At 47.0% G+C, this 72089-nt stretch overlaps 1 long non-coding RNA gene across 1 annotated transcript; it reads right to left on the reverse strand.

The window, feature by feature from the left end:
- Nucleotides 1-36780: 36780 nt before the first annotated feature.
- Nucleotides 36781-46234, reverse strand: LOC112576720. The gene is made up of 3 exons (XR_003101891.1): nt 46113-46234; nt 43952-44109; nt 36781-38012 (listed from the first exon to the last, which is right to left on the reverse strand). It is a non-coding gene; the product is annotated as an uncharacterized LOC112576720 (long non-coding RNA).
- Nucleotides 46235-72089: the final 25855 nt, after the last annotated feature.

Genomic DNA, 72089 nt, shown 5'->3' on the forward strand with positions numbered 1-72089 from the left:
TTGTTGACACCAGTCTGCTGGTCCATCCATTAAACAACTAAAAACTCTCTTTCTCTCCACATGATTCTATTGGTGTCCACGGGCAACATTCGGTGACAAATGACAGCCACCAGATGGCCGCTGACATCCTGGCTACAGCAGGTGTCCCCGTGTCCTCCTGCACTGAAGTACATGCACAGGAAAGTAAGAGAACATCCGACACTGTCCTCCCTGCCCTCCCTTGCCCCGCCAAACTCATTTCTTGGTGACGTGTCTACAGGCGACTAGTGCTGACCCCTTCCGGTCTGACCATGACTGGAAATGTCTGTGTTCGCTGCTAACGGTTGTGTGGAGGATGTCTTGAGGTGAGGGCGATGACAGTGACGATACAAATACCATCAAGCTCAACATCGGGCTTAACGAATAAAAAGGTCGGTGTCCTGATAATAATCAATGTTTCAGGGACAGATGACATAATGCCTACAAAAACCGTGTAATACACGAGTAATGCCAGCATGTTGACAACTTCTAGTCGCCAGGATTTTTGTCGCTCGTTACATAAACTTGTGTGAATGTAAAACATTGCAAACACACACACACACACACACAAGTGTTGGTCCATTGTACACAAGCTGTAACCACACACAACAAGATGCCAACATTCACCAGACATAAAATCATACATACAGTAGGCTACATTATCAACATTTTTAAAATGCAATCATTCAAGCCAGCTTCACATCACAGAAAAATAGAAGCGAGTCTGTACAACCGTGAACGCGATGGATTAAACACGTACTTGAGAGTGAGAGAGGAAGGAAGAAGGTGGGGAGGATGTAGAAAAGGAAATTTGCAGGTTTCTAACAGTCGATTGACGATGACCTCATCGGACTGTTTAGCGGTCCTTTAAGGACCAGTTACTGTCGTCTCCGTCAACCCTCACTGGCTATCTCAGGGCTATTCAGCGACCGTTAGTGACAGTTCCACGGACACCAGCTCACCAGCTCCCACTACTCGCACTTGCACACTTACGTGCAGTAAATAGTCAAGAACAGAGAAAAGGGAGGTGAGAAAAGAGGAAAGGGATGTAAGAAATGAGGAAAAGGAGGTAAGAAAAGAGGTCAGCATCATCACAGACCCTTCTCACCCACTACATCGCCATTTTCAACTGCTACCCTCCGGCCGTAGATGGAAGCAAGTGGTGGCCACGAAGAGTTGCCTTTGCCGAGTCATTCTAACCAACAGCAACAGCAACAGCAACAGCACTCGAACACGTCTCACAATGTACCGAGTCTCAATGTGTGTGAGAGTGAGAGGAAGTGTATCTGATAAGTGTCATATGAGTGAAGGGGTTAAGCATGAGTAGGACTGAGTGAGTGTATGAGGTGTGATAGTAATCTCTTCAGTTTATTATGTATATTTTTCTCAGTTGACTGTGGAAGCTCCCAGCAACAAAGAAAAAATTATTTCTCTGTTACGACCAGACATAGACAATAAAGATGTATTGTATTATAAGAAAGAGGAAAGTGAGGTAAGAAAAGAGGAAAGGGAGGTAAGAAAAGAGGAAAGGGAGGCAAGAAAAGAGGAAAGGGAGGTAAGAAAAGAGGAATGGACACGATACTTGGAGAGAAGGGAAGAAGGCAGGAAGGAACGACAGGCAAGGAAAGATAAAGGTCCATAGAAAGTGAGTGAAGGCGGCTAAAGAAGTGTGAAAAGTATCACAAGCGGCGATTGCAGATCATTAAACCAACATTTAACAGAACAGAAGCCAAGAACAGCTTGGAAAGACAAGAAAGCTACAGTTTTGGCATTTTTTAGAGATCTTAAGAGATATTATAATGTCTTTCACATTCGGCAGAAGCAGGAAGACGGAGACTTGTGGATGACACGTGACACAGACAGTCGGCATGGACATCAAAGTCAAACAACTCACCTGTCCAGTTGACGGACACCTGCTTGGTCCTGTGACGGCGAGAGGCGCAGGTAGCTGCATGCACAAGCAGTCACGACTCGCTCTCACATCAAAGCCAGTCACACCAGCCGAGGGATGCTGGCACGAGGCACGAGCCCACAGAGAGGTGACGTGAGGGTTGCGCGTGCGGTGCGCGTGCGGCGCTGGACGCCGTGGGAGTCGAGCCGTCAGGGCGACTTGACAACTAGGCTCGCTGAGCCACTCGCCCGCCTCACGGCGCAGTTTCGCCCCCACGTGACGACCAATGTGCGCGGTCAGCCACCCACCCACCCGGGGCCCTCCATCCCCCACCTCCCCCAACTTCCCATCGCTCGTGCACCAAGTATACACTTTGCGCCTCGGCAAATATTAGTCCGAGAAGATAGGAGATTTGGTAAGCAGTTGGCAGAAAGACGACGAGCAAACTTGAGGCACCAACGATAGGAGAGAGAGAGGAAGGGGAGATAATCAGAGAGAGCGGAAGGGGACATAATCAGTTAATTCACTTTGTCGCCAGACCCCGCGTCCCTTTCACTGGAGTATCGGTACCATCCTCAGCATTTATCTCCCCCTTATTTCACAACAGATCACGCGATTGGTCACTCCTGTGAGGTCAGCGCTCGAGCATACAAACACACGTACACACGGGCGCACACATCCAGGCAAGCATGTAGAATATGTATCTCTGTCTCACCAACATCTTGGGCTATGATGCCACCCGGCCACAGGATGACGTGGCACTAACTTCATAGACAGCAACAGGAACTTGTCTGAGGTGTTGTTGTTTACAATGGGTGGAGACCCTGGCTAAGGCCGCGACACCGCGCTATGAGATCTTTCATCATCATCATCATCATCATCATCATCATCATCATCATCATCATCATCATCATCATCATCATCATCATCATCATCATCATCATCATCATCATCATCAATTGTGTACAATTGTTATCGTGGATGTAACAGATAGGAGGTTAGAGAAACAGATGGACAACGCTTGTAAGAAGAACCTTGTGGGGCGGTCAGTGGCGCAGGGAGATATTCTTCATCGCCCTCGCTATCGCCATGTGCCTCCGATGTGTTTGAGACTGGGGGCCCTGGGACTCGAACATGTAGGGTTTTATTTGTGAAGTTTCCTGTGGTTGTGAACAACTACTGGTGTAGCACGAGGACTGCAGACTCTCGGCGTCTGAATGATCACAAATATCACTTGTTCTCTGTGTGTTTAGTACTGATTGCTGGCAATGTGATTGGTGTACTACTGTGACGTAGTACACTACTACCGGCGCTCGTTAATCGCTGTCACGTGGTCTATCATGTCTGGCGCCAGGCGATGGCAGCTTGCGCATGTGCAATGGTTGATGCGATAAATGTCGATCGAGTTCATCATGTAAATATATTTTCTTTCAACACGAATTATGAGCCAACGTGTTAAAAGTAAAGAAAATTATCTTTCATCTTTATTTCAGTCACGTTCAGACAGATTTGCTCGCTCCTGTCTTCGTGCCAAGCAGCTGCTCAGCTGACGACCGGCCCGCCAGAAAGAGCAGGAGCATTCAGCTGTCTGACCCCGGGGGTTCGTGGACCAGACTGAGGTTAGACGAAGAAGGAAATGAATGAGGAGCTTTCAGACATGGGCGGTAGGTGAGGTAACACTCTCAGGTTCCAGAATGTTCCTAGCAACGACAGGGACATGCCCGAGACATGCCCTGGTCTCAGTCGGACCTTTTCTTCTGTTTCAGCGGCAGAGCAGTGGAGTGGAGACATCACAACACACGAGTACGAGTTGTAAACATCGACATAATCATTTACTGAATACTGTCTTGTACAACCCTCGCACCGTGTGCACGTGCGATGTCAGGCAGGACGGCCTGAAGGTCTTGGCTTTAACCTCCACAATGGCGGCTGGCTTGTGAGGTCATGAACACAGTCTTAGTTCAGTGACGTCACGTGCAAGTGAACTGTTCAGACCAGACTTATCAAAGTCCACCTGCCTCTAGTCACTGACTTCAAGATGGAGCCTTGGAGTCTAGACTGTCTTCGTAGGCATGCACACCCACTGTTCATACTCGTACCTGCACCTGGTGTTGGGGGCTTTGTGAACGTGCAGTATCCGTTGACGTCATCATTGATGGATTCATTGCCCTCGTCATCCCTCCCCCAGTGCCCTCAGCTGGGGGTAACCTTGTTTGTGTAATCTGTATTTCTACCTCCAGGGCGCCATGTTTCTCAGCCTGTAATTTCCTGTCGACTTTGAATAACAGCTACAAGCTCGTTCATCGAGAGTTGGACAAGAAAATAGTCTGCGTGGTCTTCTCCGCGAACTCTCGCGTTTCCCCACACCACGTGACGTTAGGCAAAGTGCCTCCCCCTAGCGAGGATGGAGTGCAAAGGTAACAAGTCACAAGTCTGTAGGAGAGAGGGCTAAACAGCTCACACAACATGTTTGTTTGTTTGTTTGTTTGTTTGTTTGTTTCCTGTTGGTATCGTTGTGGTATGTCTGGCATTACAAGCAGCACCTGACCACAGCACCGTGTAGAGCGGGGTCACGTGACATCCAGCAGCATCTCCACAGACAAGTGGAGGTAACCCAGATGTGACTGGTGTCTCCAGGAGCAATAACTGTGTGTGTACTGTCCGGCCTTGTGACCTCCCCTGGTCGCCTGACCTAGTAGACTAAGTAGAGACTAAGATGTGTCACACGTGTGCAGCTTTTTATAATCATTATGACGTGTAGATGTATTAATTTATCTAAAATATTTGATAATATTGATGGTGTATACACTCTGTGTGTTGTAAATAGTTAGTGTCAACATACGTCAGAAGTGTTTCTTCAGTCACCGTAGGGGTCAGGGTTGAGTGCGCTTTGAGTGCGGAGAGACAAGTATTTACAAGTCAGGTACAAGTTACAGGTGTCAGTCAGGGGAGAACATCAACTACTGTCACCTGACCACTGGAGGCGTGTGGTGTGTGTGTGTGTGGACCCTGGGTCCCGCCTGTCAGGGGCTGTAACTGCGAGGTCTGTCCAGGACTCTGCACCTACTGTGGCTTCAGACCTCGCTTATCTCCCCGCGAGAAACTTTGCGGCACCTGTGGTGACCTCCTGTCCACTACACCTGGAGGCGAGCCTCGTTTTCCCGTGTTGCCTCCCGGAGTGTAGCCACCTAGCGGGTTGCTCCCCCTTCAGTCACCCTGTTCACCGACCACAACTTCAGGCGCGTGGGAGGCTCGCTCGGCCCTGTGGACATCTTGTGGACATTATTGCCAGCAGGTCTCCCAGCAGGTTGTCTGTCCTCCATGTCAGACACTAGCAAACCTCCGCCACCAGCTCTGAAGTCTAGCATTTCCAATGGGAGGCACCTCCTCCACTGGTCTCTTCTCTTCCTTTCTCTCGTCCACTAAACAGTAATTATATTCATGTATACACATTATATGTATGGGTGGATTTCCGTTGTAGGTTAGTATTTCTACTCAGTTACCACGTTGTCTACACACACGGATTATCCTGAGAACCTCCCAGAATACTGAAGTGACAGAGCGTAGTCTGACAAAAAGCTTTTTCTTCTAGTCTTGGCCGCTGTCCAGGTCATTGTCGCTGTGTAATACCTGAAGGAACTCAGTGCAGCTGGGTCACCAGCTGGGAGACGACTGTCACACCACAGCACGCGCACACCGAGTGCTCACTATCGCCGTGCTGCTCGACATCTTGGACAGCATCATGTGTGAAACCCTCCACGACCTTCATACTTCCATTTCCATCGGTGGAGGACCGATCTGTCACTTCCGGTTTGCAGGCGACACAGACCAGCACCGACAGCTCAAGTGATGGTCAATGGCAGCGGCAAAGCAGAGACCTCTAGGAACGGGTGCAGCTGGAAGAGGTCAGCAGCTTCAAATACTTGGGAGCCACCCTCTCCAAGGACTGCAGCTCCACCCCCGATATCCACATCAGGATCACAACAGCAACAGCGGCAATGACTAGACTGGATAGGATCTGACATAGCCATCAGATAAGGTTCACTACAAGTACAAGCTGTACAAACACTGGTAGTGTCATCCTGGCTCTAGAGCTGTGACACGTGGACTCTACTCACCGACACGGACAGGAGCATCCAGGACATTAGAGACCAAGTGGCTGAGGAGTCTGCTCCGCATCTCATACACAGAACACAGAACCAACGACTTTGTAAGAAACAAGATGGCCGCACCGTAGGACTCGTTGACTGCAGGCCATGTTGTGAATGGTGCACCAACGTGACGTAGTACACTGTAAGCGTGACGTAGTGCAGTTATCAGCGCTCGTTGATGGCAGCAGCCAATGGTAGCAAATAATTAATTAACGGATGGGTTTTGGAGGCTGAAATGTACAGGGTAGGTTTATGTTAGGTTTATTTGCTGACACTAGTCCAGCAGCCCTCATCAGTTTCTGTGTCCAGCGAGTGCGTAAAGGTGGCGGCCATGGAGAGTCCACCCGGAGCTGTGTGTCACATGCACCTGTAGGCAAACGAGGGTTTGCAAGTCAAACTTTTGACCAAACACGATTCAGGACGTCAGTGTTGACCTTTAACCCAACTAACCACACCACACGTTGTATCTTTCCCACTTGTGTCTTGTACTTTGTGAAGCATGTGTATTGTGGTTTGTTTAGAATCGTAGCGTGTGATGTGTACACCACTGATCGTCGTCGTTATCGTCGGTCATGTCATTGTAATTTCTTGATGTGTGGCGTCTGCCTACAGGGCTGGTCATTACTGTGACAACCCTAACACCCATTACCTCCTCCCCAGTAGTAATTGGTGTCTTGACATTTCAGTTTTCTTACCTGAGCTCGCATGCCATTAGTTTGATCTTAGTTTATAAGCTTTGAGAGCTTTGCACAGATGGCAGGTGTTCAGTGTAGCATCGTGACGCGATCTGACGCACGTGACTGCAGGTGACTGTAGCGGACTGTGACATGGATAGGACATGATGACACGTGAGACATGAGGACAGTCAGTGGACACAGGATAGTCCCTGCATCTACTGACAATCACATCAGGAGACAAGTGGGTGGCCTCCACGTCTGCACAGCTGCCACTAGGGGACGCTGCATGCACTTGCTTGTGACCAATGGGATCACGGCGTGTGGCGTGGCGCTGTCCGTGGTGTTGTTGCAGTGACCGTTATCCGCAAGCGATATGTCGAAATGGATCCTCAAACTATATTAGGAGGCCCCCATACTCAGCCGCCTCCATCAAAGAAAGCTATTTCGATTTTTGATTTTGTGCGATTGAGACGAACAAATGGAATGCATTACCTTTTTATGCCGGCCTGATCTCTGACCAGGGAAACCATCTTGTGCGCTGCAACCTGACGCCATGACAGTAAATCAAGGACAAGGAGGGTGGGGCAGGGGGCTGAGGGAGCAAATGTCTGTCCCAGTCGGGAATCCTTGTCACGGTGAGTGGTGGTGGTGGTGGTGGTTGTGGGGAATTATTGAGGGGGAGGACGATGGCATCATAAACACCAACTAGAGCATACATCGCGTATAGAGCGACACCATCCGGAGACTACATGATACAAAGGTCTACTCTAGCCAAAGCTTACATCACATCTAGCTCTACACTAGACAGCTTACATCATACATCATATCAGACTGGACTGGACTTCATCCAGGGGCTTGGATGTAAGACGTTTGGATCTTGTCTACTAGTACAGTAGACTTGTCTGGCAGTTTGTTCATTCCAGTCACCGGAAGTCCCGACTAGAAGTTTAGAGCAAATGGCGGAATTGAGCAAGTGAGTTGGTGTCGGCTTTCAGTCATGCGTGGTATACACTGACTGATCATGGGGAAGGAAGTGTATAGAGAATTGTCAATCTCTCTGGAAGAATAAATGGATCGGCAAATGGCGTATTTTTAGCCATCAGACTGAAAGGAAATGGAGGAGAGAAGACGGCTGCAGTGCTAGACACGGGGTCGGCCTGGGGAAGATGGCGACCGAGGCCTTGATGGCAGCCGAGCTCACAAACCTCTCTCTTCATTCGATAACACTTAACTCGGTCTTTCACTTTCTCTTCTCCTGCATGCTGCAGCAATACCTCACAGGCTACCTGCAGTGTGACAAACAACAACAACAACAACAACAACAACAACAACAACAACACGTTTACTGAAACTTTCCTCTTGGCTAGGAATGATTGCTATATATTTAATAAGCTCATGCCACTTCACAACTGAAACTATTTCTGGGAATCAAATAAAACTAAGGCCAGAGGGCGGGAATCACGTGACCGTCTGGCAGCAGTCACGTGAGTCTGTCACGTGGGCTGTTTCTGCTGAGTGCTGAGCGATGTTGACGGAGGGTGGAGTAACAGCGAGTTTATCATTGCTAAGCGAAGCCCCTGTTGGCTACAGAGACCAAGTGTCAGCGACTGTCAAGTGTAACACTTGTCATCAATTACATCACTTGTCATCAGTTACATCACTTGTCATCAGTTACATCATCGCTCGTCCAGTGCACGTATCGTCAGCGCAAGTCGTCGTCACCCTCCATTTCTGTCTCCAGCGCACAAACACAAACAGCAAAAGGCGCAGAGGGCTGAGTAGGGGACCCCTGGTGTACAACCTTTTATTTCCATTAAAGCTTGACTTTGGCTTTACACAAGACTGGGTTAGCAATGTCTACAGATGTCAGTTGAATTAAGAAGTTCTGTAAAACACGGACAGCACGAGCAACAAAGTACACACAACAAAGTACACACAATAAACTACACACAACAAAAACTGCTCCATGGTGAGCATCGTGAGTCGTTTTTGAGTCTTGTGCTGTGAGAGAAGGTTCCTTGTTTGTTTTGTTTGTTTGTTTTTTGAAGTAGTACTAACTGCATTTTGAACGGTACAAGAACACTTTTAATATTTTTATTATTTTTCTTTTTCTTTGCTTTGTGTCTGTTCTAGTTTCATAATATTGACAAACATGGCGGATGTTGTGTTCTGTTCCCAATAATCTTTAGGTAGGGGTAGGTCCACGTCTGCCTTGCCCTCGAGGTCCGCCATTCGCGACTCATTGTGAGTAGCGCTCACACTGCTCATCATGGCCGCCACTGTCCAGTCCGAGTACCACAGAGGTTAGTTGAGACTGGAGGAAGTTCTGGCCTCCTGACAAGGATGTCAGAGAATAGGTTGATGATGCCAGAGCGCAGGACTCTTACAAAACCTGCTGCATACCACGGGTGGACGGGTGCCAGACTGTAAGGCGGGTTTAATAATCAGCAACAGACTCAAAATTCTCTCTCTCTGTTGGACTGGCGGTATGGATGGCACGCAGGAAATATGTGGGTGCATTAAGGAATTACTCAAGCTACTGACTGTCTGCCCCGGAAGTTACGTGTAATACACATGGCGGATGTTTGTAGCCACCAGACCCGGCGGCCCGCACGAACCTCGGGAAGGGGCCTCCATGACGGGGGGGCTACAGGGTCAGACTGTGTGTCGGCAGGCGCATCACTCAATCAGTTGGCTGCATATTTAGGTCCTGGTCACTTTTCTTACTCCAACACCCCCTGCACTTGCCCCTCTCTTGCTCTAAAACCCTCCACTTTCCACTTTCTTACTTTCTGTCTATCTCCTAGTACTGTGTGCATCTGGCTGAAGGATGCTGGTCAGGAGGTGAATTGTGTGGGAGCGAGGGGTATTTGGCTCCACTACTTTGTTGACTCATAAATAACAAACAAGAGATTCGCCTTGTTCAAAGATAAGAAATAATGAGAAAGTAAGCAAGATGTGAGTGCCAGACATAAACACAAATAGCCTTATTATCGATTCTCAAACACAGGCCACCAGCTCTGCCCGCCTCCAGGGGGGACGACAGCCTCCTCCTCCTCCCAGCAACACCGAGCAAACAGCGACAGAGGCGCCACCTACAGTTACCCACACCTGAGGTAAGACGAAGCAATGACCTTTGCCCTCCACTGCTTTCTCTCTTCCTGTGGTTTTTGTAATTTGTTGACGTTGTCATTGTCTCATGTTAAAGCTTAATTGACTTTATTAAATGTTAACATGTATTCTCTAGTTTGTTCCCTTTGTTGTTTGTTGTCATCATGAACGCACGTGCTTACTGATACACGTACAGACCCTCGTATTCGCAGACTAACAGCGATGACAAGGGTACTCGGCGTTGACCGGGTGGATGGCCCTTTACTTGAGGGGCCTTCAGAACTCGGTGTTCTCTCGGACACGATCACAAGACAGTGGGGGAGGGGGACTGTGAACAGTTTCTAGTGAACAGGTCAACATTGCGAAGCTGCCAGTCGCCACGGGTATCTCTGTCTTAGTTTCTCATGTGCCACCCTTTACACGTCAACATTTAATCTGTCTGGCGGAGTCACGGGTACAATAAACAATGAAATGAAGATGCTCCGGGGAAATATACACAAGCCTAGCATACATAATCTACCACCTTCCCCCAGAGAAAGCAGCAGTCAGTCAGTCAGTCAGTCAGTCAGTCAGTCAGTCAGTCAGTCAGGGGGAGACAAACGGCACCTGCATGCACGAGGTCGGGGTCGTCCTCTAACTTCGGGGTGGCTGGTGGTGAGGTGAGAGATCACCAGCTCCTCTCTCTCTCTCTCGATGCCTGACATTTCTCCAGTCTTCTGTGCAGTCGAGTCTTATTCATGACAGATGGATCGACTAAGGGAAGTCCTCTGCTTCACACGGGGATCGAACCGGCGCGCCTCTGGGTTGGGAGGCCAGTGTTCTAATCACTCGGCTCTCTGCTTGCTCTAGCTGTTTACACACACACACACAAACACACACACAACACACACACACACACACACACACACACACACACACACACACACACACACACACACACACACACACACACACACACACACACACACACACACACACACACACACACACACACACACACACCACACACACACACACACACACACACACACACACACACACACCTGAAGTGATCTCACACAAATCGAGGCCCGCAGTCTCAGTGTTTGTTTTCTACGTGTCAACAGATCGTTTTCCACTGTGTTGCCTTCCTCCCCTAATTACCTGGAATCGCGGAAAGAAATGATTGTGTGGCTTCACGCGCTCGAGGCTGTAGCGACTACGGCGGACGTATCGCACAACTGACCACGTAGTCAGTCCTGTTCCTGTCCCTCCTCACTCCAGACTTTCACAACCACGGCTGTACTTCTTGAGAACATAGATGACGTATACTTACTACTGACTACTGACTTGCTAGTACTTGCTTTCTACTACTTGCTACTTAACTGTCTACTACTTGCTTCCTACTACTTGCTACTTAACTGTCTACTACTGACTTCCTACTATTGACTACTTAACTGTCTACTACTGACTTCCTACCCACTGGGCAGCCAGGACTTGCTGAGACAGACCACCATCAGACAGTAGCACACCACTCGATGCTGTGTGAAAGTCTGTCTACAAATGGTGTTTTCTCACTTCCTGTTCTGAACCCTGGCAGTCAGACAGCAATGGCGGCCTGTGGTGGGGCGTGAGCAGTGTGTGTGCTCCCCATCTCCTGCCTCGTCCGCTGTTTTATGGATTCCCTGGAAACGGCTGCAACATGTCTGGTCGCTCCCGTTCTTTATTTCCTGAATAGGACGACTAATTTAGATCACTTAATGTCCACAAATTCTATGCCCACCATCTCTTCACTCCCTTACTGACTTGTTGATTCATCCCTCATCACCTCCCCTCAATAACGGTTATCTCCCTTCATCTTCTCCGCCTCTTGCCACTTACCTCTCCTACTTTTTTTAACGTGCCTTCCCTGTCTCCCTTCTACCCTCCGTCCATCTGTCTTGTAGATTTGTGTGTACGTATGTGTATGTATATGGAGGGATGACTATTGTTTAGTCTGTGGGAGGGAAGGATTTTGGCCGCAAAGTAGTACGAGCAGAACAAAAAAAACAACAAAAAAACAAAAAAAAAAAACAAAAACAAAAACAAAAAAGGACTGGTTCACAAAGTATTTGAGGCAGTCGGCGCCACAGACGGTTTCGCTGGTACCACAGTGTACGATGACATTTTAACGAGTGCTTATGAAAGCTATTTCAATGCAAATCTTTTTCTATGTATATACCTGCAGAGTAAATTATTTATCAGAAATCCTACATTATTCGTAAAAAAGTCATTTGTCATTATTCATCGATCATTCTCTTGGCAGAAAAGCCGTACATGATTCTTAACTCGTCATAAATCTTAACGCGAACTAACTAAAAAAAATACATATGTAGATAAATAAATAAAAAGCTATTTTCAAAACTTTCGTGTCTTGCAGTAAGTCTGTGTAGTCTGGATACAGCTTCCTCACGTGACCAGACAACGATGCCCCATAAGCAGCCACTTGGTGAGGATAGAACACCTCCCTGTGTATGAAGTGTGTACAGGAAGTAGACATGACACCTCCTATGTGTTGGTGTGTAGACAAAGGACATGTGTCGGTGTGTAGACAAAGGACATGTGTAGATGTGTAGACAAAGGACATGTGTAGATGTGTAGACAAAGGACATGTGTCGGTGTGTAGACAAAGGACATGTGTAGATGTGCATAGAAAGGACAGGTGTCGATGTGTAGACAAAGGACATGTGTAGATGTGTAGACAAAGGACATGTGTCGGTGTGATGGAACATGGAGGGAAGAAAGGTCCGTGAATACATCTCTCTATCTCTCTTCACTAGAGAAGACAGGAAACCTCCGTGAAATATTTATGTGACAAAAGATATGGTCAGGTTTTTGTAATATTACAAAGAACAGCGTTCGAAGAAGTAAAATGTTTGATGTGGATTAACATCAATATTTAAACTACATCCCAGTAGACGGTGTCATGTCTGGCGGACTGAGTGCTGGATGCCGAGGATCTGTTCTGACTCTGTAGCCTGGTTGTTTATTTACTTCAACTAGTTTATGTTGTGTAAAGCAAACTACACTCCATGGAATAGCTTATATTGAACTTTGAATATTTGTGTTATATCCTGCGAGAACATCTGATAATGCGCACATGATTATTCCCGATGCAAGTTGTTGTTTGTTTTATAGTGTATATATATACATCTATCTGTATGTAATTCACCTGCCTGTCACGTGCTGATGTACATCTGAACGCTGCACCTTGCACTGAACGTGCTCCACTTTATTTGTAACTTACTGTAACGGGCGCACCTTCCCCTGTTTAAGCTGCGCACTGGGACAAATACAGTTTCATTGCCGTTGTCATTGTCACTGTCATTGTCATTGCCGTTGTCACTGTCGTTGTCATTGTCGTTGTCATTGTCGTTGTCATTGTCGTTGTCATTGTCACTGTCACTGTCACTGTCACTGTCATTGTCGTTGTCACTGTCATTGTCGTTGTCATTGTCGTTGTCGTTGTCATTGTCACTGTCATTGTCACTGTCACTGTCACTGTCACTGTCATTGTTGTCGTTGTCGTTGTCGTTGTCATTCCTAAGAGGACACAGAAGGGTCCACACTTTAATGTATGTGTACACCTGTCAGTATATTCACATCTGTAACATGTTTGTTGTGACGTATACAGAACACATTCAAACACTGTAAGACCCACTCACGTATGTAAAAGGACAGGTATTGTGTTTTGTTATCAATGTGTTGAGAAATGAAGGAGTTGGCTTAGAGGGGGTTAGAGTTAAAATAAGCTTAGCTTGAGTTCTGTCTGAGCAATGACTGCAGCAATGACATGATGTCTGCGACACATGGAAACATGGAATCTTAGTCTGTCTCAGTGGCACCACTGTGAGCTGTACCTGTAGCCATGGCAACTTGACTTACAAACAGTTGATGGCATTCCACTGTGGCGCGGCAAGTCTGGTTTGTTAACATTCACTCGTATCCTGGCAACACTTGTGGCTTATAAAATCTCACTTCCGGTTTGCGCTTGTTCGTATTTCAGTACTTGTATCTTAGTCTTAGTATCTCAGTATTAGCATTTCAGTGTTTGTATCTCAGTGTTTGTATCTCAGTATTTGTATCTCAGTATTTTAAAGTATTTTTAGTATTCATGCTGCAATCAAACCAAGGTGAGTACGGAGTGTAGTCTGGAATGTGTAGCTATTTATAGCACCCAGAGAGAAATTGTTAAAAACTGGGATGAATGTCAAGGTTGTGGCCTAGAAACTACGGCTTCTGTTTTCTTGTGCGACTTCAGAGTTCGTCAGACCCACGGGCAGGCAGGGGGCAATGTCCGGGGTTAGTTCCCCTCTCTCACACGTGCTCGCGCGCGCACACGCAACAGAAGGAGGGAGGCCATTGGTGGCCTTAGGGTGCCTCCATGACGGTTTGGTTATGACGTCAGAATGAAGTGTGTGAGCATGCCGTAGAACGAAGCATTTTTACATGACGTCAGGATGATGCATGTTAGGTATGTTCAATGACGTCAGGTCAGCGTCAGCCAGTAACGTATTGGACCAATGACGAGTTACACAAGTCTCACAGACGTGTTCGGAGCGTTGGGTAGGTAGGTAGCACCAGGCACTGCGCATGCGCGGCTTATCTACCCGCCGTTGACGAAGCAGTGGACCTGATGTCAGCCAGTCCTCGGCACGAGGCAGTCCAGGCGTGACGTCAGCGAAATATTGTCACAGCATCCAGCCATTGTAGCTGTAGCTAAACATTGTCGCGGGAGGCAATTAATTCGGTAGAAAGGTATGAGATGTCCAAAGTGCCTGTCAGACTGTGTGAGCTCTGCTCGTGGTCTGCAAGCCATCCATCGGTCCACACATTAAGCATTGTGTGACTGGCGACTCACTCACTGCGGACATGCCGGCAAATCCAGCAAATGACAATAAATATCACTCCTTTCATTCGCAAGCAAAAGTATTGATTGGGCGGAATCCTTCTTTGTCATCTGACAACAAAACTACAAAAAACGCAGTTTTCACCAGCGGAAAAAATCAATTGGACCAGAGGGCCATCAGCCATGAACTTGTTCTGCGACTGTGTCCCCGTGTCTTCCTTCCTTCTGCGGTTCCTCAGGTAGGGGAGACAAACTTCAGGAACAGTCGGGGTCTCTGAGGCTCACCAATCAATTATGTGGGGCCTAGCCCCCACCCGTACAGCGGAATTCTGGGAATGATCTGTCTTCTTCTTCTTCTAGAAGTCTCTGCACTAAGGGTGGCAGGGCTGTAGTGAAGCTGTATGTCAAATATTTTATACGGGTAGCGGGGTTGGAAGGCAGCTGTATGTGTCATAGAGAAAGACAGACGAATTCTAATAAAAGGCATTTTTATATTTGTTATTTTGGTTATTAAATATATAATTTTTATGTTTCGCCACTCAGCAATTCAGATGTAGAGAAGATGTAAAGCCACTGAGGCCAGGAAGCTTTTTTTCAGGGTGGGGAGAGGCAGGGTGGTTGAGGATTGTGTGCATCAACCTTCCGCAGTGGAGAATAAAACATTTAGTCTCAACCTCCCAACACGCCAGCCCCACAGCTCCTGGCGACCCCCAAGTCCTCCCCAAGTCCTCCCCGCTGACGTCTCATGCCCTCGCTATGTCGCCACCTCACCTCTCGCCCTCCATGTGGGGGATGATGGCGAGATAGCGAGTTAGGGTTGTGTCTGTGTGACACTGTAAAGTCACGACCCCTAGTGGACGTCAGCATGACATGTCACTGATGTGAGAGTTGTGTGTCACTTTGACATGTTTATACTGACAAAGCACTGCCAATGTCACACGTGACTAAAGTCGCTTACTGTCACCGAGACCGTTGGTGACAGACAAGTGGGACACTGCTTGACACGGAGATTAACTGACAGACAGACAGACTAATGAATAAACACACAGACGGGGGCAGGCGCAGACGTTCTTTTGATCTCAGGGAGGCGCAAGTGAATTAATCTCACGAGCCCATAGGCTCCGTTGTTTTGCGGGGAAGTGCATTTAAGCCGACATCAGCAGCCATTGAGGAGTAGAAACAGACGAGATGGATCCACAAATCGCGGGGCGTTGATAGAGACTAGACTTGAAATTTGTGGGGAATGGAGAGAGAACTGTCACCTCCCTGAGTTCAGGCAAGATGGCCTCCCACGTCACCGCGCGGCTGGAAGTACGACGTGACGTCACGTGACCTGACGTGACTCAGTGTAAGTAGTGGTACGTGTCACCTTGTATTGACTGTTCCTATTGCATTATTCATCAGCTTACTGCCTCTCAATTATGAGCAGAAAAGAAGCAGTCTGCCAATCAACAATTTGTTCCATTCGCGAGGACTTCAACGTTTAACGTGGAGGGACGGGAGGACGGTGGAGTTGTTTCACGCTAAGCCAACAACTAAGACTACATCCTGTAGACAGATGACACATGAGAGAAATAACAACGTGCCCAGGACGAGATCTGAACACAGGCCATCCAGTTGTCACTGTATTGGTGACAGGCGCTCACCGTTCCGCCGTCAAGTCGCCCTTGTGTCTGGCACTTGCCACGTGTAAACATCAACACCCAGGTGAATCAACAGGTTTTCATCAAAACAGTTCAAATGGCCTTAGAAAAGAAAGTTACCTTGTAACAGTGTTTTCTTTACGTGCTGACTGCTACGGTTACAGAGTGTGCCTGCATGCACTCGCCGCTCGTGATGGGGGAAAGATGTCCTGCCATCCGACGTCAGACCTAAAGTGTCTGTCTCCCAGGAGTCTGTCTGCCGAAGGCAGATTCTGTTCAAACATTACTCAGATCGTCCATTGCCTTTGACAAAACGCTTTCCCCAGGGAAATCTACCTCCCAACAGCAGCCAGCAGCACTGGAGGAACCAAACATATTTCGCCAATCATTCACTACGGAGATATCACCACGGACTGCACGACGGCTAATCGCCAGCAACAACAACGGCGAGGGGCTCTTGGCAGGGCTGAGGAGAAATCGACTGGAATCTCCGTGATTCCAACCCACCTCCCTCCATCCATCCAGTGTGACTAAAAAAATCCCAAATATCTGTCCCAGCTGCCTTTTGCACATTTTCTCTCGGTTTTTCTTCTCTTGTGTTTGTGGATGTACAGAGCGGATAATGAGGTGAGGACGTGTAAACACCAATTGCAGGCGTGCAGCGCAATCATGACGAGCGGCCGCTGTGAGGGAAGCTTTGGTCGTTGTTGTTGCCGCTGCTGGAAGTAGTTGTTACAGAGTTTAGGACTCTCAGTCAACATGTGATGTTTACTGTATTCCTCTTACACACACGCAGTCACACACAGGTACATACTATCACACACACAGTCACACACACAGTCACACAAGCTATCACATACACACATCACACACACACACACACTCTTACACACACACAAGCTTGTAGCAAATCACTGACATACACACCTTCGCTTCTCACAGGTTAATCACACGAGACTCGCTTGTGTGCAGGTAGAGACAGGTGTAGAGACAGCAGTAATTTAATATAGTCGACACATACACAAGCTCCTACCTACACTTGTCACAAGTACTTAGGTCAAGTAATTCCAGTGTACTTGTGAAGTTGTCACGAGAATTGTAATTGCCCTTTAGAAAGGTTCATTACTGGCGCCTGGTCATTACCACTGGTTAGTGTTGTAATTACCGAAATTAGCTAGGTTGGTCATTACCACGGTTAGCGTTGTAATTACCGCAATTAGCTAGGTTGGTCATTACCGCTGGTTAGCGTTGTAATTACCGCAATTAGCTAGGTTGGTCATTACCACTGGTTAGTGTTGTAATTACCGTAATTAGCTAGGTTGGTCATTACCACTGGTTAGCGTTGTAATTACCACAATTAGCTAGGTTTGCCTTTGGCGCAGACTGTGACTGCCGCAAGCTGAGACTGTAACTACAGTTGGTGGTGTTATGTCACAATGGCGGCGTTATGTCACAGTGCACAGCGTTACGTCACAATGCACACTGTTATGTCACAATGCACATTGCTATGTCACAATACTCAGTGTTATGTCACAATACACAGTGTCATGTCACAATACACAGTGTTATGTCACAATGCACAGTGTTATGTCACAATTCACAGTGTCATGTCACAATACACAGTGTTAAATATTAACGCGGGACCAACACCTGCGGCAAACAGCGGCCAGTGTGGACAGCCACGCTCCATGTTATGCAAATGAGAAGACAAAGTATCACAGCTGTGGCCAGGCTGCAGCCAGCAAACACTACATTATACTGCACTTCTCATAATACAACTTGTCGCAGGCCCCATAACTGTCGTCCATGACGAGGAGGTGGACACTGTCAACACACCTGCACACCTTGACAGGAGACTGCTGGGATACCAACTCAGGCAAGAAGACTCACCAGCGCCTCCTTCCCTTTCCGGAAGCTGAAGTCTTTCTCTGTGTCGCGATTTCTTCAGGTTTTAAAAACTCCAAGAGCTGCTCTCCTCCTTCCTGTTGTGACAATGCAGAACAAGAACAGTTTGAATCGTGTCGTGCAGACTTGTTCAGAGAGATTGAGACAGACCACAGGGACCTCCAGACACCGGTCACAGGGGTCAAGGTGTGGGATGTTCTAGTTGAGGACAGGTGTGTCCTAGTGACATCATCAACGGCCATCAGACCGCCCAGTCCGTGCACCTGTGTGCAGCACCAACAGACTGAGTTGTCCATCATTATTTCGTGCAGTGTACACTATCGTGTGAATACCTGGAGATGATATACGAGTCTCAATCATGATTGTCTGACTGTTGGACTCGACATGAAGATGTTATAGTATTCTTGATTCTTGCTGTGCCTCCATTTACAGCTGCTTCTAATTGCTGTCTAGGATGAGAACAAGTCGCATCCTATCTCTCTGTCTTTTGGCTTCAAGGGCAAGAAATAACTGATCTCTGTCACGGATAGTGAGAAAAACTACTACAGATGATGGAGGAGGACCACTGTCTCTTCATTATTAGCGGCAAGGATGCTGAGGGCCCCCAAGCACAATGCTGACACCTTGAAGAAAGTGGACACGAGTCAGCGAGCACACAACCCTGCTTTGGTACACGTGCGTGTGTGTGTGTGTGCGTGTGTGTGCGCCTGAGAATGAGAGAGAGACTTAGAGTGTATATCAACGAGCCAAACAAATTGTAAAAATGTTTCTGATGACATCAGCATACAATATACAAACAAACAACATTCAAGCTGTAAAATTATATTGAATTATTCTCATTATCCGTAAGTGTAAAGCCAATTTTCTGGCATTATCCTCATGGCATCCACAGAATCAAGTGTTTGTCAAAGTAGTGCCAGGCTTTTAGGCACATGGTCCATGAAGGTGGTTGTAAGGCCTCCATTCTCGCGTGTTGCGGGATTTGTCCAAGTGTGGTGCTAGCAAGCTTCCTGTGTATGCAATTTACTAGCAAAAAACATTCTCTACATACACGCCGAAATGGCACCACCCTCGTGGTCTGTAGAGCCACGCTGAATATGCCGCAGCTCTGCCAGATCGATGCCAAGAAGTCAGGAGGGCAATTCATGACATTATTGCGCAAAAACCTCCCGCAGCCTGTGAGGAATTGAATCAGATTCCTAACTTGCAAATTCAGGTCTGTCTTCTTCGTTCCAGTCTCTTCCAGTGAAATATAACCATGGCGCACAGGACAAAATGAGATTGTCTTAGAGAAACAAAAACCTTATAAAGATCCTCACAAGAAAATAAACTGAGTTTGAATAATTACAGCCCGATAAGTTTTTTCCACTTGTTGGAAATAAGAGTTCTTGTGAAGCACTGCCACAGCAGCGGCAGGAAAAGACAACTTGGAGCGTTCTCCGGTCAAGCGCGACCTCTGGCATCAGGTGCTAACAAAAGCGACCTCTAGCGCCACGTGGTGAAAAGAGCGACCTCTGGCGCCCGACACAGACACCACAGGAGCGCCAGGCTCTATAAGGGAAGTCACCCGACACAGCCTCCTGTTTGAAGTGGACTAGCTTTTCTCAGCTGCCATGGAGGACGTGGTGTTAGTTCACAGTTGAATGAAATCCGGCCATTACGCCACAGATTGGGTTCACGGGGTGCAATCGTTTGCAGTTTAAATGGAAAGTAGAAGTCGGCAGATGTGCTCGATACCCCTGAGACGCCACGTCGGCCACAATAAAGTATTCTGCCTCGCGAGCTTCCGTCAAGGGAGGCGATCTCGTGCAGCAGGAGGACGAGGAAGAAACCTTCAGCTTCGGAGATCCCCTCCTTCCTCCGCCCTCCTCTCTCCCTCCATCCTCCATATCGTCGTCATCGACCCACCCCGTCCCTTCCCAGTGTAGTGGGCGTTGGGTGGTGTTGGTGGGGTGGAGTGAGCTGAGGAGTGTGGATGAGTGATGCTGAAATGATGCTGAATGATTTGCCACCAAGCTTTTGCCGGGCTTTGCGTTTGACCGCCTGGACTCCAGATAAGGAATGGCGGGAACACCCACACACGTGCGGCCCTGACACTGGGGGACAGGAAGTCAGGGTCTGTGGTCACAAGGACAGTACTCTCAGATTCTGTAAGACACTGCAGTGTGTATGGTCTGGCTTCACCTTTCTATCTCTCAACTCATCGCAGACCTCGAGATACCTTCTCTGCTTCACACACCTGCAGGTCTCTCACACTCCACATGTCTGGTGTCTTTAATGTTTACCGACCTGTCTCCTTCTCTCCTACTTGTCTCACAGCAGTCGGCAGAATGGGCTCGTGGTTTACACACGGCTCCTGTCCTCGACCCTCTTGTGTCTAGCAATTCAACCATTTCCAGCATGGTCCTTGGCTTCCAGCATGGTCCTTGGCTTCCAACATGGTCCTTGGTTTCCAACATGGCGCTTGCTTTCCAACATCCTACTTCACTAAGAGCCGCGAGGCCACAGGTCCTATTGGCTCCATAGGAAGCTGACACAGAAAGATGTTTACGAGGCAAGCTGCCCCTGAACTTGGAGCCTCGTTACCGCTCGCCAGTTACAACCACAAACAAGCGTTACAGGCGTTACAGTCACATGTTCAGGCCGACAGTGGCGCCACTGACAACGACACGACGCACGTTACATTGCAACAGACTACCTTGGTGTCCTCATCAACACCATCCTTCTGTTCCCACTCACTACACCCGGTCTATTTTTAGTGAGAATTGTGATTGGCGGTGTCGCACCCTTTCTTTTGTAAGCAAATGGCATTATTATCAACGTACGCTGCGCAATTTGCTCTCTTTATACGTCACTTCCTGCATTAGCTTCACTTCCGTATGAGCCACAAAGGTAGGCTATCCTTCTGCTCGAGTTACTTTTCCTGGATTTCCTAAAGGGCCTAAAATATAACTTTGACAAATAGTTTCTGAAAGTGTTCCAAAGGGAAATAACACGCAATTAGCATTCAACACTGGATATGAACATGAACAGTGAACATAAAAATAGTGAAGTTGTAGTGTCGCTGATGATGATTAGGGAGGTCCAGCAGTTTCTGGAGAAATCTTCTGTCATCGTGTGAATGAGAGACTGACGCACGTGCACACATTCAAACACAGTTACAGAAACATAACATAACGCACTCGCCAACACATACACACCAACACACATACACACCAACACACATAAACACAGCACAGCAAACACACACCAACACACAGCACAGCATACACACAGCACAGCATACACACCAACACACATACACACATACACACAGCACAGCATACACACCAACACACATACACACATACACACAGCACATCACTCACGTGTGAAGACCCACGTGCTACAAATCATGGAGTTCAAGAAACTCCCCAACCTCTCTCTCACACAATAAATTTTGTGAAAAAAGTTGAGAAGCATCGCGGCTGTTAATACGCATTTGTCTCCCCCAGAATGCAAACCTCCTAACTGAACTGTAAAACAGATTTAGAGTAAAAATAAAACTATTAAGAACGATTTTGTTTATTCTGTTTTGTTTACAGTTGCTCCAGGAAGGCCATTTAACGAGGGTTTTTTTAATATTCGCCATTATTGTAGCTTGTTGGCCTCAAGATCGTATCGCTTGTGGCAAAAATCACAAGATTTGTAGGTTTTGATGAAGATCATCCGGCTGCGCACATCCAGCGTGTTTTAATGCAATGACGTCACATCCGGCAATTTAGCCCCAATGGCGCAGGTTTCTGTAGGTGTTGAGTAATTAGGTCTTGCAAAGACGGCGTGCGGATTTAAAGTCTGTCTTTGCCGCTGTTCAGGCGGAAAATGTCTGTGTCAAGAGAAAATCCATAAAACATTGGCAAATGCAGTAAAAATGTGCTTCGCGCCACTCTTGCCAAATAGTCCCCCGTTAAGCTGGCCGGATGCCGGGTGTCAAACTGCGCCCTCGGGGAGAAAGAACAAACTTATCATTGTCTCCTTTTGCACTGCAAGTCTCTGTCTCGCTTGTCTTCCGCGTGTCCTCGCTTCTTGCTGCCATCCAGTCGGCAATGTTCATGTTCCTTCCACGCGCTTGGTTGCTATTTTTGTTCGTTTGTTTCTTCGTTCGTTCGCCCATCGGCTAACTGGACAGCTGTGTTTATAAAGTTGTAGTTTGCTCTGATGATGTCCTCGTCCTTGATGTTGCTGACACGGTTTGTGTTGTGTAGTGAATGCCGTGTCTCGGTGTCCAGCTGATCGGTCCCGAGAGGTGCCATCATCACAGGACACAGGAGAAGTGAACCGTCAGTCACACGAGTTTCACACGAGGATGTGAGGTTGTCATGGGGCTCACAGGGCTCCTTCAAGGCGGTCGTTGTTTGGGCCACTTTTATGATTAATTCATGTTTTCATTCCACTGAGAGTTATTTCTAAGCCATCACTCTTCATTTAACATGTACTAAAGATTTTCATAGTGGGGACCCACGTATGCTTGAAAGGCAAAGACAAGAATTTCAAAAGAAACACGGGATGGGCAAGAAAAATACAGGGTGGACAAGTGCAACACGGAGTGGACAAAAGAAACACGGGGTGGGCAAGAGTTTGCGGAATATTTCCCACAACGAGGCTGCCTGGCCTTGAGCACCCAAGTTCAGGACTGAGGACTGCGTGTCTCGTCTCCAACATTGATTACAGAACAACAGTTGGCGCCCAGAGCTTTACAAGTCATACAATTTGCATTTTTGTAGCATCCACAGAGCTGTCGCACAATAAATGTTCATCTTGAGCGAATGCTTGCAAAGACAGCATAGAATGTGTAGAGGGATGTTTTGTCTGCTGTTTTAACACCACACCATGGTGTGTTTACAGTCTACATCTTTACAGGTGACAACAGGACCATAGCAACATCGGCAAGAAAGCTGAAAGTGACTTTGAACTTCTCTCTGATTCAAGTCGCTCCTCGTCCAAGTCAACAAGTTGTGTACCTCGTCCAGACGCTGACAGTGACAAACATTTCATGTAAGCATGGCACACACCAGCGCCCATGGCCGTACTTTGCGAACTGCTTAATGTTAATTTGCCCTCGGCCACCAATAAAAACCAAATATCCTTATTAAGCAGTTGTGTGCCCCTTAGGGTCGTTTGAACTAATGAACATTGATGAACATCAGCGGGCAGCTCAGCCTGAGATGTGGGGATCATAAGCTCCCTCCCCCCCTTGTATCCTCCAGTGGGTGTTGATGCCCTCCCCCTTGTGTCCGCCAGTGGGTGCCCATGATGCCCTCCTGCCCCTCTCGCGTCAGCTGCATAAGCCACGGTTTTGCTTTTGTATATTTTCTTTTTTAATCTCATTTTATAAGCTATAGTTGTATTTTTACATTATGCGTTGTATCTTAATCTCATCTTATGTATTTGATGCATTTTTGTCTATTTTTTTCTTCTTTTTTGTTCTTCCTCGCGCTTCTCCAAAGGATTTACAAATTTCCCATGCACTTTCCTGAAGCCCTTGTAGCTTGTTTTCACTGGTGTTTCTAAAGTATTTCTCACACTTTCTTTCTTTCTCTGTGTTCCTTAAAATAGTATCGGCATGATTTAAGTTGAGGTGCTTGTCACAGTTGTGTTCTACAAGAATGAAGAGAAGACTGTAGATAGTTGTGAGTTGTTGATGCATGAGGACAGTGTGACAGTCTGTCACGACTCCTACTTGATGGCATCCTGTAGGTCTTCACTGTTCACACTGACACCATTGAATATTAAATATTCACCTTCACACAATCGTCAGTGTTCACCTGTACAAATCATGTTGTCAACCTTCCTACATTGTCCTGAGTTGTCTGCAGACAGATGGCAGTCAGTACAGACAATGTCCTCCTGTCACTGCCTCCAGCTCCTCACAGACTAGCAAGTCACTCCAGACTGTCAGTGACACACGAGACTGTCAGTGACACACCAGACAACTAGAAAAGTATTACAGGTAGATAAAGCGCAAATTCAAACATGAATGTCTGTGTGTCTGTGTGAATGTGTGTGTGAATGTCTGTGTGTACGCGTGTGTGTATGTCTGTGTGTACGTGTGTGAATGTATGTGTGTACGTGTGTGAATGTGTGTGTGAATGTCTGTGTGAATGTGTGTGTGACACTGTGCTCACACGTGGCGGCTGTGTAGTAGAGAAGAAGTGAAGAAGAAAGCAGGAGGACCATGTAGATGGCTGAGCTCTACAGCTGGCAGGCAGATGACAGTGGTGTGCAGTGACAGTGACATCAACACACTGCCATTGAACACACTGCCATTGAACACACTGCCATACACACCACGTCTGTCTCTACATGACACGTGGTGTAACAAGACCACCCACACATCCAAATAAACAAGCCATAAACAATCGCCGCTTGTAGTCTGCCAGGCAGCAGGCTCTGCAGAAAAAACATAAACATTCCTTTTTCTTTCTTTCTCTCGGGTTTTTGTTCCGTTTTAAGGCGTGAAGAGTGAAGGTCAAAGGTCACATGTGGAGACAGGCAGCTGGAGTCTGTGTAGAGGGTCTGCAAAAGCAAGATGATGGCCGTGGATACAGTCGCCTTTGTTCTCAACACTTGGTGGCCCCAGAAAATCCTGCTTGACAACACTTTCTTTATGTGCATGCAGACAGTTCAGTCCTGGGGGATGAATTAGTAATTTTTGTTTTGTTTTTATAAATGCTTTATTATCGATAATTTAACCTAACTGATGCTCACTCATTGGCCTTAGAGATGTAGTGTGGGTTAGAACTGTCTGGTCAGCGTTCAAGCTGAATTCTGTTGAACCCTGATCATACTGAGAAAGTGGGTCGGACACAAAGTACTCACCGAGTGTCCCTTTGTCTACCTGGATGGACTGAGAGGAGCAGGCTAGCTTTCCACTTCGTCTGTGTTCATCTCTTTTTATTTTAGTTTGTTTGTTTTCCTACATTTGGTGTTGGTGTCATGTTGGATTGTTTAGAGAACATTCAGAACAACACCTTGTGTCCTCGTCTCGTTTCTTATATCGAAGATATTTCTTGTGGTCCTCGTCATCAAATATCAGCGGAATAAGCTTTTGTGATACTTTATGGTCTACATGCACATGAGCAGTTATCACCATATGTCTACTGTCCTCAGTGTGTACATGTATAGATGTCTGTCGTCAGTGTCTAAATATAGAATGCTGTCCTCAGTGTGTAAGTCTATAGATGTCTGTCGTCAGTGTCTAAATATAGAATGCTGTCCTCAGTGTGTAAGTCTATAGATGTCTGTCGTCAGTCCTGTAGAGAACTCTTCACACGTAGATGGCTGTCCTCAAACTCCCCGCTTTGCCTCAGAGGGTCTGACCGGATGTTAGCTTTCCTCCTCTGAAAATCTTTTATTTAGGGGACATAATCTTCAGGAAGAAATATTAAATATATTGAATTTTTTGTGAACACAGCCTCCCTGACCGGTGTGTGGCAGACAGGACAATGGCGAGGAAATTGGCAAATTTGCCGGTCTTGCCGGTCTTGCCGGTCTCATCACACAGCCCTGTGTTTAGGACCTCACAGAAAATTGTGTCCATAGCTGGCATTCTTCTCTGTCGAAGGACAACAGGAATGAATGATTTAATGCTTCTTTCTCTCTCTCCATACTTCTCTTTCCTCCGTGATCTGTGAATGTTAAAACAAACTACTTCATTGTCTGTGTGTAAGTGTGTATGTGCTGACATTAAGCTGCTGTCGGTGACTGTAGTGTCGGCCCACGTGGTCTCAGAGACCACAACACAGTCTACTACACAACAATAAAACAACTCGGGGCAGATAAACAGAAGGATGAAGACCAAACACGGGGCCGGCAGCAGGCAGACATGGCGGTGTGTAGTCGATATGGAGGGAGATGTCAGCCACCATTTCTCTCCTTGTCTCTGTCCTCTATTTTCGGTTGCAGGGGATTCGAACGTCGCTAGGGGTGATCAGGGTCATCTGTCTTGTCTCGTTGCCGGGGTCCTTGCATAGCTCTGCCTGCATCAATAAGCCCAACACATGTTTGTTTGTTTCCGGTCTCCTTTCTTCTTTTGTTCTTGTCTGAAATAATTGTTTCTTCCGTGGCAGGCACTGATGCCGAGTCTTTCCCCCTCCACCACCACCACCACTACGACTACGACCACCACGACCACCACCACGACGACCACCACCACCACCATCAGCGCCCAGTGGTAGCCGCTACTTGTTGCCCTGACTACATGTATCCGCGATGTCTCACAGGGTGATGTCCGTTGTGCAATCACTGGCGCTGCGGCGACGACTGTCGAGTGAGGAGGCCGCTGCAGCTCTTGATGTCCGTCCAGCTGTTGATTTCATTGGCTGACGATAATGATAATGGATCCGAAGTGCAAGAGATACAAACAACCCACGTGTCACAGGTCCCTCAAAAATTCTTATAGGTGCTTTTCCTCTCAAACGAAAAGAAAACTGAGTTTTATGATCTCCACTCCCTCTCTCTCTCAAAGCCCAAGGAAAATAAAACCACAAGCATGTCTATGGCCGCCTGGTGAAAGTAAAATTACTCCGCGTGTGGCGCTGTGGACTGAGGCCCAATCACTCCTGTCACACACTGTGAACAGCTCTGGTGGATCAGTGATAAACAACAACAACAACAACTACAGTGATTGTCTGTTTGCCTTGTTTGAGGGCTTTATCAAAGTCACAGATCACAGACCTGTTGGTAAGAAAACTAACATTATTACTCCAACCGACAACAGTTTAATGATTTACCGACTTTTACTAACGAACTCAACTACAAACAAGGTCAAATGCAATAAAAGCGCCATTCTCTATACAATATTAGCAGGAAACTGTCCCTAGACTTTCTTTTCTGTTTTTAACAAATACACCAACGCTTCCCACGCGTAGCCTCCATAGTGTAGAGGTTGACCTACTTAAGTCAAGGACTTGACCTACTTAAGCCAAGCTTCACATGTCGGTGAAAGGACCTTCACGTCGTGTCCATGAACTCTCAGCCGCTGAGACAAGACTGAGATGCTTGCAGTGTCATCATCGTTTGCTGGCCTCATCCACCGTTAGTGAACCTCGCACCAGCATCTTCCCTCATGAAGCTTTTGAGATCGTCCTGCTCCAGGACCTTGGTGTGAACATGACCTTTGTGACCCCGTCCACTATCAGACCTTGTTGTTGTGTTGTTGTGTTGTTTTTTTTCGTGCTCTTCCCCCTTTTAAAGGCGACGAGACCAGATGTTTAAAAATGCTTTGTTTGGTCTGTGATCCTCGTAAATAATTATCATCGCCATTCTCTCCCCGCTTCTCTCTCTCTCTCTCTTTATTCATAATTACATAATTATATCAAATTAATATGCTTGTGTTTGAGTGTTTAGTACTGTGTGCATTTCCTGTTTTTATTTCTCCTTCTCTTTGCCTCTTTCTATTCCTCTCTCTCTCCCTGCTGTCAGCTGGCAGAATCCATGCTGAATGTTTCGGAGGGTTTCGTGTTTGAACTCCAAGCTGAGGTGCGAGTCCCGGGTACTGGAGGACACGTGGCTGTGCTGCTGCCAATCAGCTTACGACTGACCTCGCTTTTTATTCTTATTGGAAACAACCCGGGTAGATTACAAAGTTTGTGTGTTTTCATTACCTCCTTCTGTGCTGTCACGTGACTAAGTGCACACCCCGGGGCTGAAGCTTGTGTTGAGATGTTTGAACTCCAGGATTACCCTGGACAGATACCCGTTGTCAGTCACTTACAGTATTTGTTACCCTCTCCACCTCGGGTACAGCAAGCAAGTGTTCACACGGGGCGGTCTATGGGGGTTCACAGGGTTTACACCGTTTACACAGATTACATCATTTACACAATTTACACAGTTTACATCATTTACACAGTTTACACCGTTTACACCGTTTACATCATTTACACAATTTACACAGTTTACATCATTTACACCGTTTACACCGTTTCTCAGAGAAAATACCGAGAGCACGTGGATGGCTTTGCACCCGACCAGAGTGAAGCTTGATTAGAGCTGACAGTTGACAGTTGAGGCGACATCAGTTAAATGTGCTGTGAACATATCAACTGGCTGTAGTTCAACCACTTTGGTCCCTCGACTGCACCTGCGGTATACAGTGCAGCGGAAGTGAGCATCACTCGGTGCAGAGTGTGAGGTACAGTCTAAACAGGAGTGGAAACAAGGCTAGAGCAGTCAGTAAGTTAACAACGGGTGACAATAAGGCTAGAATATAAGTCAGTGACTATCGTGTCTTGTCCGAGGTGTGGGAGTGGAGGAAGTGGAGGGAGTGGAGGGAGTGCGATCTGTCCCACAAGAAGGAGGAGAGACCTGTGGTATTTCTAGTCGAGCATCTCAGACGTGGCTGCCACATCCGTCATGGGCAGAAGTGACTTGTAATCAGTTCAGAGCTCTGGGTCTCGTTATCAGTGGCAATCCCCCCAACCCCATGGTGCACCTCCCACTCAACGTCCCTCAGTGTGACGATGCAGTTATCGCCTCTTTCATCGCCTCCTGCACCTCTCTGTAGGAGGACGACGGTCTCCCTCATCTGCCGCTTCTTGCTGGTGTCCCTCCACCCACCTCACACTGCTGGGTACCCGGGTGTATTTCTGGGTGTTTGCTGGCGACTTCACTGGCAACGAACCTTGCGCCACACAGCGGGTGTGAGTCCTTGTGTTTCAGACAGACATCCACGCTTACAACGCACCCCACATCCATGATAACCGTGTCGACCTTTGACCCAGTCCATCCTGCTCTCGGCGCTGAAAGATGAAGTTGTTGACGTTTGCTAGTGACTGCAAGACTGGCTGACCAGCAGTGTACACAGTCACACCCATATATATATATACAAGCACTCACATACTCATACACTCACACACACACACTCGCTGACACACAGAAGGTCAGAATGCACTGTATAGGTGTCTGATGATGCTGAGACTCGTTAGGCTCAGACAACCCTCCCTGTGACCTCCTGCCCTCGCGCGTGCCTGCTCGCGTGAATGAACTAACAATTTTATTTGGTTTTAGCTGAAGCTAAATAATTTAAAATATCCAAAATATAAAAAATGTGTAGAGCATTATTAGCTTTTTTAAGCCGTAGTTATTGTCGCCTGAGCTGCTTTCTTGATCTGTGACATTTTTGTCTTCGTCATTACTGGACCTCGTGACCTGTGACAACTTGTATCCTGATTATTACCGCCCTTCATCTTGTGATCCGTGAGGTGGCACACGTCACAGCCACCCGGTAAGTTTGTGACACCACTGACAGAGACATCACTGACAGTGACATCACTGACAGACCTCACTGACAGCGACATCACGGACAGCGACACCACTGACAGCGACATCACTGACAGACATCACTGACAGCGACACCACTGACAGCGACATCACTGACAGTGACATCACTGACAGACATCACTGACAGACCTCACTGACAGCGACATCACTGACAGCGACACCACTGACAGACCTGGCTGACAGCGACACCACTGACAGCGACATCACTGACAGACCTCTCACCTCAGTGACAGCGACACCACTGACAGCGACATCACATGCAGCTTTTCAACTAATTAGTATTTGTAAAGGAGGAAGATGACCTGCGAGCGACTAGAAGTGAAGCGAAGGAAAGTTAGAAGAATGTCAGCGAGGTTCACTGGAGGCTGGCATGAGTGACGACTGTGACAAAAGACGAATGAAGTGAGGACTGACAGGTAAATGTGGAGACTATGACAGGTGAGTGTGGAAAGTAACTACAGGTGAGAGCGGAAACTGAGTGATTCATCGAGCCAGTGCTTGTCGTGACGACATTTCCGGTGACCTGGAGAGGACAGTCTTGATGGCCGTCCACTGAGGTCTTCAGTGAAATGTGCCAGCAGCTCTGGCACACATGCGCACGCACACACAGAGAAACACACACACGCACGCATACACACGCACACACCGCCAGTGAAGGAGCCAGAAGCTGCGGTCGGTGCCATGGCGATGGAGGGCAGGTGTCTGCCCTCAGCCTCAGGCCCTGAGGGAGGCGGCGCTGCCACTGTTGTCTCGTGGTTGTGAACCAAATATTATCTTCTCCTTCTGTTTGAGTGGCCTCCGTTTCTTGCCAGTAAGTGTGTTCTAACTGTGTTTATCCATTTTTGCCATCGATTACCAATTACAAACTTAACGCAAACGATGGTTTCATGTGGATGCTCGGTCATTTTCTGGCGAAACCAAGCAAACACCAATTAACTGAGAGAAATGTTTACTATTTTAAATCATTTCTGGGAAACACAAATACCGATCTATATCTGCCAGCAATACGACATCGCACAGTTTGCTACTCACAATGTCTGTCGGACTTGTGGCAAACTGAACTGACCAACGAGAAAATGGTGAAATCCACCATTGGCATCAATGTAAATGTTGTAGGAGAGTGTAGAAGCCCCTTCCTGCTTCAGGTGCGCAAAAGAAAAGCAGTTAAGTGTGTTTCCCTCCATTTGGCACATTGAGTGGACGGTTGTGGTCCAACCTCTCGGCACCAGCAGCAGGAAGCCTGTCTGTGAGTCGTTCTGTGTGCAGTGCAGCAACAGTGCAGTGAGAACTGGCTTTCCTCGGTTCGCATCTCGTCTTGGGCAGGCTGTTATTTCTCTGCATGTGGGGTCTCTTTACAAGGCTGGCTGCTCTTGCTGTCGTGTAGCGGGCCTCGGTGTCTCTCCTCCCTACCATCACCACCCTCCCACACACATGTAGGCAGCGCACAAGTTTGTTGTAGTGTAAGCTGTGTAACAATTCATCACCCATGAGGTTCTGAGCCCTGTCAAGAAACCGGATATAGAATGCGACAAGCTTTGTTACCCCTCCACCACCATCGCCATCACCACCACCACCATCACCACCACCACCATCACCACCCCGCCCTACTCCTGACTCCTTGCCTGTGCTGCCAGCTGCACACAGTGGTGGGAGGCAGTGTGGGAGGGAGCTGTGTGGTTACTCACTTCCGCCCATGATGTCAGTGAGAGGCCGTGTAGAAGCTTTGATGGCATCGCGCTGCTCTCACCAACCACCTGGCACGGAATGAAGCCTCCCTGCCGAGCACAAGTCATCTGACAGGTGAGCACAGGTCAAGGCCGCGCCAGCTTCTCTCCGCGCAGCGATCTGTCAGTCTGTCTGTCTGCAGTCTCAAGTCCGGGGTACTGCATGTGTACACGTGTACAAGTGTCCGGAGTATTGTAAGTGTACAAGTGTCCGGTATATAAATGTACAGGGTGCTACAAATGTGCAGCTGACCACTACTCACTGTTTACTACCCAGCACGTGTCCAGCTGTCACGTGACTTGTATTGCTGGAGGCGTGAGTGCAGTCATCAGTAGCGGCTGCAGCTTCTACTTGTGACGTGTCACTCAGGGTCAGCTGGTGCGTAACCAAGGAGAGTTCGCTGATGTTTTTCCAAAAAGATGATTTTCCCCCCAAAAAAAGGAATAAAAAACAAGAAAATTTGCTCAGTAAACTAGAAACGTTTGAAATTCGTCCGCCTCTCTCTTTTTTTGTGCCACGTGATTAGCACGGCGCTCACACGAAAGCTTGTTGCCCCGGGCAACTGCTAAACACTTAATGACCTGCTCTGTCATGCGCGTCTATACACGCGCCTCTCGCGGGCGTGTGTGTGTGTTTGTTTGTGTGTGTGTGTTTGTTTGTTGTTGTGTGTCCATGTAAGTGAGTGAGCGAGTATGTGTATTACTTACTACTACATTGGGACGCTTGGTGGCGCAGTGGTTTCAGTGAGAATGGTGTGTCGTGGGTTCGTATCTCGGCTCCGACGTAAGCTGGCGCTGGGGCTCTACCTGGCATGATCTTACATTTTCTTGATGTGGTGTTGGATGTGACTGAGCATTTCATGAGGTATTTCATACACTATATTAGATACTATGTGAGATACTATATGAGATACTATATGAGATACTATATTAGCTGCTGTACGACTTGTGTACTAAACTCTTTTACCGTTAAATTCACGGTTCCTGTATATGCCGACCCAATGTTTTTATGCTAATAATTTGTTTTTATACTTATAAACTGTGTTGTTCGTTGTCTTCACTAACTTCTATTTCACAAGACTTGCCGCAGTCCAGATAGAGGTAGGGTCGTACTTAAGAGAGAGAACGGGAGAGGCGGACGGACGAAAGGAGGACGAGGAAGGAAAAGGCACTTGAGACACAGTCCATCACCTGTCCACCCAGGTTAGAAGGAGAGGGTGCAAAATGCTTTTACCACAAATGTCGACAACTGCATGCATTCCCACGGACAGAAGGACGTGTGGAGGGTTTGCGGTGTGAAGTGTGTGACAGGTGCAGGGACTACTTGCTGCGGTGTGTCTATCTTCACCTTCCTATGCTGCTAGGAACTGCTAACTACAGTCTGTGGAACTGGCAAAGCTGGTAACAGGTGCTTTGTGTTCAATCCTCTGTTTAAACACACCTCCATTGCCCGACATGAAAGCGTCTCACAATATCTTTTGAAGAGTTTCTGCAGACGGCAGGCGTTTCTGTGGACACCAGGGTGTCTTGGACACTTTGCAGGCAACTGCAAGAAGACAACATGTTGGGGGAGGGGGGCAGGAAACTGGAAAAAAGAAGAAACGTTAAGAAAAGACAGGGAAATGAGTTATGAGAATAGCCAGCGTGTTCAGCAGCAGACAGGACAGAAGTAGTGTCCCTGACTGGTCTGTGGGGAAGCCCCGCTAAACGGATTCGTCTGACGGCTGAAAGCCTGATGGCGGTGCTTGTGTCTCAGACATGGACAAGCAGAGCTGCTCCCAAGAGTTTGAAAGTTTGAGGAGGTGGAATACAGGCAGCGGAGTGGTGTAATTCTCTCAGTCAAGCTGCCGGAGAGGTCTGTGCAGCACGTGACAGCCTGTGTCGCACGCGCCGCCTCCAGACACGACCCCCGAGACCTGCTCTGCCACAGTTCGTCTCCTTGGATTCTGATCTGTCCTTCCGAGACATTCATCTCACACAAACGCCATAAACGTCAACAAAAATGACAAAGGGGTTAAGGCAACCACAAAAACAAGCAGGTGATGGTTCCATCCTCTGGTGGTCCAGAGGCACAAACGATGAAAGTCAGTCACAGTCACAGTCACAGTCACAGTCACAGTCACAGTCACAGCTGGTCACACCGAGGTGAGAATAATTATCCCCAGAATGCTTTCTGCCGCTCGGAATGTTTCTACTTTTTACAAGCACCTATCTTTTAGGACAGATCTTTATTTGCGAACAAAATTATTCTTTCTGGAGGCAATAAACACTTGCATTCTACTCATGTCCTCACCTCCCCGGGGACTACAAACATGGCGACGTGATTTCCCTCCCTAACCTCATGGCCTGGCGAGATAACTCGTGTTGTCAAAGTTGTCAGAGGACCGACACAAGTTGTAGCAGTCACATATTGTTGACTACTTTGTACACTGTACCTTGGACAGGACATCACCTGTGTATTATTTGACTATTTACTATTTGCTCAGAGTTCACGAAATAAAACAGAAATCACACAGCTGTAACGATTGCAAATAATATACAAACTAATATTTGTAGGTTGTTATGTCCCTTTCACCTCAGTCCTAAGGCGACGATGACTGCTCTCCCTTTTTTCTCGCATTCATCGTCTCTCTCTCTCTCTACCTGTATAAGTGATTTTTGTCGTTTTTAAAGACATCAAGTCTCTACATTCTGATCTGAGCCATTTTCTTCATTTCTTAAAATTGTCACTTTGTCATCTCCGGGCAGGCCTGTCACCGACACCGTGCGGACTGACTGGACTGGTTCACATCCTCTCTTGGGCACACGTCTTTCTCTGTATGTAACTTGTGTTTACATGTTTGGTGGTGTGCTGGTACATGGACCATGACATCACGTGGTCTGCTGGTACATGGACCATGACATCACGTGGTCTGCTAGTACATGGACCATGACATCACGTGGTCTGCTAGTACATGGACCATGACATCACGTGGTCTGCTACTACATGGACCATGACATCACGTGGTCCGCGTGTGACGAGCGCTGATGGCCGAGTGGACATCTTGAGTTCCGCGGAGTGTTCGCCGTGTGTCTGTGAGATGCTGTCCTCGCTATCGCTCAACACACAGGTGTAGGTGCCCTGGGGGTGACTGTCCAACTACCCCGAGTGTTTGCATGGCAGACTTGTGTGTGTGTGACTGTATGTTTAGTCTGTTGGAATGTGTGCAATGAGCATTTGCAATCCACTTTATACTGTTTTTTTGTTTTTATTTGTGTACAAAGCCTGGAGTCTACTTACAGTAACAACGCGCTTTATACATCTGCTTTCATTCTACAGAATTGTTGCAGACACTTTTGTTGATATGTTTTGTACTGAACGTGTTTATGTTTCATTTGGTTGTATATCAAACCCCAGGTCCACCGGTGCATACAGTTTCTAATTCTCCGAGCTGATAGTCAGTGATGCTGGCAGCTTGTGATGTCACTAATGTTCATGCTCGTGATGTCACCTAGTTGGTGACAGGTGTGTGAAGTCACCGATGTTAGTGTTCAAGCCACAGTTGTTGTTGTTGTTTTGTCATCGATGACTACATGTACCTGACTGCCAGAAGGGAGGGTGAGGGAGGGTGAGGGGTGAGGGAGGGTGAGGGACCTGCAGCACGAGCGGCCAGAGATGGAAGGGGGCGGGTGTTCGGGAGGGGGCTTATTGACAAGGTCACTGACCTGCGGCACGTGCCTTGACCTTTCTGAGTGCTGGTGCTGATGCTGCCGGCTTTTTAAAATTATCATTTCAAGTTTTCCTTGTCATACAGAGAAAAGTGCTTCATACAGCCTCATACAGAAAGTGTTTTTGTGTTGTCATGGAGATACCGAATGTATTTTTCTGTTATCTGGCACATTCTAGTTCTCACTCTTTCATTCTCCTTCCACTTCTCCGCCCGACTCCATCTCTCCGCCTTTTTCTGTTTTTCTTTTTCTTTCCTTCTCTGCTACTTTCTCTTTTTCTTTCTTTTTTCACTCTCTTTCTTTCCTCACAATGATGATTTCATTTATTGAGTACACGTTTGCAGGCAAAATGCGTTGAGTATCGGTTGCTGCCTTTGTTGGCTTCCGCTGGACAAGGAGAGACTCCATCACCCAGTGTAGTAGTCGGGTAGAGAGTAGAGGCCCTACTGGGCCACACAGGCGCATTCAGCTTCCATTTCCGGAGATGGGTTGGCTTCCGCTTAACTGGTCTTCTCGTGATATTTAGCGAGAAAAACACAGCTTCCCCTTTTATTCGCCCACACAAACACTTTAAAAAGGTTTGGACATTGACCTCACTGGGCTTGAACACGTGTTGGAGAGGATCTGAACTTACACACCACGCACGTGGTGCCAGATACAGTGATGCAGTCTCAGACACTCAGCCCTCCCCTACCTTAGCCCCACCACTCAAAGTCACTTTTTTGGAGTCCATCACCTCCCTCCTGCCGGGGGGTAAAGATACCCAGGTGCCACTTAAACCTCGCAGGAAACCTAATCCTGCCTTTTCATCAGTTCTCTACATGGGTTAATATTATTGTGTGTATGGCTACAGTTCATCACTGGCTACAGTATACATACACTGATACATCACTTGCTACAGAATACATACACTGATACATCACTTGCTACAGTATACACACACTAATACATCACTTGCTACAGAATACATACACTGATACATCACTTGCTACAGTATACATACATTGATACATCACTGGCTACAGTACACATACACTGATACATCACTTGCTACAGTATACACACACTAATACATCACTTGCTACAGAATACATACACTGATACATCACTTGCTACAGTATACACACACTAATACATCACTTGCTACAGTATACATACACTGATACATCACTTGCTACAGTATACATACATTGATACATCACTGGCTACAGTACACATACACTGATACATCACTGGCTACAGTATACATACACTGATACATCACTTGCTACAGTATACATACACTGATACATCACTGGCTACAGTACACATACACTGATACATCACTGGCTACAGTATACATACACTGATACATCACTGGCTACAGTACACATACACTGATACATCACTGGCTACAGTATACATACACTGATACATCACTTGCTACAGTATACATACACTGATACATCACTGGCTACAGTACACATACACTGATACATCACTGGCTACAGTATACATACACTGATACATCACTTGCTACAGTATACATACACTGATACATCACTGGCTACAGTATACATACACTGATACATCACTGGCTACAGTATACATACACTGATACATCACTGCTACAGATACATACACTGATACATCACTGGCTACAGTATACATACACTGATACATCACTGGCTACAGTACACATACACTGATACATCACTGGCTACAGTATACATACACTGATACATCACTGGCTACAGTATACATACACTGATACATCACTGGCTACAGTACACATACACTGATACATCACTGGTACAGTATACATACACTGATACATCACTGGCTACAGTATACATACACTGATACATCACTGGCTACAGTATACATACACTGATACATCACTGGCTACAGTATACATACACTAATACATCACTGACTACTCATACAGTAATATGCTGTATACAGCTACTCGCTACAATAATTATTTCAAGACGCGGGGAGTGCAGGCCATGAGTGGCGGTGTTGTAACCCTTGCTGCTGGTGTTGACTGTCAATCATGTGAGGTGCGACTTCAGTGCCGGGTGCACCTTGTGTCCACTATAGCCTGCTGGGTGGGAAGGGTGTTGCCTTCTTGCTGATGACAGCCTGCTCCTGTCGCCCCCGTGTGGTCATCATTGCTCCTGGTAAAACACACGAGCACGTGACGATCCCGTGGAATGATTGTCCACGTGCTGGAGGTCCTCAGCTGTCTCGTGTTGTCCACACAGACCTGTCGCCAGTGAACACGACTCCCGCCATGCACGTTTCCTGTTTGCATTTTGAACTGCGTGCTACGTCACTGGTTTGGTCCTGTTGCGCACGACCCCTTATCTGAATGACGTCACGAGCCTCCTTGTGTAAGTGACGTGCGGACAACATCAACGTCACGCATTTCATCATCAGACACCACGTCTGTACGTCACCAGTCACGTGCAACGACGGAAATGACATGCTTCCCGTTCGGCAGCTTGGCGAGCAAAAGAAGTCTTCAAACGAGGCTGGCTTTTTGCCCGAGTTGTGGATCACAAACATTTCGCATTTGTGAATCCTGGCTGAGGCTGCAGGCCACGTGATTAAGGTCAACAAGCCCAAGAACTGTAGCAAATGTCAGTGCTGCCTTAAGAAACATCCAGAATTTTCTCGCCTTTTCAACTGCGCTACAAAAATCTGAAGACAGGCAGCTTGAGTTCGGTTTTTGTGTGTTTGCATGATGCACACCTCATGGAAGATGTGACGTTCGCGGATGTTTTGTCATTCTCTTTTTGGTCGTTATGAAAACGTGTGTCGGCGGCTGACGAGCTGATGGCGACGACAGTCCTTCACACAAAACACATACAAAACAAGCGACTCTCACAAACTCCGGCGATGAGTTTGAATTAAAGCTGAGAGAAAACAGAATGTGGGTGTCTCCAGCTCCTCCTTCAAGGCACTCCACTCCACTCCACTCCACTCCACTCCACTCCAAGCTTCGGTCTGCCTGCAGTGATTAAAATGTAAGATCTTAGTCTTTAATTATTTAAAACATCCTCAACAAAAAACTTACAGAACGAATGGCTTTACTCTCTTTGCTTTTTTGGGGTCTGGGTGAAGAAGAGTGAGATCAGAGAAAGAAAAACAACACCTTTGGGAACAAGAAACTCTACATAGGATAAAGGAAGGAAGGATGAAAAGATGGTGTGGTGTAAATAATGGACACAGGAGAGTTTATGGACTTGAAGGCCATCATACCTTGATACCAGCATCACGAGCTTTGATGTGTTATACAGTTGCTGTAGTCACACACAACAGTCAAAGTACAAGTGGTCCATCGGGCCCACACTAGTGTTGCAGCAAGTGTATGTAACATGTTGCAAGTGCAAAGGTTGTAGCAGCTGGAGAAGCTGTGTAGTCAGTCAGTCAGTCAGTCTGTCTGTCAGTCTGGGTAGCAACCTCAGTCGGTCTGTAGACACATTCTAAACTCTGGTTTTTATTTTTTATTTCTTTTGTTTATTTTACTCCATCAACCCATGTTATTAACTCATTCACCCCACATCACACATCACACATCACACAGCGCAGGTAGATGCTCCAAGTGAGTTTTAATATTTGTTGTAGTGGTTTTGAAAGCTAACGTGTCTAACTGCTTTTCATCCATTGTTATCAAAGGCTGAGTGATATTAATGTAGTTTTCACTCAGACTGTCAATGTCAACTGTAAACATATTCACAAAGTGAATGTCCGTAGGAAATCGCTGCAAACAGTAAACTGTCAAATGTTTGCCCGAATCTTCCTTTTTGTTTATTTGTGTGCACTTGTGACATGCACTCGTTCACTCCAAGTGAAAACTTGAGGCGCACTCGAAGCTCGCACGCGGGAAATTCGATCATCGCCGTTATCCTCACTAATTTATTATCGTCGCCCACAAAGCTCCTGATGACACATACCTTGTGTCATACAATATATCTTATATAAACATTTTATATACATATAGTAATCACCCGTTGTGTTTCAGCAACTGTGTCAGACTGTACACAATGGGATCAACAACTGAGTGCAAAGACGATCATTCACAGAAAAGTGACAGAAGGATGAAGTCATGGAGGCAGTGAGGACTATTTCTAAAACATTTCTGTATTTATTTGCTGTCAGGCCGCAGCGTCTTCGATCGCATGTCATTATAGAAGGTCGTGACCTCCTGGGCCTCTTGATCAGCAGCTCAGCGCCTCGCCATCCTCCTGTGAACCTCCGCCTGAAAAACGAGACCTTGTGGCCTGGCCGCCTCCTGACAACAGTCTGGTCCAGCACGCACACACGCGCACGCAGAGTCCCTCGTATTTATACACACACACTCTCTCACACTCACATGACACACATACACACACACTCACTCTCACACGCACACACAGATTCTCTCTCCCACACTCATACACACATCACACGCACGCGCACCAACACACCAATACAAATACGGAGTCCCCTCTGGCTGTTTGTCTTGTGTTATGTGTGGTTCACGGGGTTAGAGAGAGGCGCTGTTGTCTGTAAATGAATTACCACTACTACGTACATCATTACCGTGTTACAGACTGCTGTCCTCCTTGTGTGTAATGGGATAATTCCACCTTCATTAACTTCTGACTACAGTTAGTCCACAAGCTTCACCTCCGCGCGCCACAGACGACAGGGAGGGAGGCTACAGAGTCCAGCCTGTGAGGTGAGCCACAGAGTTCAATGAGCTACAGAGTCCAGCCTGTGGGGTGAGCTACAGAGTCCAGTGAGCTACAGAGTCCAGCCTGTGGAGTGAGGTACAGAGTGCAGTGAGGTACAGAGTGCAGTGAGGTCACAGTCCAGCCTGTGAGGTTAGCCACAGAGTCCAGTGAGGTACAGAGTCCAGCCTGTGGGGTGAGCTACAGAGTGCAGTGAGGTACAGAGTGCAGTGAGGCCACAGTCCAGCCTGTGAAGCTGCTGACTACAGCAGCACCGAGGCCAACATCCAACCTCTGTGCACTGCAGCATCAAGGGTTGAAAACATTGAAGAAAAAAGCGGCAGCACTTTAAAGCAGCGACTGAGGGCTGGGTAGACTGGAGGTAGACTGGAGGCAGAATGGAGGCAGCATGGAGGCAGACAAAGCCATCCATTTTAGTGTCTACACCGCTGACAGGCAATTTAGCTACTCCACGTGATCCCCGGACAAATGACATTTCCACGTGCATGGCACGGCAATAAAGAGGGAGTGCAAAGTGTAAACAACATGCACACATTTCACTGCTGACAGACATCTTACTGCCACTACAATGTCGTGACACTGGCACATTGGTATTGTCACTATAATTCTTGTGTCACTGCACTGGCACAACAGAAGCAGTCGGCTGTCATCACGAACTAATATCCCTGGACTGCTGGCAGACGATTTTTTCCAGTTAACTGCTAAAACGAGGCATGAGACGACGTAGCTTCCGGTTTAGTCACATTCTGTGTTACGGCTCGCCGAGACTAACAGCGGAGACCCTGGCAAGAGGCTAAGGTTGGTCTCGGCAGACAGACAGCAGTCCACCTACACATCCATGCTGTCATCGTGTACAACAGATGACACAAGGGTTTGAGCTGTTGACTAGCACATGACATGTTACAGGTGTCAGTCCATGTAGTCGTGCAGTGTTACATTAGTGAGTAACAGTCAAATACTGGCCTGGCAGGTCACGTGGTAACTTTGTTATGACGTCAGCGACAGTTGCTGACCTTCGGGATTATGTCTCATTAACATTGTGAGTTGCAAAACATTTGTTGACTTGCAATACGAGTCTCAGACATTCCAACCACGTGACTTACTTTTCTCTGTAATGAGCAACACTGCGAATACAGTTTTCTTTACAGACCAGCAACCGTCATCTTCACTAACATCTGTCATCAGTCTACACTCACAATCATTGTCTTGACTAGCAAGGTCTATAGCAGTTCTTTGTTCTATCAGAGGACATTTTACAGACAAAATAAACACTCCGCCTCTTAGCCAGCATGTCAAACACCGGATTATAAAGCCACTAAGTGATGAAGTCTCGCCACTAATGTTACAACACCACATTTAAAGCAACTAACATGTAACACCACATTTAAAGCCACTAACACAAGAACATGTTACAACACCACATTTAAAGCCACTAACACACAACACCACATCATCAAGCCACTAACATGTTACAACACCACATTTAAAGTCACTAACACACAACACCACATTTAAAGCCACTAACACACAACACCACATTTAAAGCCACTAACACACAACACCACATTTAAAGCCGCTAAAGGCGCTTGAAAGCAGGATTACCGGTGTCATTAGGACTGAGAGGAGTGTGGTCGTCAGGGGATGGAGAGGATCAAGTTTTCATAAGAGCGTTAGGGGGGAGGTCGGGCCTTCTCGCCGCATCCCGCTCATCACGTGACTTTGCGCGAGAGGCGAGACAAGTGGCGCGTGGCCGTGTGAACGTGTGAACGTGTGAACGCCGGTGGTTACTCAGCGAGCACCACAACGACTACAAACAGTTTTCAGCCTGCAAGACATTAGAACCTTGGATACTCAAAAGACATGCGACAAACTCAGTGGCGGAGTGTGGATGTAGCAAAGAATTTCCATGACGACAGCCTCCATGATAACTGAGGTCTGGGTCGTGTCTGTCTTGTATGCTGGGCGCTCGCTCTTATAACCACGTGATCTCCTAGCACGTGTCCTGCACGTCAGGGTGGTGAAGCCAGTAAACCTGAGATAAGTCCCTCAACACAACTCAAACACAATTCGCAGGCTTGGTGCTTGTGGTTTATTCTGTTGTCAGACCTTGTCTTTGAAACTTTCCTTCCACACCAGCTTGCAGACCATCACTGGACAGACTTTGGCTCCCTGCAAGTTGGGTTTTGTTATTTGTGAGGCGGTGCTGGTCGTTGTTCTTGGCGATGTCCGGGTCCTGACCTCTGGCTACGTTTTAAGTTATCTTTCTGATGCCATGTCACCTCTCCACCCTGCCTCACACCTTGGGTGAGGGACGGCACGTGCTCTACCTACGTTCTGTCTGCAAGTATAGACACCACTGTCTTCACTGTCATGATCACGTGACTGTCACACACATACTCACACAAAGCAAGAGTGCGACACAGACAGGACGCCGGCAACATATTAGCTACATTTTTAAAATAGGTTTACAAGATTTTAATTGCCTTTAACATGGAAATGTTTCCAGACGGCTTCCTTCTAAATGTTTCTTGTGATGACGTCCTCAGCATTTTCTTCTTGTGTGCTTTTACATCGGCATCACCTGTAGATGGAATCGACTACTTGCCGTGGGCTGTAGGAGTTGATTATGGAGAGAAAAGTGCTTCCATCTAAAGACGATTTGTGCTGTAGGACGTAGAGGGGCGGAGGATAAGGGGGAACATGGGGAGTGGGGGAGACCACGGGAAGGGTGTAGGGGAGGTGTGGGCGGAGTGTCCTTGTTGTTTACTGTTGTTGTGCTGTTTGCTGCTGGCGATGCTCTCTTCTCCTGCTGGTGGCCAGGAGGCTGCTCGGTCCTCAGTGGTGGTGCACTTTACTGGTGGCGAGATCTCCTGTGTCCTCCTGTTGCTGCCTTGTCTGTCATGTTAGCAACTGTAGTACCTTCTACTAAAGCACATTTGTAGCCGCCCTTTGCTCCTCGGGCAGTAACAAGGACTAAACTAACTAAAGCACCTTCAGCTTCCTCTGGCTTTCTGTTCTTCTTTGACATTTTAAACCTGTAAATGCGTGTAGATGAAGGTCCACTGGGATTTTTTTATTTAGCAGCGAGTGTGTAAAGAAATGACTGGTATTTACCATGAGACATTGACTGTACAAATGAATTGTATTGAAACTTGTTTTCTGTGTAGCTGTAGATTACAATTGAAGATGTATACAGACCTTGAACTTGATGAACCCTTTTCATTAAGAATTTGCTGTACGAGAGACTGAATACTCTTTTATTTAGTGTAGGCTCAAACAGCAACACCGACGACAAAGCAGTTTGGTGATGAATGGAGCACAAGGAGTTAGTGAGCATCTTCAAATACCTGGGAGACCCCCTCCCACAGATGGCAGTTCCACCGCAAACAACAACATCAGAATCCTGGCAGACGAGCGGCGATGTCCAGGGTGGACAGGATTGGGTGCAGCAGTACCATCAGGCTCCCTACCCAGCGCCCTGTGTACCTGCCTCTCACCGCATCTAGTGTGTACTTACTGTGCTCGTGGTCCAACCCTGATGTAGGATGTAAAACTTGGTAAATGTATGATGTAAATCATGGAGTTTGCTTTATCATCCTCCTCATCATGTCCATGTGTGTTTATACGGCAAAGTCAGGCTTACTGTGCTTTACAAAAACTGGTTGTCACTTAAAAAACTCCTTTAAAGCAACCCGGATGCAAACTTTGCCACGTAAATAGCATTATCAACACACTCTGATGTACACAAGATTAGTTTCTCTACGTCTCTACACACATACTCATGTATGATGCTCACACACGCTTGTTATTTGTTGATCCTGTCGTTGACATCAACTTTTGTCCCAAATGCAAACACAGATGCACCCGCACGTGCCTGCAAGCACTCTGCGCACTAACGCTGTCAGCTGCTCGTGTCACTGATGTAGACTACGATGATGCGCTTCTGTGGAAGATACCAAAGTACAGGTGATGTCCTCTTCTGTCAGTTGTAACCTCGCAGTCTCTTGTTCTCTCACACACTCATTCTCTCCCTCTCACACACACACACAGCATGTGTAGCTGGTGTGTATAAATAGTTTGCTACACGCTACACTCACTGACACTACAGGGGTCACAGTCATGGGGTTAGTTTGGAAAGACCGGCAGTCGTGGAGACAAAGTTGGAAAATAAAAAGCAGAAGACCACAGAGAAACCAAGATTCAGCACAAGTACCAGGATATCGCCAAGATGCAGAGTTCAAACAAAGGTCAGCCCATCTGTCAGCGCTCGGTGTAGAGAGCACAGCTTCGGGATTTCATGTTGTTGGCAAACACATGTGATGCAGCCGCTGTTTCTTCCTCTCAACACGAAATTACATCTTTCACTGCCACCTGAAACGGCAATGGATTAAAAATTGTAAAGCGCTTGCTGTTCCGATTAACTTTTTAGCTAAACTTGGATGGATCCGGGTGGTTCTTCCCTCTCTCTTATTAACAAATAAATAGGCGAATTAAAGAAACAAGTGAAAGGTGTGTCCGAGGTCGTCAGTGTATTTGCTTCCACTTGTTTAGTCTGTGCTTGCCAACATGAAGTATTAAAAACTGTAACTGTCACACGATACACACCTATAACTTTCACACGGCACAGGTGAGGCACGCTAGGTGTAGCTGTAAGCTGTTAGACTTTGACTATGGCGACTGCTTCCTTGTCTGCTGCAGCCTCTAGTCCTTCCCAACATCAACCCACCCACCCCCGAAAACAAAATAAAAACAAAAACAAAACAGACGGCCAAGCACAGCAAACTCTCACAGCAATCTTCCAGACTGACTGAGCGCAGACGCAGGTCCTGGTCCGTAAACAACGCACTCGGGTATGTATGTGGAAACCACCACAGGACCGCAGGGTGGCTTAGCCTTCCACACATCCACTCTTCATCCGTCGGCTTTCTTTGTCTTCAGCCGGAGGAGATGGCGATGGTTTCCTCTCAGAATGCTTTGAAGTCTCCGCTGGTTGTCCTGTGACTTGCAGGACCTGCCTGTGTTCTCGCCAAGGCTCCAAACTTCTTTCTTCCTCACTTCCTGTGGTCCAACGTCTTCCTCCCGTTGTTTGCCCTCCGGGAAGGAAGTGGCGGGGATTCTTGTGCCTCGGGTAGTCGGCCATACAAAGAGTGCGATGTTTGTGTTTTTAGGTTGGCCTCGCCATGGGTTGGGCTCGGCTCCCTTTCTCCACCACAGCCCCCCACGTTCCCCACCCCTGGAGCATAACAAACCTGTTTGCTAAACAGCGCCGCTAACAACCACCTCCACGGGTGTGCCAGCCACCCTTTGCCCCACTGTTTGTACACGTCATCGGAGCGAAAAGGGGAAGCGGCCAGCCGAGTGGTTAGGGCGCTGGCCTCCCAACTGAGAGCGCTAGGGTTCAATGCCCCATTAGCGCAGCATACTTTTTCCCCAGTCGGGGGGTGGGGGGTGGGGAGTGGGTTTCTGACTCGGCAGAGGGTTGGGGAAGGTAAGACAGCGACGGAGAGGAGATGGGCACCCCCCTCATGTACAGCTGGCCCGAGAAAAGTGAGTAACACCTCCCCTACCCCACAGCGACCTGACAAGGTTAGGGGCCGACCTTTACCTTACCTGTGGGAGCGAAACTATCGTTAATGAAGGAGAATGTGGCTGATGAAGGTAAGCGCTGTTGAACTGACGGGAGGTAAGCTCTGACAGACTGTGCCGACAGTGTGCAACAAAGCTCAGCATCCTGTTGGTGTCTTGAGATCCGCGGCCTGTGGTGAGACTGAGCTGTGCCGGTGCTGCGGCGGTCATCTAGTTACAGACCCCATCAACGGCGTGTGATCACAAGGTCCGCACCATCACCAGTCATCTGTCACAACGTCCAAGATATCAACAGGTGATTGCAATCAGGCAGCCATCGCGAGGCTGCACAGGCCACCCGGGGGAGGGGAGGACAAGGACGCCGACACTTCAGTCGCAACATCAGCAGCAGGCGAGAGGGGACGCTTGCACTTTGCTGGACATCGCCCGCTCGTATCGTCCGCACATCGCCATCAAGGCGCCCCTAGTGGCGAACTCGGCGGCCTGCGGGTGTATCCGGTTCGTGCTGTCTTCCTTCATTATAGAGAAAGTGGCAGAGCTGATGCCTTGGCTTGGACCATCTGATTCTGGCGGAAGTGGACACTGGTCATTGCCGCCGACACCGCACAGCACCAGAGACTGGAGCTCGCTGTCCCACCTGTGGGTGCACTCAGTGCACGCGCACACATGTTTGAACACATGAACACACGCACGAACACGCACTCAAACACATAAATACCCACTCACAAACACATCTCTATCTCACACACACACTCGAACTCACTTGCCCACTAGTTGACAGCTCTGACCTGTGGGTTGTCCTGAGTTTGGCGTGTCGCGAGAACAATGTCGATCCCCTGCTCGTGCTATGATCCAGGGCTGCTCCTCCCTCCTCTCGCTGTCCTCAGTCTCTATTATTCAATTTTTGTCTCCGCCGCGAGAGAGAATAGGCCATCAGCGAGGAGGCAAAAACCTCGCACGACTGACGGGATGATTGAAGCGGGATGCTGCGCTGAGGATAACGTCCCCCTGATGGCAGAGACAGTGTGTGTGTGGGGGGGGGGAACAGGGGGGAACTGGGGGTGCTGGGTAATTGATAGCCGGCCTTGAGGATAGGCACGTGATGGAGAGAAGGTGGGCCCTGAGTTGTCCCTTCTGGTCCTCTGCATCCCTCTTATGGCCCACGTCCTTGCTTTAGAGATTGAAGGCATGTTTGACCAGGTGTGTCATACGTAGACACGTGTTTGACCAGGTGTGTCATACCTAGACACGTGTTTGACCAGGTTTTACTGTCACGCCTGGGCACGTGGCTGACCAGTCTATCAAAATTGGATAGAGAGCACATGTCCCAAGCAAACGGCAATAGATAAATAAAATCTATCTGAAAACACCTTTTCTAACATCAAACATTGTAAGCAAAAGCTGTATACATGTTGACAAAATAGACGTTAACGATGTCTCACAACACATGTAGACAGGATGACCTTTGCCGACAAGTTTTAAACAAAGGATGGCTGAAACTTTCTGCTGCCTCGTCACCTGGGAAATAATGTCTTGACAAGGGATCAAAGGTTTTTGCCGCCTGCCAGTCTGATGCGTGTTGTCACACATCGCCACTCACGTGGGAGACAGGCCGGCAATTGGCTGCAGCTGTTCCTCTTCCTTTTTCTGCTCTGGCGCTTGGCACTTGGCACTTGGACCTCGGCTCTCACACAAACACACGGCCCGCCATCTCCCCCGTCCCTCGGCCAACTGACAGTTCTTCAAAATTAATAGAAAAAAACCAGCTGACATGGCTTTTCAAACTGAATTTCGATGCAATTCAATTTTTATCCCTGGTTTTGGGGAGTTTTTTTGGCTAAAGTTTGGTGGGTGTGAGGGGAGGGGCGGGGTAGGGGAGAACGTACCCGCTTCAGCACTGGGTACTTGTCTGACAGACATGTGGAGGGCTGCAGTAGACTGACTGTCAGTGTCAGCGTGCTGATGTAGTTTGATGTGTTTTTATTACTATATGACCACGATAATGCCTTAAAATGTTGTGATAATTGGAACTTGTCGATCAACACAAATAAGAACCAGAATAAAGGCATTCTCACGAGGTAAAATAGAAAAAGAAACTTCAGTGTGTTGCTATGATTAGAATCTCGAAGAATATATTTTTTATTATTGGCTTAAACATATTACACGAGCTTCTACCCAGCACAAAGCCTCTGTTCTCTAGTAATCAAAGCCATGCGCACACTTGAACAGGAGCAAACCATTATATCTTCCAGCAGATCTTCAATTTGGCTTCATCATCATCATCATCATCATCATCATCATCATCATCATCATCATTATCATCACCACCACTACCACGACCATCACTAATGGCTGTGAGATGCGGGTATCAGCAATAACTAGTCTGAAAGAAGAACTGTTATTAAGATTGTGTACAGTGACGGATCAAGAAGCGAACCCAGTCCTGTACAATGTGGAGCGTGTGCTACAAGTGAAATGTTCTGTTTCTGGTTCAAACTAGTTGGTGTAAAAACCTCAAAATAAACTTTCGATGATCATCATTTTTTAAAGTTTTTACAAGCATGGAGGCTATCAGACATTGTATTCGTGCTGTGAAGTCTGTTCGTGAAGACCCTGGCAGAGGAGGACATGGAATAATCATACAGGTGTATTTTTTCAATGAAAGGTAGATGTACGCTGCAGGATGTATGTATTCAAAACTAGTTAAAGGAATTAGAAAATGAAAGAAATTTGCTTGACTTATAGAAATGTGTGAAACTCAAAATGGCAGTAATTAAGGGCAGTGGTCGAGATGAGGAGTGAGTGAGCAAATGTAGGAAGAGAGAATGAATATTTAATATGGAATTGTACTGTTCATGCCATTCTTACTATATTCTCAATGAAAACTTAATTATGGGATTGTGGTGTTCATGTCACTCTTGTTATATTCTTAGTGCTGCTACAAGGTGGTGAAGACACTAAGATGTGGAATGTGCAGAACGTGCCTGTAGCCCCCTGTGACAGTGAACAAGACTCACCGGACAGGACTGGCGGCTCCCAGGAGCCTGAGTTCTCGCCTCCTGTGCTGTGAGGAATCAATACACTTTTCTATCACGTAATAACAAGGAACTAATTTTTTAACTGCAGAAAAAACGAGGGGGCGGCACTGAACTGTCAGCACCACCCAGACGAGGCTGAGAATCAAAGCCATCATGGCGAGGGCGTGGCCAGCCGTAAAACGGGGTCACTCTTGCGATGGTCTCCCCTGACGTTTGACAGGGGCAGACAAATCAAATATGTTCAGGGGGAGGAACTGCTGTCTCAGTTTAGCTGGAGCTGCAGTAAATCTCCTTCATGCTATTAACCCCATCGAGACCAGCGTGAAGAACGTGGGGCGGGCTGCAGTATGTTTGCTGACCACGGTGAAAATTATTGCAGCGGGAGGAAACTCTGGCTACATATGACACTTCCTGTGTCATACGTGTGACACATAGACACATAGACACTGCCTGACATGACAGTATCGGACTACTACTACCTTCTGCCTGTCTTTGATGTCTGCGATGGAATAATTGGGTAAATTGCTCGTGGAGCATCAGTGGATGCCTTCTGTCTGAAATATTAGGAACGGGTTCCATCGCTACATTCCACCCGAGAAATCGTAAACTGTTTCATTTTTAGACAAATTGTAAGTAGCCTAACACATTCACGGACAACCACGTTTTGAGTAAAACATTGGACTAACTCCTGCCTTCGTGTATTTTCTGGTGTCAACTCTCACTTACGGGTGGGTCGCTACCCTCGGAGTAAAGTTTCTGACTTGTATTCCACCTTCCTGCCTGAGTGACTTCACGTGTGTATATGTGTATACTTGAGCAGGAGTTTGACATAAGTGTATGTGTGTGAATGAGAATGTACGGACGTGTTCACACAGAAATATGTGTACGTACGAAACGAGTTATGTAAAGTACATGTATATCGCTAGATTATGTAGGAGACAAGACGTGTAGACACTCCACTACACGTGTGTATGAATATGAACATATCGATATAGCAATGACTGTATGTGTGAGACAGACTATATACATACACCCGTGACGTGGAGGATCTACTTTACCACGTTAAACGCCTCGAGACAAATTCGTCCCTAAGGAAGGGACTCGTTTTTCTGGTGTAGGTAACCGTGTGTGTGATGCAGGTGCCAGTGTGGCAGCAGATTTATTGCCACAACCACAAGACTTATTCTTGAGCGCCCTCCGTCACTGTCGTCTGTGGCAGCACGTGACGGGGGTGCAAGTGGTGAACTGTGTCATCACCATGGCCCCGCTAGTCGTCACTGGTGTGCACGTGCTCAGTGGAGTGACAGATCACCTGGTTTTCCACTGCTGACAAAAGTAACACAACGCAGGATGGCGCCACCTGTGTGATAAGTGAGACATCAGTCCACAACTAATGGCGTCACTTGGAGTCACTTGTCACGTGGCGTCACTTGGATTCACGTGGCGTCACTTGGAGTCACTTGTCACGTGGCGTCATCTGGCGTGACTTGGCGTGACCTGGCGTTGTGGTTTTCCCCAAACAAACGAGAGGAGAGAGTGAAGGGTCAAGCGCGTGCCCTGGCATCGTTAACAAGAACGGCATTCGTGACGAGGCGCGTTGCCGGGCGAGAGTAGGACGAGAACATACGTCACGTCTCAAGGGTCGGGGCGGGAGGAGTGGGTTGCTGTAAGACAAATCGCTGTTAGGTGTATGGCCTCTAGTCTGGCGATCTTCAGCGACTTCATCGTGGAGACACCAGCCGACATGTTGGTGTTTGAAGTGGTCAGCAGGGCAAGAGGCGGACCTTCTGCCAGCAGCTTCCACCGGTTCAGCGGCTCACATCGCTGACGAGGTTTCCTCCCGCCAGACGGTCACCTGACTACATGTTTGAGGACAGTGTTAGAGGGGTGACGATGATCTTATTGTCTTGTACACTCGTACAGTTGTTTTCAAATTGTCAGTATTGTGGATTGGCTTATAACCAAAGCGGAACAGTTTGTTAAATGTTTTATTCATACTTCCTGCCTTTTCTCCCAGCAGGCTACAGTCCTGTGATGTTTTATTAATACTTCCGGTCATTTTGTGGCAAGAGGTAATAAAAGATTACATCTTTCTGTCCAGCGCGCAGTGTGTTGAGAAAATGACAAATTCAGCGTCACATTTGCAGGTTTTTCCCTTCTGAGTGTTTTTTTTCTTCTTCTCTCCTCTGATGTGATTTATGTCCCTTTACTTTGAACTGTCAGCGTGTAATGAGCGAGAGTTGAGCTGACGGCAAAGCTTCGTCAACTACCTTTACTGACTCACATCAGGGAAGAAAGAGTTTGCATATAATGTACTTTTGGAATTTATTTATGAATGTGTGGCAGCAGTTGAGTGCTTTGGCCACGGCCACGCTGGAGGATGAAGTTTCCATGGTTACAAGGACGCACTCCCTCATCTTCAGGCGCGAGTAATAAACTGCCAGCCCAGCCAACAATTGTGACTAACATGGTGAGCTGAGATCACAGTGAGACCAACGGGGGTGTGTGTTGAGACCGAGTATGGTGAGAACATCGTGGTTTATTAACACAGCGAGAAGCAGCGAGACTTGCTGGTGCTGCTGGCGAGAGTCCAGCGTCAGGGGGCGTCAGGGGGCGTCAGGGGGCGACAGCAGACGTCTCAGGAAATAGTTGATTGGTCTTTGACTTCGCCCCGGATATGACGTGTTATGTATTAGCGGCGATAAGAGGGAAAGTGCAGGCGATGGCGTAGTGATCCCCCGCGAGACTTTAGCACCCGACCTTACTGGACTCTCCACCGGAAGTGCGATAAGTTAGTCCAAGGCCGTCTGAGGGCGAGGAGATGACGAAAGATAATCTCTCCAAGACGGGTTTCCCCAGCCTGGTCAATGGCTCTCCGATGGACCATCCCGAGGCCGAGTTATGGCGAGGAGGGCGCCAATCGCTCCGCCATACTGTCTGAAATCGCTACTCCAGGTTTATGGGACGACTGTCGGCAGGGGCAGAGGTAGTGATGCTCCTTGCTAAAGGGGTCTTCACACGGGCCAACTTCTCACACCTTCTCGCCCTCTTGCTGTAAGAGCATCCGCACACACTGTGTACACCGAGTACAGAAAGGAATATTAGTTTATGTTCATGACATACATTCTGGAAATAGACAGACGCTGGCAGGATGTGGGGAGACGTGGAAGATAAGAAGAGAGAAAGAAAGTGTGTGCGTGTTGAAAGATGGTGTGAAGGGCTCTTCACACAGCCAAGGCCTGCAGTTGACATACGGAAACAAAATAAATGTCTGACTTGGCTATTCATCTCAGTTTATGTGGCAGCATCAGGGAGGAGAGAGAGAGAAGCTGTGGCTGGCTACACGACCACGTCTCCAGGGTAGAGTGGATGAACACTCGGCACCACAGGATGGGGTGGATGAGCTCCATCCATTACAGTCAACACCTTCCCGACAGGCATCCGTATCCAGGAGATATTTTAGCTCAAAACATTTTATGTGAACATAGAACAATGTTTTGCACATTTGTATCCTAGTGGGTATTTTATTAATGTAGATGTAGAGACCAAGGTGTAGATCACTACAAACATGTTAATTGACATTGCAATGTCTTTAATGGCTGTCGACACCAACTCAAGCTAACAGTTGTTGTCTCCAATTACCTGCAAATGTCCAGGACGAGCCACGACTGTCCACACTACCCACATTACCCACACTACACACATTACCTACACTACACACACTACCTACCATTGAATGAGTTGATGAGCGCTACGACAGTTTACGACCATCTACAGCTGCCACTACAGCTGCCACAGCTCTCCATGACTGCCCACAACTACCCACAGCTGTGTCTACAACTGACCCAGACACTTTGCGACAGAACACATGACCGCAGTGACGTCAGTGGAGGATACAAATCCCATTTGACTGCTCCTCCCCACCTGACAATGTACTCAGTAGGTTGAGACACTCGTTGTTCCCTCTGTGGACGTTCAGCACTTAATGCGACATTCGCTGTGCTGCTCTTCATTTGCTAAGTGAAGATGTCCCATAGAAAACTGTTTCTCGCTGGAAAAGTCTTGTATCGGAATTCCTTTCAAAATGTCTGAATCTTTGTGAAAAAAGAGACTACGACCTCCACAGTGTGTCGTCTGTGTGTGTCAGTGCAGTGTATTTTCTGTGAAGGCAAACAATGGCCCAGGTGTGAATGCAATCACCAATCACACCCTTCCAAAGACAGGAAGCAACAAACAGTGCCAAACTACACAACCCTACCCTATCAACCACCACAGGGAGGCTGAAATGTAATCCACAACTGCATCAACACCAGTGGGAGGAACTGATAGAAGAAGAACAGACAAGGCAGGAGCAAAGGTGAGCAGATGTGAACACACCTACAGCGGCAACTGTACCACAACTACGCCCTGGACAACCATCACACTTCTGTTTCCATGGGTGGCATACCCATCAGCAACCTGCACTTTGCAGACGACAGCGATGTAACATCAGAAGACAACAGTGAGCGGCTGTTGAGGTCCTCCCCCCTTCTGTCTGTTGGGTTTGAGTCTCTTTGGAGAACATCACACGTGCCTTTGCACTGGTGTCTGGTGGCAGATGAACTGTCAGACTAATGGCAGGAATCCAACAGCGAACTGCAAGACTTTATGAACAGACTGACAAACACTGCAAACACATGCGAATGGTTTTTACCAGAGCTAAGAAGAGCAAAGTTACGGTTGACACCAGCGGCAAAACAAAGCATGAATTTACATGAAAAGAGTACAGCTCGAGGATGTGAACACCTATAGGTACCTGGGAGGATGTGAACACCATATTTACGTGCCCGAGACTCCCTCTCTTCCAACATGGCAGCTGCACGGCAGACATCGGCATCAGAACTGCGACAGCCACAGCGCCAACCGCCAGGCTGCATGGGATCTGGTGGTTTACTGCCGAGTACACTATGTACACATCCTTCTGATGATAGTGCTTGTTGACGTGCACTCTGCCCACCGATACGGACAGAACAATCCAGAAAAGTGCGAGAGAAAGCGACTGTCGAGCTCCTACAGAGACCATGTTGTGGGCAGCACGGCCCTCGTCAGCTGTCGCGTCCCTCCTCCAGTCCCTCCGTCCTTGACGACAGTCCCTGCCGACCAGCATAACTAGTACACATCAGTGGATGAGTGAATGAAGGAATAGATTACAAGATGCTTTTGTTTGTTTACGATTTTGAATATTATCTCGATAAGAATCTGCAAGGCATCAAACAGAGTCCGAGTGTGACCACGGACGTGTAGGTGGACTGCTGTCTGTCTGCCGAGACCAACGCTTAGCCTCTTGCCAAGTTCTCCACGGCTAGTCTCGGCGAGCCTAAACAATGAATGTAACTAAACCGGAAGATCTGTACACACCAGCCTCGTTTTAGTAGTTAACTGGGAAAAATCGTCTGCCAGCAGTCCAGTCACGACTTGGTGATGTGACTGACTGACAACGCGTGTCATCAAACCTTATCTTTACAATATTTCAGGTTATGGAAGGTGGCCGCCAGTTTTATTCACGAAGGATTTCGGACTTGACCAGTGTAATCACGGCTACAACACCACGTGTCGGGGGCCTGTTGCTGTCATCCCATCACAGTTACTTTCCTCTCGGGCTGTAGCACTGGGGTCCATGTGGTCTCCTCGCATCCTGGCTGATGCACTCTTGTCATCGATTCTCGTCTTATGTCAGGACACTGTGGTCTGTTCCCTTCTCAAACATTATCAGCAAAGTTCTTATCGTCAGTTTGTCTTTAGAAAGCTCGAGACATAAGATTTTACTCAGTTTCCTATAAAACACAACCTTATCTTTATCGTGTCCTGTAACTTCCACTTCTTTTCTGTAACTGAGCTCACGTGTCACTGCCCTTGTAGCGAGACAGCTTTTCCACCCAAGACTATTTTTCCAAGCGAGGAATGCAGAAGCTGGGTTTTCTAGTGTTGCTGAATGATTTAGCAGACATTCTCTTGGTATTTTTTTATCATAACCAAAAATAAATTTTTAGTTGTATGTGTTTAGCTTTTTCATGTTATTTTTATTTAAATTTGACTTGTAGTTACCTGTAGTTACTTTTTAGCAGACGATCAAGCACCCACTGACGCAGTGATATCAAAAGAAAATAGTCCCACTATCCACATCTCTTTGAAAGCTGTAATAATTTGAACCTAAAAGTTTCATGTGTTTCTCAACTGTTAAATTTAATTTTGTAGTTTGCTCAGACCATTGGCTCTCGCTGAGAGTTCGGTTCTGTCCTTACAACAAGACGCATTCCTCGCTTGGAAAAATAGTCTTGGGTGGAAAAGCTGTCCCGCTACACCCTTGGCATTAATCTAGTCACCATTGTTTTCTCTGTTATTGTCACTGTTATTGTCACTGTTATTGTCGCTATTATCGTCACTGTTCTTGTCATTGTTAGTTCATTTTTATTCTCACTGTTAGTTTATCGAGAAAGACAATAATCTTTAAAATACTGAAGACAGTTTAAATTCTCTCCGCTGCCTTTCTCTAAACAGACATCTTTCTCTCCCTCACAAAATATTTTCAGGCAGTCCTCGCTTCCTTGGAATAGTGTCATGTCATGTCATGTCAGTACACGTGTGCCTTTTGCTGCCAGCCTCCCACAGGCTGTGGTGTCTGGAACAGAGAAGGCAGCGGGTGACGTGTGTTTATTTGGAATCAATGAGACGTCTGCTGGCACGCTCGTACGTCACCGCCTGATCACGTGTTATCTCGCTTTCCTCAGACAGGTAGAACCCAAAAGCTATCCCAGCTGTCCCCACTGCCATGTCACTTCCGGAACAATATGACAGCGTAAAGCACATGCTCAGCAGCTGCAGCAAGTCTCACATCCGGGCATCGCCGGCACGTGACCTGCTGCAAGTGTCGCTGTTAGACTAGCATGTCTGTATGTCTACCTGTATGTTTTAGGATGTCTGTATGTCTACCTGTATGTTTTAGGATGTCTGTATGTTTACCTGTATGTTTTAGGATGTCTGTATGTCTACCTGTATGTTTAAGGATGTCTGTATGTTTGCCTGCTCGCGTAACTGTTATACAATGAGCTGTACAAGGTGAGTCCTTATAAATACTTTCTCTTCTTCTGAAGCCATGAGCCAAAGTCCTCCCTCGTTCAGCTTCCACTGACTTCGTGTTATTTCTCATTCCACGGAAACAAATATACAAAAAACATCATCATTCATCCTTTTCATGAGACTGTCTGCCCACGTTGCTATCACATGATACACCGACAGCACATGATACCTCAAGTATGACATGAACTAAAACAAAACATCAAACAAGAAAGACCGGGAAACAGGAGCAACCAGAGTCAGAACTTCACTCAAAGTCGTGTCGTGGCCATCACGTGCTTGTGTCTGTGTTGTGTCAAAACAAAGGAATGCAGACATCATGTGGTTCTGAACTCTAAACCTACCTTCTGTCTATCAGTCTGCTGTCAAATTCCTGTCGCAGTGGATGGCAGTCGTCGGCTAACATTGCAGTCAGTTGAAGCTTTTCAGAAGAAGAAAGAACTTTACTGATCAGGCCATCGGCCATTTCAAAGTGTAGTTGGTTTTACAGGCACATAAATACATGTTCTTATGTCCTCAGTGGCATACAAACAGCAATAAATACATTTACAACCTGACAACAATTACATCAGCACACTATCATAAAAACTTTTATCCACAAGCCACCCATACGAACTTGAAATGCCTTCAAAGCAAGTAGCGACAGGTTGCACAGGGTTAAGAGCTTGTAGTAAATAGCAAGGCAAACTGGAAACTAGATGGCCATCTACCAAACTTTATAGATATGAATTTCTCTCGGAGACTAGTGTGTGCAGGGCTGACAACTGTAACTGGCAATGCCGACTCGTCATCACGACAATAGGCAGTTACCTCCACAGCAACGGAGTTGATGACGTGTCTCACGGCATGTGATTTCATCGTGAGACCCTCAATCTACATCTAGTCAGAGCACTTGTAACACTTGTAACCAGCTTTTGGTAAACTATAGACATGAACACTGTCCTGGACAGACAATTGACAAGACAGAGTTCCTTATCTGGACATCATTTCTGATCGCCGTCTGCTGCTGTGGACCACGTGGCTCAGCATCCAGTGTCGCCCAAGATGCACTTGCTTCGACAAATGAAGCAACAGACTTTGTTATCACTGGCCTCCCAGGAATGGAACATGGCCCGTAAGCTAGTGGAACCCATGCTGGGCTCATTCGGAAAATGTTCTGTCGATGCTTGGAGATGACGATGAAGCCAACAGGAAGGTAGCATGACATGGACAGAATCAAGACCATTGCCAAGCAAGCTGGTGGGTCTCAACAGCAAGCTAGAGAATGTCGACCTCCCACACTAACGGAGAATGCTCAAACATTGCAAGACTTACTTGCCATCAGTCGAAGAACCTGTTGTACTCAACGTGGACTTGCATTGCAGCTACTTTCTGTACAGGAGCTTGTGATACACCTCCCTATCACCCTGCCCCTTCCCTATCACCCTCCTGCTTGTTTAATGCTTTTGTCCACTTGTCCCTGTCCTGTTTGGCTATACTCCTCCCCCAGTACAGGAGGCCAAGAGTTATGCTGCATATTACAGAAATGTAGACTAGTTGCAGGAGTTGTGGGCGGCCATCAAAACATCACGTGACGATCAAGGTCGGTGGTTTAAAATTCTGTGGTGTATGGCCGCTTTGATGTGCTACCTTATCATCTGATGAGCATAGCGACCTGCAAGCTAATGGACTGCTGCTTGCTATGCGCTCCAATCTGAGGGGCGTTTGGGGCAGGACGAGCAGGAAGAGGTCTGGCATCAGTTCTAAAGACGAAGAGAATGAAATGAATGACAAGAACAGCACAGGCTGCCTCCTGCTGAGATCAATATTTCTTTCATCTTCCGTGATGAGCCGGCGACGTACCTGCGGAGCAGAGAGGCTGAGCTCCGGGGTGCGGGCGGCCCACACAAACCTGAGGTCCTGGCCAGCAGCAGCGTGAGAAACGTAGGTAATGCGACGTCGACAGACACCACGTATTGCGTCATCAGGCGAGTTACACCGAGGATTGAAGTAGCACGTGACGAGACAAGTCACGTTACACCACGTACTCACCTCTAGCCTGATGAGATAGGTTACACCATGTAATGACGTCACATGTTATGAGGCAAGTCACGTTACACCACGTAATGACGTCACATGTTACGAGGCAAGTCACGTTACACCACGTAATGACGTCACATGTTATGAGACAAGTCACGTTACACCACGTAATGACGTCACATGTTATGAGACAAGTCACGTTGCACCACGTACTCACCTCTTGCCTGATACTGAGTTCACGATATCTCTCTGCGCCATTTTGTAACGGCGTCTACGTGCGGGGGAGGGGGAGGTGCTATTACAGACCAAGGGGAGACTAGTGTGAACTTTGTAACCTTTCGTCACCCAATGCTTTGTGATGGTTTTAATAAAATATTTGTTTGTCTGGAAAAGGTCTTGTGTTTGTCAAAGATCTTATCTACAACCTGAGTGCAGGCTGCTGTCAAACAAACGCTCGAAAAACGGATTTTAATGGACAGGTGCTAATGAGCAGGTGTTAACGATCAGGTGCGATTGTCATCTTGATGGTGGAGACATTTCTGTTGAATGTCTTCTCACCCTCACCATGGTTCACAACTCCACCGAGAGCCTCTCATGTCCCTGCACTTCTGGCAAACGATGTTGAGGTCCCCATTGTTGGTCGTGGCTCAGTGATGCTGCTCATTGTCCTGCTGCGTTCTGCGCACTCGTGCCAGTTGCTAGGCAACCTCATTCTTAGAGTTTATGAAGCTGGAGCTGGTCTTGTTATTTTCGTCTAGTGCTCTTCTCAATCAATCTGCTGTGTTTGTGTATTTACTGCTTCCTGTTTCTCCCTTTGTCTTTGATAAACGTAATTCTTGGGACATTTTTGGAGTTATCTCTCTTTGCCGTACAGTTACATTTCACTGGCAATAAAATTATTTTTAAGACGAGTGTTTTATCAAATCTTTTGTCGACTGTGTTTCTTTGTTCTTCAATAAATCCAATTTCATCTTTAATAATTTTTTCTTGCTTACACCAATGGTTCCGTCATTTTATCTATTTCCTGTTTGAACTTCCCTTCCGGTCCCTCTTTCATCCCTCTTCCTTGTTAGAGTCTCATTAAACTGTTTTTTTTTTTCTTTTTGTTGCTTCACTTTGACCTCTCATCTCTTTGGGGAGGTCACAGAAGTTGCTGAGCTTTGCGAGCTGCGGTCTGTTCATTTTCTTATGACTACAAAACACGGTCATCGTCGAGTTTCGCCAAAGTTGCTGCATTTTCAACTCTCTCTCTCTCACTTCGATCTCTGAAATGTTTATCCTGAAATGGAAGTTGTTTTTGAAATGAAGAGAGCATTGTGTGGATAACTGCCTTCTACAAATGCGCTTCTTTGTGTGGGCCGCCAGCTACACGAGTGCCAGGACCTCCGTGTGTTGATTGACTGTAGACGGCGCTCGACAGGGGCTGCCCTTGTGGCCCTTGTGGCCCTTGTTTTCTTTACGTGAAGTTGATGCTGTAGCGATGCCACCTTAACCAGAGTCCACTCTAAGGAGTTCAGATCAGAGGGCGACCAGCACGACTCACCAAGTAGTTAGTATTTTAACCAAGCAGTTAGTACTGAAGGAGACATCAAGAAAAATACTACCAAACAAATCATCAACGTCATCACTGAGCAGCACCCAACAGCACTGCAGCTTATAGGGCTACAGGATACAAGGGATGGAGGGGAATATTGGCGTTTTACTCCCAACCAGCAGCTAAAGCTATTTCATGGCAAAGCAGTCACCCTGGAAACAAAGAAAAGAACAGCGTGGCCGAGACGAGATCGGAACCGAGGGCGACCAGTCTTCGCTGTATTGGTGACAGGAGCTAACCGGACCGCCCCCACAGGGTTCAAAAGGCAACGTGAGAGAGAAAAGGGGGCTGGGCGCTAGAGAGACTCAGTAGTCTGGCATATTTTTGGAAGAAAAAAAGTTGAGTGTGAATTAGCCAGGGTTAGCCAGGGTTAGCCAGGGTGAGCAAGGATGAGCCAGGGTTAGCAAGGGTTAGCCAGGGGTAGACACGGTGAGCCAGAAAATGTCAGGCTGTCATTGTACAGATGTACAGACCTACAGAACTACTGAGCCAGAGCTGGTCCATTAAAGCTCCATCAGGTCAGGGCGTCCATCCACCTCCGTCATTAGAGTTTGGTCTGTCCTCGACTTCCGTCTGCTAATGTTCTTCTACTCGCGTGTCTTACTGGTGATGTCTACAGAATATGTGTAGTTTGAAAAAGCTACAGAATATATATATACACACACACACGTGTAGCTCAATAACATTATTCAAACGCACGGTTAATTATGTGTTACTGTGTTATACTTTGACTACTTACTAACCCTGACGTGTAATAGAAATAAATAATTTCACTTTCTTACTCCACCTGACATTGCGCGGTGCTTTGTATTCTTTCTTTCTCTGTGTGTGTGTGTGTGTGATTGTTTTAGAGAGAAAGAAATATGTGTTCTTGCTTACTAGTGTGTGTGTGCGTGTGTGTGTGTGCACGAGCATCAGGACCACAAGGTGAGATGTGGAGGTAAGGCCATGGGGAGCCAGCAGTGGCCGGTGGGAAGTAAGCCCATCACAGACCGACAACTACAGAGCTTCAAGCTTGGCAGCCCCACACCCTATCCCCGCCTTCTCTCTCTCATTACTAGGAGTCTTCAGCCCTGATTTTGCTTTTCTTCTCTTATTTTTTCTCGCCAATACTCTATTCCTCTATTCCTTCTCTCTCATTACTCAATAACTGTCTGACTTTTTCTCTCTTTCTTTCTCTCGTTGTCAATAACTGTCAATGTTTTTCTCTCTCATTACTAAATAACTGTCAGCCTTTCTTTCAATACTAATAACTGCCAATCTGTCTTTCTTTCGTTACTGATAACTGTCAATTTTTTTTCTCTTCATTACTAATAACTCAGTTTGTTTTCTCTTTCTGTCGTTGCTAATAAATGTCATTGTTTCTTCTCTCTATCTTTCTCTCATTACTTATGACTTTCTCTCTTTCTATCTTATTACTTAAATAGTTGTTATTGCACTTTTCTCATTCTTTCTTAGTCTTTTCCTTGCTTTCTTTTCTTTCGCCTGTCTCTCTTCTTCTCAGTAGACTGTCATCAGTCTTCTGTTTTTCTTCGTCCCCTCTCTTTCTTCTTTGTTTCTATCGCCTTTCATCTGTTAATTTATTTTTCTTTAGCTTTTGAGTTCACTGATTTTTAAATCATTTAGTTTTCATTGAAACGTGTGACACCATTTATGTCCAGGGCGGCAGGTCCCACACTCCTTTAGAGGATTGTAAACAACAGCCTCTGGAATGAAAAGTGGAGACATTAGCGAGAACAAGAACTGTGGCAAGGATGTGTCAATTCAGCATATTTTCATAAAATAAAATATAAAATATAAAATAAATATAAGTATTTTAAAGAGGTGCTTTTTAAGGAGGTGGCCTGGTGGAACAAAAAAGGGGGGAGAATCTTCGGCACAGAGACCAGCAGAGATGAAGGCGCAGAGTTTGTTGCGGGTACCAAGGAGCAGAAGGAATCATATCCTGAGCGAAGTGTGAAAGATGAAATATTGATGGTGATTTAAGACGAAAGTTAGTCAGAAGAATAGTGATTAAGACATTTGCAGCTAAAAGCAGTCAAGTTTGTAAGTAATACTGTCTGTGATTGGTGGACAGTCTGTAAGTAATACAGTCTGCGATTGGCGGACAGTCTGTAAGTAATATTGTCTGCGATTGGCGGACAGTCTGTAAATAATACTGTCTGTGATTGGCGGACAGTCTGTAAGTAATACAGTCTGTGATTGGCGGACAGTCTGTAAGTAATACAGTCTGTGATTGGCAGATAGTGAAGTAAGCAAAGGACGAGAGTGACATGATCGTCTTACTTGTCCGGAGCAGCAGGCAGACAGCAGTTGTCTGTGCAAGGATGCACCAGTGTAGACAACTAGTGTTTATCAGTGAAGGCAAGTGTCTACCACGTGACAAATGTTAGTGTTTAACAATGAAGTCAATCATTTGTGTAAGTATTTACACCGGACAATGGCGCTGAAGCCTGAAGTTCACACTATTTACGGTTTACGCGCCTGAGAGCAACAATATGTCAATAAACTGAGTCTCCTGGGAAAATGTTTTTGTCCTGTAGATGCTTCAATTTTTTTGTGCCAGCTGGGAAGAGAACGAAGACACAAGTTTTCTCTTCGGCTTTCTCGGACCAGTACATTTCATCGATGAGAGCAGTGGAGCTAAGATGATGCAAAGGATGAAACCCGAAAATTACTTCGCTTCCACGGCAACATCCTTTGGTCGTCTCTAGAGAATGCGTCTTATAATGGGAAATGGAGTGCCCGTATGTTCTATTTATAGCACACAGCGGCGACTCTCTGCGCGCGCAGCCTCCTAACCACTCCCTCCACAGGCCTGCTGAGGCTCGTCAAACCATCACATGCCGACCTCCGGTGTCAGCACCGACCATCATCCGGGTCTCCTGGAGGCTTCCAGCCTGACTATTGCACAGAGCACAGTGCAGGACGTGTGACATCTGTCTCGTTGTCACAACACACGAGTGTGACATCTCCTGTCTCACTATCACATCACACTTGTGTGACATCTGTCTCACTATCACAACACACGAGTGTGACATCTCCTGTCTCACTATCACATCACACCTGTGTGACATCTCCTGTCTCACTATCACATCACACCTGTGTGACATCTCCTGTCTCACTATCACATCACACCTGTGTGACATCTCCTGCCTCGTTATCACGGTAGCAGCAACTTTTAACTGAACCTTCTGTTCTTTGTTGTAAGCATTTGAGGGGAATTAATTATTTTTATGGTAAGAGTTGTTGGTAAGATGAACGAACTTTCAGTCAGCGTTGGAGCGAAAGAGTAAAGAGATCCTGCAGAGCGAGAGTAACAACATAAATAATCTCAGTTTAATTGCAGAGCAAGTGTTGCAGCAGTCAAACAACTGATGTTGTAATTGTGCTTACAGTCAGTAATTGCCATCCTGATTGTGAGATCTTTTCATCAAAGGAGTTTTGAAGGGCTGCCCTCGCCCTGTGCTCGGAGAGAGAAGATGGCCCCGGACGTCGGAGGAGTATTTACGCCGCCAAGCCAGCAAGACACTCGCGGCAGGTCTGGGAGTAAACAGAGAGAGTGCCAGACCTGTGTCTGCCAGTGCCGGGATCCTCCGTGTGAAATAATGGCAGACCACCACTGGCACCTGATGAAGGTCTGCCACAGTAATGGACCAGCGCCACCACAGCCACATCTGCCACCAGCCTCCACTCCAGGGGTAATCTTGTCAGCCTGGCATAGTCTCAACCTGTATACGTCCTTCACGCAACTCTTCCTTTCTTCCCAAGGCCTATGTAATCAGAGGACTCTTCCTGGAGCAAACGATTTAGAGAGACAGTTCTTTGTTATTTTCTGTACAAGATTCCAGTTAAATATTTATCTCAGTAGATCGATAAATAAATGCTTCCTTATTTGTTTTTCTTTTTCAATACCTCTTTTCTTTTGCATGTTCCATCGTTATTTTCTTCTTTTATAACTATGTTTGTCTCTATTGTCTTCCCCTTTTCCTTTCATTTCCATTTCTTTTCTTCCCTTTTATTTTTTAATTCCTTTATAGACCCTTTCTCTGACTTTAAAAAATTAAATTAATTTGTTTTTCAATGACTGTTCCTTTTTATTTTTCCTCTCCTGGTCAGTGCGTTCTCATTCCATTCTTCATCTTTCATTTATTTTTCCCCTTTAGGCGATTTTTCATCTTTTATCACGAGAGTTTTTCTTGGTGCAGCCGCCAGCAGGAGATAAAAACACTGGCGTCTTCGTCTTGTCTGCCAGAGATGCACTGATGGCAGCAGCACGCACAGCCTCGTCCTGTCTGTGGGCTAACAGTAACACTAGGGTAGCATGTGCCCCGACTCCACGTCTGCGGCCTCTCGGTTCCGGAATGTAGTCTCAGGTGTAACGGCAGTACATGCTTCAGTGAACAACAACAACAGGTCTTTGCTGCAATCAATGTTAATGAAAGGGAGGAGAGGGTTATTGTTTTGTACAAACTTCTAGACACATTCAAAACACAAATACTTCTGCCACTTTTACCTGGTCTACGTAAGAGTATTTTATGTTGTCTATGGCAGAGATTTACCTGGTGTACGGTGGAGTACAGGTATTTTCGCTTGTCTAGATCAGACATTTACGAGGTCTAAGACGAGTATTTACATTATCTATGGCAGAGATTTACCTGTTCGAGGTAAGAGTATTTTATCTTATCTATGGCAGAGATTTACCTGGTGTAGGCGGAGTATTTTAGTGATTGTTACTGTCATGGACATGGAGTCACAAAGTCCGGACAGACTAACCTGACATAAATCTCTTGATAGGATCAGGCTTGGAGAGGCCTCTGTACACCTGTCTGAAGGTGGTCATGTGTCTGTACAGGGCTATTCCAGCCACGTGGGACGAGATATGTGAGTGTATGACAAGGTAGAGAGAGGTTTTCAAGGTATGCCAAGGTAGTATGATGAGGTATTGTGATGCTCACACCCTGTCCCCTCCGGGTATTGACGATGTACCAGTCATCGCGAGGGGCACCTGATGAACTACCTGTAAAGTGTGTGTGAAATGCTCTTCGTACACCTGTCATCTGTTACCTGAGATTTGGTTGGCTGGTCAGGTTGACCTTAGTTGTGGTTATTATTATATTAACTATCAGTGAGTGTGTAGCTTTACTTATTACTTATTAACCATTTCCTCAGTGCCAAACATATTTTTGTCATAAGGTTTAGAGACGACAGTTACCTTATCATCCGTTTTAAAATGGACAGCCATTATTTTGGTGTTTTGTTGTGTACAGTTTGTTACATATTCAGTAGGTGTATGGTAGCTGTGACGTGTGTACGTATCTGTCTGTGACACGTGTGTCTGCCCTGTTGTCCTCAGTGTCACTGCAAAGCTTCAAAGAAAGGATGGAAAACAGAAACACGATTTGTCTACAGCCGTGAAGGCAGCTGTCGCCTGGTCACATTAACAAGATGAAATGATGGGATTAGCTTCGTAGAGGAAGATACATCTCGCGCTTCCTGGCGCTTTGACAAATTTCATTCATCTGAGGAAGAGTAGTCGACCGCCGCAGTTTCTGAGCCTGAGATCTTCACTCCCCCCCCCCACTCACACACCCCAAACCAACCAACCCACCCAACCCACCCAACCCACACACCCAACCCCTCCCCACCCTGACAGGAAGCCAGGCGGCGCCACCATCAGCACGCGGCGGGAGGCTGGCGGTGCTCCATCTTTCCTCCATCTTACATTCCACTAAATCACATTTCAAAGACCTGCAACCCTCCGCCTAGTGCGGGGTGATGAGCGCGAAACACCTTTATTAAGTGTGATATCATTTGTAACTTGCTAAACTGTCATTCTGTCTGCAAGAGACGTTTATTACCCATGAGGCTCTTCTACTTCTGAAACTCTCTGTTTTCAATTCATATTGTTACATCAAACAATCATTTCTGAATTTTTCAATTCTTTCTAAAACACGATCTCCCTTTCCCCAAAACTGCTAAATGTTTTAAAGATTTTGTGTTGGAATATTGGTCCTAAGTCTGTCATGGTATTGTTTGTCCAGTTATTAAATAAACTCCTTCTGTTCTTGAGATGCAAACTTCTAAACTAAAACCTTGTACAAAGAGATAAAATATCCTGACATCACGATTGTGTTTCGACAGACAAATTCTTTAATATGCAGACAACAGGAGAGGTGGCATCATTACTGAGGACAGCTGTCACCGCTCATTAGGACAGCTGACACAATTAATGAGGAGAACTTGCACCTTTAATTATCAGAGCTGGCACCATTACTGAGGACACGTGGCACTGGCACTGCTCCGCATCCTGGGATACTAGGGTCGTGGCTGCTTTGACCTGGCTGGAGGGTGGTGATGCTTGCACATGACACGACGAAGGAGGTGGTCACTGGGAGGACATCTCTTGTTATGGAAAATCACTTCGAGAACAATGTTCTCTGTGGAAGACTTGAGAGAGCTGAATGATTTTGCTGTTCTCATGTGTGGCTGTGTTTGTATTTACCTGTGTGTTGACGATATGTCGACGACTTCCGGTAACCTTGCTAGCAGTTCGATGAAAGGACTATTTATCGTCTGGAGCAAGTTTCCAGACAGCAGCTGCAGCCGCCAGACGACGAGCACTGAGCGTAGACAACACACATCACCTCTCCCTCCAGCCTCCCTTGCCAGCGCCATCATAGCCCCACCCGCTCCCGCCACCTACCCACCCTTGACATGATGCTCAAGCAAGAATCAGCTGTCGCTGACTGAGCCTCCACCTGCCCACAAGTAAGCGGTCCTTGCTAACCACATTTTTTTCTTTTTTTTTTTTCGTTCCTTCTCATTTTTATCTTGTCTTTGTTTTCCATTCCCTTTCCTTCTTTCTTTTACCTTTCTCTTTTGTGCTTTTAGTTTTGTTTTCGTTACACCACCCCCACCCCACTCGCCGTTGCTGTGTAGATGATGGTGTAGATGATGGTGTAGATGATGGTGTCGATGATGAGACAAATGGCCGGTGGGATGAGAAGCTCCAGCAAGACTGTCGCCAGCAACATTCAGAAGACTTGCCACAGTGACTCAGGACTGATGGCCCAGCCTAGCAGCCACACCTTGTTACAGGTTGTATCCATGACAACACGAAGACAGCTCAGCGCGTGTGTTGCTCATTGTTTAGTAGCAGTACAGGACAAGCACAGATAAGGATTTACCGAGTAAATGTCATTTTTCCTAGAGACCTCTCAGTTTTCTAAAGGCACTGGCACCCAAGCATTTGGATGGCAAGTCTTGTACTGTCTTTGTCGTTTCTTTGGAGGGAGGAATATGTATGGAGAAGGGAGGGGGCCTGAACTCAGACAAGGAAGCGAGGGACTTGCTTGGTCCTCGTTTTTTAGACTTAGTGACTGTGTTGTTGTAATTTGTCTGGAGATTACTGGCAAAGCATTTACCATTAACAAGTCAACTACACCCCTGGCCACGGGGGGCCGGCTGTACATCACAGCTTAACGCTTCTTTGAGGGACGACTGATCCCCTTGGTCGTCTGGAGGGGTCCAGAGCTGCTCCCCCTTCCTTGTCTCGTGTCGGCCACAGAGATGTGCACATGATGGCAGGCAGGACACAGATAATAAGGCTGGACTTTGAGAACTGTTCACAAGGCTTCAAGCCGTGTACGTGGTCATTCTCATTAGACATTAGGAGTGGTCCTTGGCTGATTGCACTTTTCTCTCTCGTGAGGCCATTCTGCCAGCCAGGGTCTGTGAGTAAGCTGCAAGCTGTCAGGGAGGGTCTGTACTCGAGAATGAGGCTCATGGTCTGTACAACGATGGCAAGCTTTTACTTTTCAGTCTCTGCAACTTCCTTTCCGACTGTCCAGTGTAATGTGAACCCTAGGAGTAAATTATCTTGTTTCCACACAAAGCCAATGGTTATATTTCGTCTCGGGGTAGTTACTCCGACACGTTGTGAATGTTGGGACTGGAGGGACACAAGTGGCAGCACCAGTAAATGAGTTTCACAGATCATTGCCTTCCTTAAACTGATATCTACTGTCTGGTGTAGTCTGATGTCTGATGTCTGATTATTATGTCTGATGTCTGATGTTTTCTTAAAGAGTAATACAAGGCCTAACAGCATATTAAAATTCAAGAGGTCTTCAACTTTGCAGAATCTTTTTGTTTTTGTATTGCTGTTGTTGTTGTTGTTGTTGTTGTGGTGGTGATGGTGGTGGTGGTGGTGGTGGTGGTGGTGGTGGTGGTGGTATATTGGGCTCTGTACAACACACAGAATGTAAAGATGCGACCACCGATAGAAGCCTGGTTCAAATTACAATGTGCAGTCAGTTGTTGATGGCTTGACAACCTCAGTATTGCTTCATGAGAACTCAAAGCATTTCATTTTATCCTGTACTAAACTAGGAATGAAGAGGTCAACACTTGACCTCAGTGGAAGACTGCCGCTTGGTGACAAAAGCTAAACAGGGGGACACATACTAGACTTGTCTAGGACAGGACAGCAAAAAGATCAAACACCTTTCGTTCATCTCTCCATTTGTGTGTCTGTCTCTTTTTTTCCTTTTGAGCAGGAGTTGTCTACGGTGACAGCATCAACTCATATAATGGAATTGTTTATTCTTTGTTCTAAAACTAGAATTTGAGATAGCGGGTCGGAAGTAATTTCATTTAAAATGGGAAAATGTTACACAGAAAAGCATCAAATAACAACAAAGGCACATATCCTACCAACAACAAAACTTGCAAGGTTGCATGGGACTGTGAGGTGTGATCACCAGTGATCAAACAGTGACTTTAACCACGTTTAGCCGAGGGCAACAGCTGCTCGCCAGGCGGACTGCTCAATGAAGAAGATCGGGCGAGTAGAGGGCTTTATTTATAATACAAGGCTTTTGCTTCATTCATTGATTCCCTGCTCGTGAAGACTCTTCCTTGGTTCATTACAAAACTCCCAGGACAAGACCTCAGAATGAGGCTGGTGGTCAACGGCGGGAGTGGCTGGACCATGGAGGGTTAATAACACAAGTGAACAGAGAAATCCGTTGAGACAACCCAGTGCCAGGTCGCCGTGCTTGGAGAATAGTCGCTCTTGTGGGAAATCTCTAACACCACTGCTCGACATTGGAATGAGATGCATCACCATGACCACCTCCTCCGTCTGCTTGATGACGTCATGACAGGGTGCCACCTTGAATGCCACGTGCGTGTGAGGTGTGGGTGTTACTGGTGCCGGTGACTGGGGCCAGCCCCTGGCCACGAGCTTCTCTCGTCACGTCGAGTGTTTTCACAAGATGCTGGCAGTCACTGAGCACGGACCTCACTACGTCATCGCAGTTCTCGCCCCTCGCACGTTACCTCCGTAGGCAGAGCACGTGACATCAACTGACGTCACAAGTCTGTCACGCACTGCATAGACTGTACATCAACAGACATGACATGACAGACAGGACATCAACAGACATGACAGTGCTGACATTACCAGACCTGGGCCGAGGCCGAAGCTGGCTGCTGGGAGGGTCACATGAGGACTCTGGCGCCTCATCAATCACAAAAATGTTTGCCAGCCACACCTGCAGGGTCACGTGACACATCGCACGACTGTTCGAGGGCGTAGGTAGGAACACGTCTGGTCATCACGTGTCCAAATAACGCACCGTATCAGCCGCTTGGATTTTATCTAAAGGTGCGAGCACCGTGTATGTCTGTGTCAATATATGTAAATATGTGTGTAACCAGTCTCAGCGCACTGACGCTGTGATGAGGAGCCGCACGGAGGTTGCTGCTACTTTTCACCCCCGTGGTTGCTGCCAAAGATCACGTGTACCCCCGACGTGCGCATCCATCACGACCGTGGAATCGACACCCTCATTGTCATTCAGTCGCTCCATCCTTCTGTCTTCTGTGTGCAGTCGCTTTCCTATTTGTCCCACTTCTGTGAGGGAGGAGGTGGGGGACATTAACATTCGACCGTGAGGTGGAGAGAATGTTCCAGAGTGAAGCAGGCACGTGCACAAATGAAGGCGTGCGTGAGTGACATGCTCCAGCAGTTGGCTTTCCTTCTCCTATTCCCTTTCTCTCTCTCATGCATGCACATAACGGTCTGACAGGATCGTTAGCCAATAAAAGAAAATACCGATCAGGTCATTTTCTCCCTCTCAACACTTTTTGCCGGGAAAGCAGGGCCGTGGAGTCGACTGCAGTATTTTCATTACTTCCTTTTACTTGCAACACGTTTGGTGGACGCACTGCATCTGCAAGCTTCCCAAGAACTGAGTCTGAGCGAATGATTAGGACAAAAACTACTCGCCATGTCGTGTTCCTCCAGATGACTGTCAATGAGAAAGTCAAGTCGTTACATCGCGGGGCTTGTCGTGCTAATTGTGTTATGACTGTCGCTGGCCTTCCTGGCTTGACTGCAGTCAGCTGACAGTAAAAACTTCATCCACTTGACTGCAGTCAGCTGACAGTAAACACCTCAGTCACGTGACTGCAGTCAGCTGACAGTAAACACCTCAGTCACGTGACTGCAGTCAGCTGACCTGTAGACGGCTGGTCATGATATTTTGAAAACTCCTCGCATCTTCCTTTGGTGAGCATCATACGGCCTGCATGTCGCCTTCTGGCACATCTTGGGTGTCATGACACAGGGTGAGGATGTGTGATTTGTATTGTTATTTGTGTGTGTGTGTTATTCAGTCTCTCGAATTTGAGACGAACAGCCATCTGACGTTTTAACCGTCCTCCAGCCCATCTGACGTTTTAGGACGCCTGGTAAGTGCAGTGGTCGACACTCCTTGTCTCAAATGCCAGGAGGACTCGGTTCACATCTCATGTCGGGACACTGTAAGTGGCGCATCTTGGCAGGACCGGACATGGAGGGTTTTCCGGGTACTCAGGTTTCCGCAATCCTCATCATCCCTCCATCGAAAGCGCGAAAGCATTCGAGGTGGAAGCACTTATAAACCAAGCGAGCAACTAACAACCGACGTTTAACCACATTCTAACATGTTGACTTTTGAGTTATTTCTGAGAATGTGTATGATCTGACCGTTCTCCGAGCATGTTGCTGTTTCATAGTCAGTATCAAAGACGGGGCTACTCACTGGTGACTTGGTGTTTGGTGCGCAAGCATTTATTGTACACAATTAATAAAATAAAACACTTTGATTACTTTACATATTATAATCATTATGACTTTTATGGGAGGTGGTCTCTGACTTGACAATTTTCAAACCATTGAAAATATAGGAAACAACAGCGACTGCTTTTCAAATCTCTTAAGCAATTATAAACAAAAAAACAAGGCACCACACACACACACACACACAACAAAAAAAGGAAAGAGGAGGCCGAATAAATTTACTTCTGCAAAATTTCACAATAAAATTTAGACACAGAAGTCCGATCGCCTTGATAGCATAGAGAGAACACAGACACTGCAAAGCTGCGACAAGAGATTGACTAATGAATGAATCCGTCATCTCCTGTCATCTTCTCATCAACGTTCTCCGTGTCATTGGCCGCGTGGAGCCTTGGTGATCACGTGACATTGCAGACGGCGCTGTGCCAGGCTCAAGGCCGGTCTTGAGGTCAACTCGGAGGTCAGTAGTTTGTCCAGTCCACACCGTGCTTTGGTCTTGCCAGGGAGGAATTCAAGTGCTAAGAGGCCGGGGTTCCGTCGTCAGTGTTTCCACCCGCTCGCTTTGTGCAAGAGTAAACTCGGAGAGCTTCCCATTGTCGTCCTGCCCCACCTGGTTTGGGTATGTGAGATACGGGTATTTGGCATTCAGGCCTTCCCTCCCTCTCTCTAGCCACAGTCTCGTGATGTCCGACAAGCAGCTCTTGCCAGTGGGTTCAAATGGAGTAGAGTTCCGAGCGGGGTGGACAGGTCTGGGCATCAGCGGCGGACTGTAGGTGGACACCAAGACCGGTTGGCCGATGTTGTCACCGGAGGCAGCCGTTCAGAGTGTTTGTTCTCCTTCGTCACGGCATCCTCCGACACCGACAGTCGGCGGGACACGTGCTGCTTCGACTTTGGCTTCGAACCACTAGGAATGGCAGACGCTACAAAGGTGGAGAGAAAATAGCAATACAAGTTAGGAACCTAGTGGAAATATAGTTTATAGAAGATACGACACTAGTCGGAAATGAAGTCGCTTTCGCTCGCACTCCGTAGTATAGTTCATGTGCAGATATCAAAAACACAAATCTATGACGTGGATACCCACAACAAACATTCAGTGACAGCAAGAAGAAAAAAAGAAAAGACACACCTGTCCCTCATATTGCAAGCTCACTGGGGGCCTCCATTGTAGGAGCAGGTGTCTTTTTCTTTGCTTCCTTCTTCTTTTGCGCTGTAACTGAATTTCTTGTTCGGGATATCCAAGTTCATATTGTTAGGAAAGAAAGAACTCAAAAAAAAAAACAAGTATGGCGTAAAGTAGCGTCATCTTTGGCGCATGCATCACTGCAACATATTTTCCGTTGACGTCACATGCACGAGGCAACATGTATCTGTTGTGAGCTAGCATGATTCATCGGGAAAATTCATGTGCTTCCTGTGAGTCTCATACCCCGGACACTGTCACTTCCTGTGGTTCATTACCCCGGCCGACTGCTCACTGTGAGATCCACGTCTCTGGTGAGTCTCATACCCCGGACACTGTCACTTCCGTTGACGCGATATACATAAGCGCTGAACAAGGAGGGTCAGAAACATGGAGGAATCACCAGCACGTCCACACACGCACGGACACTAGCTGAAGGGGGGGGTATGTACTCTTGAAGTCGATGGCCGATGACCTCAAATGATCCGCGTACTTCTGCGCAGTCAGCGCCACAGTTGGACCGTTTTGTTGGCCTAGACAGATCAAAGGTGGGTGTGGGGGGGGAGCTGGAAACCCGTGTAAGCTAGTTGTCAGGGGCAAGCCAGGTCAATAGGACTGTTGCGCCTGATGTCTGCTGTCTGAGACTGTCAACTCTAACTCATTGTATGTGTCCTTGCAAAACTG

The sequence above is a fragment of the Pomacea canaliculata genome, linkage group LG1, assembly GCF_003073045.1.
Source record: "Pomacea canaliculata isolate SZHN2017 linkage group LG1, ASM307304v1, whole genome shotgun sequence".
Lineage (NCBI taxonomy): Eukaryota > Metazoa > Mollusca > Gastropoda > Architaenioglossa > Ampullariidae > Pomacea > Pomacea canaliculata.